The sequence below is a fragment of the Trichechus manatus genome, unplaced genomic scaffold, assembly GCF_000243295.1.
Source record: "Trichechus manatus latirostris isolate Lorelei unplaced genomic scaffold, TriManLat1.0 scaffold00087, whole genome shotgun sequence".
Classification (NCBI taxonomy): Eukaryota; Metazoa; Chordata; class Mammalia; order Sirenia; family Trichechidae; genus Trichechus; species Trichechus manatus.
In genome coordinates, this window is record NW_004444023.1 from 1170395 (window position 1) to 1241230 (window position 70836).

Consider the following 70836-nt stretch of genomic DNA (forward strand, 5'->3'; position numbering starts at 1 on the left):
CTTGTCCATAGCAGTTATGAAATCCAGCTGGGCAAATATTGGAAATTCTTTGATTAGAACTCATTCCTCCTGCTTCCTACTAAAACAAGGAGTTTTTCTCCATGGCTCTTGGCCCTGCTTTCTGAGCTCTTGTTCCTCACTCTGAGTCTTCCTTCCTTTCTCATAAAAGGTAATGTATATTTGCAGCTGAGTAGTTTTCTCAGCCTGCTTCCTGCTTGTTGAAGTTCAGTGGTCCAAAGTCCTCTTTTCATTTTGTACTACCTCTGCCCCTTTCAGTCCAAGCTGGCAATGTTTTTGCCGATATAATTCTCTTAAAAACTTTGTAGGTCTCCTGTGAATCTTTTTGGAGTTCACTCCGTTAGACAAAAGCCACACTCACAAATCTCTTTGAGATAAACCCTACTCTACCTTGAACTGACAACGCCCATCAGTTTATTAGAAACCCTATTGTTTGATTGAGAGGATCTGTGAGTCACATGCTTAAACTCTTTAGAGGGCCTTTGTCTGACGGGAGGATACCCTGAGGCACCACCCATTTCTTAATTTTAGCATCATTTACCGTCCAGGGAGACTGAGAATTTTCAAAACCATCATGTCCCAGTTCCTTCATGTTTAACAGTTCTTCCTTTAGGATTATCTCTTTCCTCTTGTCTTTTACTATACGTAGCAAAGAAGAAATTAGGCAACTCCTTTGGCACTCCAGCTGAAAGTCTTCTTAGCTAGAGCACCCAATTCATTAGTTACATTTTCTCCTTTCCACATAGCAGCAGGCAATAATGTTGCTAAACTTACAGCCACTACATAACAAGTATCTCCTTTCCTCTGGTTCCCAATAACATATTTATCACTTCCCTTTAAGCCTTCACTGACAAACTCCTCTAAGTTCACATTTTGACTAATAGTCTGTTCAAAGCAGTCTAAGCTTTCTCTAATGTGCTGTTGAAAGTTCTTCCAGCCTCTGTCTAGTTTCAAAGTCACTCCTATACTTTAGGTTTTTTGTTAGCATCCCACTCTTAGTACCAAAATCTGTATAGTTATCTATTTCTGGAGAACAAATTACCCTAAAATTTAGCAGCCTAAAACAACAAGCACTTACCATAACGCACAATTTCTGAGGGTCAGTGGTTTGGGAGCCACTTTTCTGGGTAGTTCTGGGATCTCTTATGAGGTTGCAATCAAAATGTCAGCCGGGGCTGCGGTCATCTGAAGACTTGACGGAGCTAGGTGATCCACTTCCAAGTTCACTTGCTTGGCTGTTGACTAGAGGTCTCAGTTCCTTGACATGTGGGTCTTTCCATAGGACTGCTTATGACATGATTTCCCCAGAGCAAGTGATCTGAGAGAGAGAAAAACAGAGGGAGAGAGTGAGACCGAGCGAGACAGAGACAGACTGATGGAAGCCACAGTGTCTTTTATAGCCTAATCTCAGAAGTCACACATCATCATTTCCACAATATCCACAGGTCACTGTGGTAGGGGATCCATCTTGGGGGCCATCTTGGTGACTGGCTACCCCATTTTACAGATGAGGAAACTGAAGCTCAGACTCTTGACCTCAGACACACAGCTCAGAAGTGGTGGAGCTGGGACTCCAGCCCGGGTCCACCCAAGTCCAAAACTCGTGCTCTTAACTCCCTCCTGCCCTCCGTAGGACGTCGATGCTCTGGATTTGGAGATGCTGGCCCCTTACATCTCCATGGATGATGACTTCCAGCTCAACTCCAGTGAGCAGCTACCCAGAGCCCACCACAGACCTCCAGGGACTGTTCCCCGGCCACGCGCTCGGAGCTTCCACGGCCTGTCACCCCCAACCCCTGAGCCCTCCCTGCTGCCCCGCTGGGGGAGTGATCCCCGGCTGAGCTGCTACAGCCCCTCCAAAGGGGAACCCTCAGCACCCTTCCCCATGGCTGGGGCTCGGAAGAGGTGAGCCACAGTAAAGGGGAGATATACAGAGAAAGTAGAGAAGGTCCCTGCCACCCTGTCTTGCTGCAGCCTCCTACTCTGGTCTCATCAGTCACTCTTCTCCTACCCTGATCTCTGCTCCAGCCAAGTCCATAGGGCCCCAGCACATGCCAGGTTTGTCTGAACCTCCAAGTCTTTGCCTAGGCTGTGCCACCCTCTGGAGTACCTTCCACCATTCTCATTGTTTATCCAAATCCCATTGGCCATCCAGGGCTCTCTCCTTTGGAGCATATGCATATCTGGCTGTATTACTCTCCTGTTGTTATTAACTGCTGCCGGGTCGATCCCTGAGTCATGACGGCCCCATGCACAACAAAACAAAACACTGCCTGGTCTGCACCATCCTCATGGTTGGTTGCAGATCAGGCCATTGTGATCCACAGGGTTTTCATTGGCTGATTTTCAGAAGTAGATAGTCAGGCCTTTCTTCCTAGTCCATCTTAGTCTGGAAGCTCTACTGAAACCTGGTCAACATCGTAGTGACATGCAAGCCCCCAATGGCAGATGGTGGCTTCACATGAAGTGTGTTGACCGGGAATCGAAACCAGGTCTCCCACATAGAAGGCGAGGATTCTACCACGGAATTACCAATGCTCCTAGGGCTGCCATAACAAAGTACCACAAAGTGCGTGGCTTATGAGAACAGAAATTTAGTGTCTCAATTTTGGGAGTCCAAAATCAGGGTATGGGCCATGTTGATTCCTTCTGAGGGCTCTGAAGAAGAATCTGTTCCACACCACTCTCCTAGCTTCTGGTGATGGCTGGTAATCCTTGGTGTTCCTTGGCTTACAGCTCTGCTTCTGTCCTCAACTAGCTGTCTTCCTTCTGCATTTCTGTGTCTCTTCTCTTTTATAAAGACACCAGTCATATCGGATTAGGACCCACCCTATTCCAGTATGACCTCATGGTAACTGATAACATCTTCAAAGACCCTGTTTCCAAACAAGGTCACATTCACAGGTACCGGGGGTTAGGACTTCAACACGTCTTTTCGGGGAGCACAATTTAATCCATAACTCCTGCTTAGTGACAGTTTTTGTTACAGTTAGGAGGATATTGCCACCATGTCAGAGAACCTGTCTAGAACTAAGTGTCCTAGCCTCTTTGAGAATCTGATGAAAGCTGTAGACTTCTTTCCCCAAAAAATTAACAGATGCACACAGACAAACGATTCTGCATATACTTTCAGAAAGTCCATGCTCCCCTTCCAGAGACATTAGATTATTAAATACTCAGGGTTTTGCTCTCCATATTGTAGGCACGTGTTTGTCTAGTTTCTAGAGTGGTCTGTTTACTATCCTTGCGAGGCATTTATGAATACATCTGGGTATCTCCCAAGGCTTCTAGTTTGGGGCTGGGTATAACAGTGGGTGCCTAGTAAATACTTACTAAATGAAAGAGGGAGGGAATGAATGAATATATTAGGTGGATGGAAAAATGAATGGGTGGGTGGATAAATGTATAAGTGAATAGGTGGAGGGATAGGTGGGAGGAGGTGGGTGGATGGATGGAGGAAGGAAGAGAGGGGGTATATGGATGGATAGATAGAAGATGAATAAATGATGGATGGGAGGTTGGATGGGTTAGTGGGTGATCATCAAATGTATGAATGAGAAGATGGATTGGTGGATACATGTGTGGATGGATGATGGATACGTGAATGGATGATGGATGGATGATGAGTGAATGGATAGATGATGGACAGATGGATGAACGGGTAGATGGATGGATGGATAAATGAATGGATGGATGGATGCTTTGGTGGGGGTGTATGAGCAGAAGAATAAATAAGTGCTTGGAGAGTAAATAATGCTCATTACCTGCCTACACTGGTGCCCACACCTGTCCAGGTTTCCTGTCTTCTGAGATTCCTGCCTTTTTTTACTCTAGGACCCTGGCCCAGAGCCCAGAGGACGAGGACGAAGGGGTGGAGCTACTGGGAGTGAGACCCCCCAAGCGTCTCCCCAGCTCAGAGCCCGAACACTTTCTGCTGCCTCCCCTCAGCCTGGTACATTTGGGGACTGGTGGGATTCTCTGGCCCTCAGAATCAAACAGGCTTAAATCTGTTTTATAGATGGGAAAACCAAGGCCCAGAGAGGGACAGGGGCTGGCTGAAGGTCACACAGAAAGTTAATGGTCTAGCTAAGGTTAGGACCTTGATCTTCTGGCCCAGGTAGTGGTTATGAAAGGGCTTTGCTGTCCATCAACTGGACATAGTAGGTACTCAAATGTTGTAGGAACTGGGGATACAGCAGTGGAGAAAACAGACAGAAATCCCTGCCTTCAGTGAGTCAGACCCATCAGAGCACACAGAACAATGTCACATGCTCATGTAGATCACACATGCCAGCCTCCTGGGGCACAGAAGAGGAGGAAGAAGGGGACGATGAGGCCCTGTAGGAGCACATGTAGCGTATCTGGCAGAAGGACCTGCCTAAAGTCACATAGCTGGTAAGTGGCTGCTGCACCACACTGGTACCCTTAACCGCTGTACCATGCTGCCTTCTGGGTATTGGTGATGATAATGATGGTGATGGTATTAGTCAGAGTTCTCCAGGGAAACAGAACTAATAGGAGACAGAGACAGAGAGATGATAGGTAGGTAGGTAGGTAGACAGATAGGTAGGTAGGTAGGTAGATAGATAGACAGACAGACAGATAGAGATACAGACCAGTAATACCAGTTGCCATCCAGTCAACTCTGACTTGTGTGTCAGGGTAGAACGACACGCCATAGGGTTTTTAATGGCTGATTTTTCAGAAGTAGATTGCCAGGCCTTTCTTCTAAGGTTTCTCTGGGTAGACTCAAACCTCCAGCCTTTTGGTTAGTAGCCAAGTGCATTATCTGCTTGTACCACCCAAGGACTCCTAGATATGTAGATATACACAGAGAGAGAGAGTGGGGGGTAGCCGGGAGGACAGGGAGGGAGAAAGGAACAGAGAGACAGACAAAAAGAGACAGAGACAAAGAGAGACAGAGTGAGATTTATGTTAAGGAATTTGGCTCATGTGATTGTAGGGCCTGGCAAGTCCCAAAATCTGTAGGCCAGACAGCGGGCTGGAAACTCCAGCAGGACATCTGTGTTACAGCCTCGAGACAGAATTCCTTCTCCTCTCGGAAACCTCAGTTTTTGCTCTTTAAGGGCCTTCAACTGATTGGATGAGACCCACCCACATTATCTTCTTTGCTTAGAGTCAAGTAATTGTAAATGTTCATCACATCAACAAAATACCTTCTCAGCAACATTTAGGCTGGTGTTTGATCAACAACCAAATGGCAGTAAACTTCACCATCACAGTGGCTTTGTCCCCTCCCACAGAGTTTCCTTCTGACAGGAGGACCAGCCCCAGGGAGCCAGCAGGATCCCAGAACCCACCTCCTGGACCTGAGTGAGCCCCTGGGTGAGTAGCAACCAGGGTGTGAGAGGCCCTGGGGTCCCCCTTACCCCTGGGAGAGAGAGGGATGGAGCTGTCCTGAAGGTAGTGGGGGGCTTTCAGTGCCTGGAGACGCTTGGTGGAAGCAAGCAGCTCCTCCCTCCTCTGAGGGATGCTGTGGGGCTCCGCTGGGGAAAATGAGGCTCTGAGGGAGGCATGGCTTGCTGAGGCCACCCCTGGGGGTGGAAGCCAAGCCTAGGCCCAAGCTGGATCTCCCGAAGCCTACATATGACTATGCTTTGGAGCCTGACTGAATTGGGGTTGCATCTGCCTTGACATCTTCCCAGCTGGATGCCCTTGGAAATGCTTCTGCTCTGGAGCATCAGTTTTCCCCTCTGTTGATTGGGGCCATAATGGCTCTTACTTTATGAAGATGTTTTGAAAACTTGTGGGGATGCTGCACAGGAAGTGCTTAGCACAAGACCTGTTACATAGTAAGCACTCAAGCAGTGTCCATGCTGTGTTCGTGGTGGCGATGCTGTTTCCGCAGCCCCACTTAAAAACTCAAGACAAGTTGCTGTGCCTGTTTGTGTAATTGTCATCATCTTCCAGCACAACTATCAGCAGCCATAGCTCCACTTGTCTGACCCTCCAGGCATCATCCTGAGGGATCTCTGCAAAGCACCACTCCTGACCCTGGCCCTCCTCTGCTCAAAACCCTTCCATGGCCCCCTAGTACCTTCCAGGGAAAGATCAAGCTCCTCATTCTTGGACTGCAAGACCTTATAAGGTCTGGCTGGTGCCTCGTCTCAGACTCCACTCTGCTTCACACCCTCTGTTTCAGCCATAGACACCGTGTTTTGGTGCATTCCTTCCTTCTGTCACGTTACAAATATTTATTGAACTCATACCATGTCCCAGGCACGGTCCTAGGTGCTGGAGACACAGCCATGAGCAAAACACATAGAAATCCCTGCCCTCATGGAGCTGACAGTCTAGTGAGGGAGACAGACCACAAGCAAAGAAACAAGTACAATAAAGAGTGTGAGAGATGAAAATCAGTGCTACTTGGAAAAATAACACATGCGGGAGGAAAGGAAATTCTGAGGTGGGAGACTTCAATTTTAAATACACCCACTCTTCATTTATTGGCATGGTTAGGTTCCAAAGACCAGGTCGTTAGGCAACAATTGGTGTTATGCAGGAATGGAGGATGACCACATCAGATCACAAAATGGAGGATGACTACATCATTACATAACTGCCAAATTACATCATTACATAACTGCCAAACCACTGTGAATCATGGCCCAGCCAAGCTGACACATAACCTTAACCATCACAGCCAGTGTTACTCCCGCCTGGCACCTCAGCGTTCATCACTGCCAGATGTATGTCTTTAGTGTGCAAAATAGTCAGCTAGTAGTTCTTGTTTACTATTTTCCTAAATGTGAAATGTCAGATAATGAGATAGTCGATAAGTGAGGAGTAGGTGTGATATAATCGAGGAGGAGGTGATCATTGAAATTGATGTCTGAGGAAAGACCTGAAGGAGGTAAAGGAACAAGCTGTGAGGATATCTGGGAGAAGAGCATTCCAGGCAGAGGGAACAGCCGGTGCAAAGGCCCTGAGGTCGGAGTATACATGTCTTGTTTGAGGGAAAGCAAGCCCAGTATGGCTAAAACAGAGTAAGGGGAGAGAGGTGGGAGACAGATTGCACAGGGCCTCCATAGGGCATTCTGATGACATTGAAGGCTGCTTGCTTGAGGAGGCCTCTGAGCATACTGATCCCTCTGCCTGGAATGCTTTTCTCTCCATTCTTTGCCTCATTTCCTCATCCTTTAGATATAAGCAGGAGCCCTGGTGGTGAAGAGGTTAACTGCTCGGCTGCTAACTGAAAAGTCAGCAGCTCAAACTCACCAGTTGCTCCCCGGGAGGAAGATGTAACAGTCTGCTTCTGTAAATCAAGGCTGTAAATCAAGGCTGTAAATCTTTGTGGAAGCAGACTGCCACATCTTTCTCGTGCACAGCGACTTGTGGGTTCAAACCACCGACCTTTTGGTTAGCAGCTGAGCGCTTTAACCACTGCTCCACCAGGGCTTCTTGTAAAGATTACTGCCTTGAAAACCCTATGGGGCAGTTCTACTCTGTCCTATAGGGTCTCTATGAGTCAGAATCAGCTTGACAGCAGTGGGTTTTGTTTCGTGGGTTTTAGATCTGAGCTTAAACATTACTCTTTCTGGGAAGCCTTCGAAGATTGCCTCCCCACCCTTTCCCTTATATGGGGTCAGGCTTCCCTCACTTCATAAGCTCATTTCCCATAACACTTAGATGGGCAGTACATAATTACATATGTATTTGTGTTGTTATTCAGTTTATGAACTGTCTTCCCCCCCCGGATGGTGAGCCCTGGGGGCAGAGTCCTGGACTGTCTTGGTATATGCTGTGCTCTACTATGTATGCGAGGAAGAGCTCACGTTATTTATTTTTTTGAACATTTTATTGTGCTTTAGGGGAAGGTTTACAGAGCAAGTTAGTTTCCCAATCAATAATTTATGTACAGATTGATCTGTAACATTGGTTGCAATCCTGCCGTGGGTCACCACTCTTCCCATTACCACCCTGAGTTCCCCATTTCCATTCATCCAGTTCTCCTGCCCCTTCCTGCCTTCTCGTCTTTACTTTTGGGCAGATGTTGTCCTTTTGGTCTCATATAGATGCCTATTCTAAGGAGCACTTTTCTTACGGGTGTTAATTGTGTTTTTTATAGGCCTGTAAGAGCTCAGCTGCTAACCAAAAGGTCAGCAGTTCAAATCCACCAGCCACTCCTTGGAAACCCTATGGGGCAGTTCTATTCTGTCCTGTAGGGTTGCTATGAGTCAGAGTAGACTTGATGGCAATGGGTTTTTGGTTTTGGTCTATTATTTGGATGAAAGGTTATCTCCAGAACTGGCTTCAGTTCCAAGTTAGAAGGATGTCTAAGGGCCATAGTCTTGGGTGTTCCTCCAGTCTCTATCGGACCAGTAAGTCTGGTCTTTTTTATGAATTTGAGTTTTGTCTACATTGTTTTCCCACTCTAACTGGGACCTTCTATTGTGATCTGCATCAGAGAGGTCGGTAGTGGTAGCTGGGCACCATCTAGTTCTTCTGGTCTCAGGCTAGTGGAGGCTGTGTTTCCTGTGGTCCATCAGTCCTTTGGACTAATTGCTTCCTTGAGTCTTTGGTTTTCTTCACTCTCCTTTGCTCTGGACGGAAAGAGACCAATAGTTGTATCTTAGATGGCTGCTCGCAAGCTTTTAAGACCCCAGTCGCTATTCACCAAAGTAGGATATAAAACACTGTCTTTAAGACCTATGTTATGCCAGTTGACCAAGATGTTCCCTGAGACTATGGTCCTTAGCCTTCAAGCCAAGTAATTCAGTCACTTGAGGTGTTGGGTTGTGTCTAGAAAGTTTCCATGACTGTGCCCCGTGTTCTCTATTATATATATGAGTATACATGCAGCACATACAAATATATACATAGAAATATCCACAGCCAAACCTGTATATGCACGTGGGTGTATGCCCATGTGCCCTTCCACACTTTGCAGGATTGTATATGTTATAATATTTACCATAGTTGCCTTTTGTTCTCGCATACCTTTCAGTGTCTTCCCTTGCCTTGGTCATGATGTGCTGACTTCCGCCTTATTGGAGCTCACATTTATTTATTGAACACTTACTCTTCCCCGGGGGCCCCAGGTGGTGCAAACAGTTAATGCCATCTTCTGCTAACCGAAAGGTTGGAGGTTCAAGTCTACCCAGAGGCACCTTGGAAGAAAGGCCTGGTAATTTACTTCCAAAAAACCAGCCATTGAAAACCCTATGGAGCAAGTTCTACTCTGACACACGAAGGGTCACCATGAGTCAAAGTCAACTCAACGGCAACTGGTTTTCACTCTGCCAGGCTTTATATACGTGATCTAATTGATGCCTCCCACTAGAACGTCGGGGAATATCCCGTGTCCTCTTCGTTGCTGTATTCCCAGTACCTAGCACAGTGCCTGGCACTCAAAAAACCAAAAACCCGTTGCCGTCGAGTCTATTCCGACTCATAGCAACACTATAGGACAGAGTAGAACTGCCCCATAGGGTTTCCAAGGAGCGGATGGTGGATTTGAACTGCCAACCTTTTGATGAGCAGCCGAGCTCTTAACCAGTGCGCCACCAGGACTCCAGTAGGTGCTTAATAAATACTTTTTGAATGAGTGAATTCTCATTGATGAGGTAGCTATGAGTATTCCCATTTTCTAGGTAGCAGCTGCTTACTTACTGCGAGTTCACCACGTACTAGTTACTGTTCAAAGCACTTTCCTTGCATTTACTCATTTACTCGTCACAACACCCCTATGAGGGAGACGCTATTAGCCCATTTTACAGATGAGATAACTGAAGCACAGAGAGGTGAAGTCACCTGCTCCAGGTTGCACAGCGAGTAAATAGTGGAGCCTGGATTCAGACTTTGGCAGTATCTGATTTCCATGAGGGCAAGTTTTCTATGTGTTTTGCTTGTGGCTGTGTTTCCAGCACCTAGAACAGTGCCTGGGGCATGGTATGCATTCAATAAATGTTTGTTACATGAAGGAGGGATAGAAAAAACCGTAACACATACCAAGTTGGGTTCTTAACCACTGCCCTAAATGTCTCCAAGACCAGAGGTTCAGAGGGAAGAAATGACTTGCTGGGATTTCACTGCTATTTGAATCCAGGCTTGCCTGCCTCACTGCCACTCCTGTAACCCCCACGAAGGGAAGATGGGGTTGGGGTGGTAATTCCCATTAGTTCACCTTCCATCTCCTCCACAGGCCTGGGCCCCTCGCTGATCTCTGTCTACTCGGATGTGGACACCGCCCAGCCCAGGAACCGCCTCCAGCCAGCGGCAGGCTTGGCCCAGGTCAACTGAGACAGCCCCTTTTCCCACCGCCTTCTGCTCCCCAAGAAAGGATCTCACTCACATTCAAGCTGGCAGCCAACACACAGGATGGGGGTGCCAGGAGAGGGACTCCCTCTCTCCTCTGAGTGCCCTTGCCCGCCTCGGGCCTACCTCAGCCCCCCACCCCTCTGGCCCCTGTCTGGGGGTTTTTTGGGGGTGGTCTCAGCTCAGTGACCTCTGGGAGGAGGTCCCTGGCCCCCTCCTCCTCATTCTCTCAGGACTTCCCTTGGGGTTCTTGATTTTTGGTTACCTCATTATCCCTTTCTCAGACTCTCTTGGCTTTATTTTGGGGAGCTAGGAGGTGAGGCCAGGTTGAGGGACAAATCTGTGTTTCTGGGCTCTGGTGGGGGTATTGATAACCATAATCACATTTCTTTCTATCCATCTTATATTATTATTCTTATTTTTGTTGTTTTCTTGATAAGGTTTTTAATTGCTATGAATTGCTGGGGGCCATCAGAATGCTGGACTCTGATCTTCCCCCCTCCTCAGGTGTCAGTGGGGGTGTCTGTGGGCCAGGCCTTACCCCCAGCTACTTCTGATTGAGCTCTCAGCCTCCCACGCTGCACCAGCTCTGCCTACCCCTCCCCGTACTCTGGACTTCTGCTGCCCCAGCCTCACCTGGACACTGACTTCATTCGTAGTCTTCCTGTTCCAGGTGCATCCTCCAACTCCCTCTGCCTCCAGAACCAATGACCACTAGATTCTTGTCATTCTAGATCTCACCCTCTAACCACCTCTGATTCTAGACCACTCCCTATAAATTCCTCTAGTTCTAGTTCTCATACTCCCCAACTCAGTTTGATTTCAGGTCTTATGACCTCCAGTTTCCTCTGATTCTGAACCCCACAACCCTAAGCTTCCTATTGGTTCTAGAACTCCCAATCTGTAGTACATTTGGTTCCAAATCTAGACCTAATTTCTAAATTATCTTGATTCTAAACATGATAACCCAGCTCATTCCTCTTCAGCTCTGTACACTCAAGACTTGCTTTCTCAATTACAAATACCTCACCAGAAGCACATTTAAAATAAAATGAGTCTTATGTCTGGATCTTATAATCAGTTCTTCTAGACCCAGATGTCATGTTCCAGTTCTCTTTGGTTCTAGACCTCACAACCTTCACCATTCACTGGTTCTAGATTACCCAAACTCTAGATCGTGCAACCTCTAAGGCTCTCTGATTCCATATCTGATGATCTCTCATTTCTCTGGCTCTAGAACTTGGCTACTAATGTCTTCCAATTCAAGACCTCATCCAATAAGTTCCCTTAGTTCTGGACCTCACAAACCCCAAATTCCCTCATTCCAAATCTTATGACTCCAAATTACTCTCGGTCTAGAACTCAGCCTTTAAGTGTCTTCTGATTCTAGACCCTCACTTTATAAACTTCTCTGGTTCTAGACTCGACAATTAATTCCACTGCTTTTTTGATTCTATATATTATGGCTCCAAAAATTCCTCTGGTTCTAAAACTCGGCCTTCAAACTTTTTCTAATTCTAGTCCTTATCCTATAAACTGCTCTGGTTCTAGGCCTCACAGCCTCAACTGCTTCTACATTGAGATCCAAATTCTTCTTGTTCTAGAATTCAGCCTCCAAATGCTTCTGATTCTAGAATCTAGACCTCACCTTGTAAATTACTCTGGCTTCAAATCCTAGAACTCCTACCTTTCCGATTCCAGACCTCACCCTCCAAATTGGATTCTGGGCTTTCCATCTGTCTTAGTTATTGAGTGCTGATGTAACAGAAATACCACAAGTGGATGGCTTTAACAAACAAATTTATTCGCTCACAGTTTGGGAGGCTAGAAGTCCAAATTCAGGGTGCTGGCTCTAGGGGAAGGCGTTCTCTCTGTCAGCTCTGGAGGAAGGTCCTTGTCTCTTCTGAGCTTCTGCTCCTGAGCAATCTTCATGTGGCTTGGCATCTCTCTTCGCCCATCTCTGCTTCGTAGCATGCTTGTTTAATCTCTTTTAGATCTCAAAAGAAATTGACTCAAAATACACCCTACGCTAATCCTGTGTTATTAATGTAACAAAGACAACTCATTCCCAAATTGGGTTATAACCACAGGCATACCAAAAAAAAAAAAACAAAAAACCAAACCTGTTGCCATTGATTCGATTCCAACTCATAGTGACCCTATAGGCATAGAGGTTAAGATTTACAACACTTACTTTTGGGGAACACAATTCATAACGTTCTCCCCTTTGGCCTCCCAAAATTCATGTCCTTGCCACACGTTAAGCACGTCCCAAGGTCTTGAATCAACTCCAAGTCCAAAATCTCATCATCTGAATCATCTAAGTAAAATATGGGTGAGACTTTAGGTGCAGTCCATCTAGGGGCAAAATTCCTCCTCTTCTGTGAACCTGTGAAATCTAGACTACAAGTTATCTGTTTTCAAAGCACAATGGTGGAACAGGCACAAGGTAGACATTTCCACTACAAATGGGAGAAATTGGAGGGAAAGAAGGCATAGCGGGCACCCAGCAAGTCCAAAACACAGGAGAACAATTTACATTAGCTCTCAAGGCTTGAAAATAATCCTCTGTTCTCTGAGAGGAAACCCTGGTGGCGTAGTGGTTAAGAGATACGGCTGCTCACCAAAAGGTCAGCAGTTCGAATCCACCAGGCGCTCCTTGGAAACTCTATGGGGCAGTTCTACTCTGTCCTATAGGGTTGCTATGAGTCGGAATCGACTCAACAGCAAGGGGTTCGTGTTCTCTGAGACCACCTAGACAACGGCTCTGCCCTCCAGACTCTGGGTGTTGGCCATGCTCTCTGGGTTCTGGTGGAGGCCCCTCACCTCTGGGCTTCAACTCCACCTTCCAGGCCCACTGGCACACCAACTCTGCTCCCTTGGCTTTGAGCACTGGCCTCATCTTCTTGGCCAAACTGAATGGCAGCCCCATGCTTCGGAAATCAGTTGCTGAAGATCTGACTGTCTGAAACCTAGGAGGCCGTGGCTCTACCCTTTGACACCCCAGAGGCCGTGGCCCCATCCTTTGAGACTGGGCAGTTTTGCTTCCTGTGTTCTTTCCAATAGTTCTGTTGATCTCTGAACCAGGGATGGTTCTTTTCTTTTCTTGGAGGACAAAAGACGTAGCTCCTTTGGCCTATTTCCTGCCGGTAGAACTCCAAGAAGCAGACAGCATTCTCTCCTTTCATTCTTTGTCTGTCCCTTTCAGTCTAAGCTGAAGGGTTTTCTGCTGTGGCAGTTGGTTAGATCCATCAGTCACAGGCTTAATCTCTTTAACAAAAGATTGTGTAGCCACATCCTTGGTGAACATTCTAGAGCACACGTTCTTAGTTTGTACAATAGAGTTTTCCAAATCTTTAAATTTTGTTTTCATTTTGCAAAGCTCATTTTTAAGTCCATCTCTTTCTTCTTGCATTTTACTATAAGTGGTGAGGAGAAACCACGTGGACCGTTTACAATCTTGCTTAGAAATCTCCTCAGCCAAATATCCAAGTTCATCACTTATAAGTTCTACCTTCCACCAAATATTTGAACATAATTCAGACAAGTTCTTTGCCACTGCATTAAAAGCATCGCCCTTCCTCCATTGCACAATCACATGTTCATCATTTTCCTTTAAAGCCTCACCAGAAGCACATTTAACGTCCACATTTCAAGCAACATTTTGTTGCTGGCACCATATGTATTCTCTAAGATGACAGAGACTTTCTCTAGAGCTCTCCCCACTTCCGTCTGAGCCCTCACCAGAACTGCCTTTGACATCCATGATTCTACCAACAATGTCTTCAAGGCAATCTAGGCTTTTACTGTTAGACACCTTAAAACTTTTCCAGCCTTTACCTATTACCCAATTCCAAAACCATTTCCACAGTTTAGGTATCTGTTAGAGCAGCACCCCACTTCTGGTACCAATTTCTTAGTTAATGTAGTGGTGCTGTAACAGAAATACCGCAAATGGTGGCTTTAACAAACTGAAATTTATTCTTTCACAGTTTAGGAGGCTAGAAGTGTGAATTCAGGGTGCTGGCTCTGGGGGAAGGCTTTCTGTCTCTGTTGGCTCTGGAGGAAGGTCCTTGTCTCTTTTGAGCAGAATTCTGCTCTTGGGCGATCTTCATGTGGCTTGGCATCTCTCTTTCCCCATCTCTGCTAGCTGGTTTGCTTGTTTAATCTCTTTTATATCTCAAAAAGAGATTGAACTCAAGATACACCCTATACTAATCCTGCCTCATTAACATAACAGGGACAACCCATTCCCAAATGGGATTATAACTGCAGGCATAGAGGTTAGGATTTACAACACAATTTGGGGGACACAATTCAACCCATAACACCATCCCGCTCAACTTTCCCCAGTCTCCACCCTCAGTCTTATGTCTTTCCATTCCAGAGCCTGACCCTCCAGGTCTCTCTGCTCATGGACTTCATGCTCTAGTCGCTCCTTTCTCAATCTCATATCCCTGCTCTAGACACCCCCCTCCACTCCCCACCCCAGCCCTCCGGGCATACACTCACCTTTACTTTACTCCAGATGTCTGGAGGACCTAGGGCTCCCTTCCCTGCTTCGGGGTTCACAATCCAGGAAACTTCTCTAGCCGCCTCACAGGCACACGCACAGCCCTGTCTGCATATCGCAGGGTGGGGACAGAGGCCAGGACTCCTCAGCTCTCTGCCACCACCTATGCATCCCCCTTCCCCCCAACCCCCTTTCTATGATGGTGCTACTCTTGGTGTCTCACAGGAAAAGGCCCTCCCTCTGTCAGCCTGATTCACCCTTTTTTGGAAGGCACTGCCCACTATGTTTAATCAGGGGGTGACCTGTCCAGATTGGTGCTATAGGGGAAGAAGGGCCTGACCCCTCCCTCCCTCAGGGGATGATCCTGGCCCTCAGTGGTGGGAACTGTGCTGGGATGTGGGAGGGGAAGGGGCTGGACCAGCCAAGGCTGACTCTGAAACCCACTAATCTTCCTATTACCATAAAGACCTTGCCTTGGTAGGCACCAGAGCTCTGTGTGTTGACTCATCTGTGAGGTTGCTTTTAGGAGTGTGGGTATACTGGTGACTCAGTGTGTGCACATGTGTGTCCCTGGGACCTTGTGAGTGTATGTGTGTGAGAAAGAGAGAGTAGGAATGAAAACAGATCTGTGTTCCTGTGTGGACCTCACACCTGTCTGTCAGTTTGTCATACTGTGGTGGCTTGTGTGTTGCTGTGATGCTGGAAGCTATGCCACTGGTATTTCAAATACCTGCAGGGTCACCCATGGTGGACAGGTTTCAGCAGTTTCCAGACTAAGACAGACTAGGAAGAAGGGCCTGACGATGTAATTCTGACAATTTGCCAGTGGAAATCTTATGGATCACAGCAGCATATCGTCCAACTCGCTTGCTTTGGACACATCATCAGGAGGGATCGATCTCTGGAGGAGGACATCATGTTTGAAGTAAAGAGCCAGCGAGGGCGATGGAGACCCTCAGTGAGATGGACTGGCCCAGTAGTCGCAATGATGGACTTGAACATGCCAGTGATTGTGAGGATGACGCGACACTGGGCAATGTTTTGTTGTGTTGTGCATACGGTCACCGTGAATCGGAGCCAACTCAATGGCAGCTATCTATCTGTCTGTCTATCTGTCTATCTACCTACCTACCTATCATGTGGGCCTATGTAACTTGTATATTTCTGGTGAGGGTGTCATTTTGCGTATATATATCTTGTCATTGTATGTCTTTGTGACAATTCTGTGAATCCCTGTGTGGGGGGAGGGCAGCCGGTTGTGATTCTTTCTACGTGTGTGTGTTCAATATCCAGGTGAAATGATTCTGCCCCGTGAGTGTTTATAGTTACTTTGGGTTTCTGTGTTTCCTAAGTGTGGGTGATGGGATTTTTTGGCCCTCGGGTGTATCTGAAGGATCCTTGGTGGCACAGTGGTTAAGCGCTCGCCAAAAGGTCACCAGTTCGAACCCACTAGCAGCTCTGTAGGAGAAAGACCTGGCAATCTGCTTCTGTAAAGATTACAGCCTAGAAAACCCTATGGGGCAGTTCTACTCTGTCACATGGGGTCACTATGCGTCAAAATCCACTCGACAGCAACAGGGTTTTTTATTTTTGGGGGGGTGGGGGGAGGGTGTGGCTGTGTGATGTTGTGCTCCTGCAAACACGTGTGGGACTGTGAGACAACTTAATTCTGTGTACCTATGTGTGTCTTGTGGCATAATTCCCTGTAATAGTATGTGTGTGCAAGAAAGAGGTTGTGTGTCTACCCACTCTCGTGTGGGTGGATGTATCTGTTTTGTCACATCTCTGTATATCACCCTCATAATCCCTCTCCTTTGTTCCACGTAGGAATCTTTTCAAGGGAACAAAACAACTTCCAGGCCTTTGCACTTGCTGCTCCCTCTGCCTTAAATGCTTGCGCCTCTCCCCTCACTTGTTTATCTCCTACGCATACTTCAGATCTTAGTTGGGACATTCCCTCCTCCAGGAAGTCTTCCCGGCCTACCCCAGCTGGGCGAGGTCCTCCTCTGGGTTCTCATAGTCCCCAGAGAGCATCTTCCCACCATCACAGCACTAGTTATCCCGCCCGACTCTGAGTATTTACACTGTGTCAGGCCCTCGGCCAAATGATTTCCTCATGTGATCTCATCGAATCCTCCCCTAACAGTATACCGTTATTGTGGTGTTGTTGTTCGGTGTTGTTGAGCTGGTTCCAACTCATAGTGACCCTGTCTATGTACAACAGAACAAAACCCTGCCCGGTTCTGCGCCATCCTCACAATCGTTGCTATGTCTGAGCCCACTGTTGTAGCCACTGTGTCAATCCATGTTGTTGAGGATCTTCCCCTTTTTCGCTGACCCTCTACTTTACCAAGCATGATGTCCTTCTCCAGGGACTGGTCCCTCCTGATAACACGTCCAAACTACGTGAGACGAAGTCTTGCCATCCTCCCTTCTATGGAGTGTTCTGGCTATACTTCTTCCAAGACAGATTTATTCGTTCTTCTGGCAGTCCATGGTATATTCAATAGTATACAGTAGGCACAATTATTAGAGGGTGATCATTTACCCAAGGTCACACAGCAGGGAAATGAATGAGCTGGACTCAAATCCAAGACTGAAATCCATTCCTGCAGCCCCCCGGCATCTCAAAAACAAAAACAAAAAAGTCATCGATTCCGACTCATAGCGACTCTATAGGACAGAGTAGAACTGCCTCATAGGGTTTCCAAGGAGCGGCTGGTGGATTTGAACTGCTGAACTTTTGGTTAGCAGCAGAGCTCTTTACTACTGTGCCACCAGGGCTCTCCCCACCACCAAACTACTAACCCACAAAGCTGGCTCTGGAGCCGAGAGAAGCAGTAGTGTAGGAATTTAGAACACAGGAATCAGGTACCTGTTGCCGTTGAGTTGATTCCAACTCATAGCAACCATATCGGACAGAGAATTGCCCCATAGGGCTTCCAAAGCTGTAATCTTTACAGAAGCAGACTGCCACCTCTTTTGAGGAGCGGCTGGTAAGTTCAAACTGCCAACTTTTCGGTTAATGGCCAAGCACTTAATTACTGCGCCACCAGGGGTCCTTCCAGGAATCAGGTGGGACAGATTAAATCCTGGATCTGCCACATCCTTGCTGTCTGACCTTGGGCAAGCATGTTGACCACTGTGAACCTGTGTCCTCATCTGTAAAATGTACATGGTATCATTATGTACCTTCTGGGATGTTTGCTGGCTGGGCTGGGGTGGGGGTGGTGGGAGGAGTGGGGCAAGGCTAACAGGACAGGAAGTTTGGGGTGGGACAACTTGTGCTTCCTGGAGGGGAATCAGAACAGGGCCTTAATGGAGTTAATGCTACTGTTCGGCTTGACAGCGTTGGGGGCTTGGAGGATGGACTGGAGGGTGTGTATGTAGTGTGGGGGTGGGGTAGGGGAGTGAGATCTGGAGATGTTGCCCGAGGGTAGACTATTCAGGGTCTCTTAGGTCATCAGAAAAAGTTTGGGTTTTCTCCAGAGGGCACTGGAGATCCATGGAAGGCTGCTGGTGGTGGGGTGACACACATCGTGTTTTAAAAAGATCCTACTACCTGCCACGTGGAGGGTTAAGTGGAGTAGGGAGGCTGAATGCAAGCAGCAGACAAGAAGATGCAGAGACGAACGAGTTATTTTGAAGAGTCAACAGGACTTGGGAAGCTGAATACATACAGGGAAGAGAAAGGAAATGGTGCAACCAATTTCTGAGCCTTGCTCTGGCGTTGGGGACCTAGGAGACCCTCAGTTAATATCTTAGAAAAAATGACCCTCAAGGGTGAAACTGTATTTTGTTTGAGAAATTGCCCATTTTTCAGAGAGGGGTAACGGGGGCCCTGGGGAGGAGGGAAGGATTTATTCAAGATTACACAGGTAATTGGCAATAGGGTTGACACCCAGCTCGGCTCCGCGCTGGGCATGGTGCTGCCTAGCAAAACAGCCACATCCCCCAATGGCATTTGCAACCTACCCACCAACCCAAGCGGACCGCAGAAGAACTTTTGCGGCCTCGGAATGTAGTAACTTCAGAGGCAGGGGCCACGCCGGGCCTTTTCACCCCACGCGCCAGTTAGCTTTCCCCATTGTATTGTTCTAGGAATGGCTCCGTCGAAGTACCCTCTGGTCACCTTGTCCTCCGCGCGCTCTGTGGGGAGACGGCTCTGCGCGGAGACGGCTCTGCGCAGGCGCGCGATGTGCGCCTTCGGGGCCCGCGCTTTACGACACTTGTGCGGCAGCAGCCGCGGCAACTCGGCGCTCCTTCGCGACGGTTCGGCTGGGTGCCGCTGGCTGCCGTTGCCAGGGTGGGGGTCGCTTTGCGGCATGGCGATGGCGGAGGGCGAGCGGACTGAGTGTGCTGAGCCCCCCCGGGACGAACCCCCGGCTGATGGCGCTCTGAAGCGGGCAGAGGAGCTCAAGACGCAAGCCAACGACTACTTCAAAGGTGCGCCTACTCCGGAGGGGGCGAGTGAGGGTAGAGAGCGGCCCAGGGCGAGGCGTGCCGGGGGCCCGCGCGGAACCATGGCAACGCGGAGCAGCAGCCTGGGCGCGGGGCAGGCACTACAGTGGTCAGGCGTGGGGAGGCCCAGGATGGGCGCTACCGACGGGGCAACACAGGGGACCTCTGAGAGAAGGAGATAGTACCAAGAAGTGGCGTACGGGTGCTACTAAGTGGGGAGACTGAGAAGGGTGCGACCAAGGTGGGGAGGGGGACGGGAATGAGGACACTACCAAATGGTGAGATCTAGGGAGGTGCTACTTGGTGATGAGACCTGAAGAGGGCGCTACCAAGTGGTGACATGTGGCGGGGGAGTGATAGCACCACCAAGAGTCCCGGGGTGGGCGCCACCAAGTGGGAGGTGGGGGGAGACAGTGCCAATAGATTAAGGAAGTGTGGGGGTGGGGGAAAAGGTCATTAGATGGGGGGACAGAGAAGTAGGAGATTTGTGGTGACCTGAGGGAAAGGGAGGTATCTGGAGACCTGGGAGTAGAGATGGGGGAACCTCAAGAAGAGTATGATTTAGGATCTTGGGAAAGAGATGTGGGGGCACCCATTCATTCATTAACTCAACAAATATTTATCGAGCACCTTTTTTGTGCCAAGGACTGTGCAGGACTCTGGGGCTATAGCAGCAAATGAGACAGAGGTATCCTTCCCCTTAGACAAGTTATAATTTGATAGAAGAACCAGACACTCAGTAAACACAAATAAGCAAAATACTTAAAAGTTGTGATGAGTGGTTCGAAAGAAAACCAACAGCGTGCTGAAGTAGAAAATAAGAGTTGAGGGCTGCTTTAGATAAGGTTGGTCAGGGAAGACCTTGCTGAGGAGGCGGCATTTAAGTTGAAACTCAGAGAAGAATTGAGGAGGAGTGTTCCAGGTAGATGGAGCAGCATGTGCGAAGGCCCTGAGGTGGCAAAAGAAAGGATGCTGGCTTGGCTGGAGCTTTGAAGTTAAGACAAGGGCCAGAACATGCAGGGTCTCTAAGTCATTGAAAAGACTAGTTTGGAGGTTACTCAGATATCCAAGAGGAGATGTTGAGTAGGTAGAGCAGTCTGGATCTCAGAGATGAGGTTTGGGCTGGAAAGGAATTTGAGCGTGATCACCTATGGTTGGAATAAGGCACACTGGGAATGAATGAGATCACCTAGGAAGATGGTCTTAAGAGAAAGGGGCTAGGATGGAACCCTGATACTTAGTGTGGAAGAGAAGGACACTGAGGAGGAGTAGCCAGTGAGGTGGAAGGAAAACCAGGGAAGCTGAAAGAGAATGCTTCTGGAAGGAGCATTCTGAGTCAGATGCTGCCAAAGCAAGGACTGAGCACTGACCATTGAATTTGGATGCATAGACACTGGGAGTGACATTGATGAGAGCATTTCTGGGGCATGGCAGGTGTGGTAGCCAGCCAGGAGGGTGCTGAAGAGTGAATGGGAGAGGAAGAAGTGGAAACAGCAAATGTTGACAATTGTTTCAAGTATTTTTGGTTTTGAAAGGAGGCAGAGAAATGGGGGATAGCAGGAGGGGAAGTGGGGTCAAGGGAGGCTCCTTTTTTTAAGGGTGGAAGAGACTAGCCAGTAACTAGTTGCCACTGAGTCGATTCCAGTTTACAGTGACCTCGTGTGTCAGAGTACAACTGTGCTCCACAGGGTTTTCAATGGCTGGTTTTTCAGAAGTAGATCACCAGGCCTTTCTTCCAAGGTTCCTATGAGTGGACTCGAACCCCCAACCTTACGGTTAGCAGTTGAACGTGTTAACCGTTTGTGCCACCCAGGGACTCCTGGGAAAGACTAGAGTGTGATCTAATAGGGAAAATTGATTCTGCAGGAAAGGGGGGAGACTTGCAGCAGCAAAGCTCTGGATAAGTTTTGTTGCGGGGGGGTGGATCTAGAGCCTTAGTAGAGAGTTGGCCTCCGATGGGAGCAGAAGTGGATTCCATGTTTGTGGATGTTTGGTCAGGCTGGAACAGTGAGTGGGAGGTAAGACTGGTGAGCGAGGAGGCAGGAGTTTGAGCTTTGGAGACCAGGTCGACAGTGTGGATGTCAGCTGAGGGCAGTGTGAGCCATCGGAGGTTTTAAGCAGAGGAGTGATGTGGTCTGAGCATTCAGAAAAGATTCCCCGGCTGGTGCACAGAGGGTGGACACATGGGCAAGAATAGACACCAGGAAACCAGGGAGAGACTAGCCTGGTAGGCAGATGAGAGCTAGGGGTGCCGTGGACCAAGACGGAAATTGACTCAAGAAGTGTTTCAGAGAGGAAATGAGAGGGGGAGGGGTATTCCAGGCAGAAGGAACAGGGTAGCGGGCTCAAGGTGAGCAGAGCCTGGCACCAAGGAGGTGATGGGCGCTGGAATGTAGGAGGCCGGAGTATTTTATGATGAGGCTGCAGGGAAGAGATTGAGCTTTCTGCTGAGGCCCCTGAGGAGCCATGGCAAGTGTCTGAGCAGGGGAGGCACAGGGTCAGGTTTGTGCTTTAGAAAGACCCCTATGCTGCCATGTCGAGGGGGCAAGACCAGGGAGGAGGCTAATGCAGGAACATGGGCAGGAGAGGACAGAGGCCAGACCAGGGCGTGGCTGTGGGCATAGAGATGAATGAATGGATTTGAGAGATGCCCAGGGCTCTGATTTAACAGAATATGGTGACTGCTGGGGTTTAGGGGTTGAGCGGTTGGGAGGTGACCAGGATGAGACCCAGTATCCAGCTGAGTAATGGGGTGGAAGGTGGGGCTGTCCCTGGAATGGGGCATAGTAGGAGGAGCAAGGATGGGGCTTGATGCTGAGTTAGTGAAGAATTCTGGGAAGCAGTACGCCATCGGGAGGGACATCTTGTCCCCCAGGATCTGGGAGCCGAGCTCTTAGGAGCCTGGGGGCTGCGCGGGCAGCCAGTGGTACCTAGCATTGAGCTGGCACGGATGATGACACTCTTCCAGGCCCAGCTCCTCCGTGTCTGGCAGGCTGTGGCAGGCACCGGGCCCCAGCCCCCGGGGCTGTGGGAATAACAAAAAGAATAATTACAGCTTGCCTTAATTGAGCCCCTGCAGCGACCAGGTAAACAGCTTTGTTTAATCCTCCCTGAGGCGCCAGGAGGGGCTGGGGCAGCCCTGTTTGTTTTATAGAGGAAGCCGAGGTGTGGAGAAGTGAAACCACTTACCCAAGGTCAGAGTGTGTGAGCAGCAGGGCCCGGATATCCCCCTTCTTACCACGTGCTCGCCTCCAATGTTCAGAGCACTTACCCAGAGCCATCCTGGCCTGGCGGGGAGAGGAGAGGATGCAGTGGCTCAGAGGTCCCCCCTCTGTGGCTAGGTCCCCTTCGTGAGCTCAGGCCCATTCCAGAGGCCCTGGGGGACAGAGCCTGGCCCTGACTCAGGCTGGTGTGGCTCAGCTCTCTTCCCTTCTCCCTGGGCCTCAATGCCCCTTCTGTAAAATGAGGGTGGGGTAGGCTGTGCTTAGCCTCAAGGAGGCCCCCAGGTCTAAGAGTTTGTAGAGAGGCAGCATAATCTTTTGGAGAAGAGCTCTGGCTGCCTAAGTTCAAATCCTGTTTCATCCTCTTACTTGCTATGTGACCCCTGGGCAAATGACTTTACCTCTCTGTGCCTCAGTCTCTTAAGATGAGAAATGTCAGGAGGATTCCATGTGTTAATACTTGTAAAGCACATAGAACGGAATCAGGATATAGTATAACTCTTATGGGGTGCAGGTATGTGATCCAGGCCCTCTAGTTTCCTTCCCTCCTTCCCTTCTCTTTTTCCTTTCATGTAATCGTTTGTTCCTGTGTTTTACAAGCTTTTGCTGATTGCTTCCTCTGCTGAAGCTACTTTTCATAGAGAGTTCACGGAACCGTCAACTCCTGAGGAGGAACAGGCCCAGGGAGGGGAGGCTTCCTGCCTGAGGTCTCCTCAGCAGAGCCGGGTGTCAGGCTCCCTGCCCCATGCCAAAGGGCCACCCCAGTAACACCTCACCTGTCTAGCGTGCTGGCCAGCCGGCCTCTGGAATGCAGCCAGAAAGCCGGAAGGAGTCCTCGAAGGCACTGGCATTCCAGGGAGGGAGGTCAGAGCTGGGCTGTTGCCCTTGCTTGTCTCTGGGAAGTCCTGGGCCCTGCCCCCCTGGGGCTCACAGTCCGGGGGGCACACCCATCACCTTGACAGCCCAGAGTGGGCAGGGCTGGGATGGGGGAGCCCAGGGACTGAGGCAGCCCAGAAGGAGCACCTAACCTAGCCTGGAGGTCAGGGAGGGCTTCCCGGAGGAGGGGATGTCTGAGCCATTTGAAAGATTGCCAGAAGTTAGCCTGGCAGGCAGGATTGTTATATTGTTCCTGGCCATGTCTTAGGGCCTGGCTGCTTCTCCCTGCTCTTGGGTCGATCCGCGCCTCCCTGTCTCTCTGCCTCCATTCCCTCATTCATTAATTCAAGAACCATTCACAGAGCCCAGGACTCTCTTCCACTCTCTTCACCTGACTGACCCCTCACCGTCTCGGTCTCGGCTCTGGTGCCCCACTCTGGGCTGCCCCAGCCCTGCCCACTCTGGTTCGCCACTTCTGGAGACAGATTTGTCTCCCCCGCTGGACTGGGAGCCCCATCTGGGCAGGGCCCTCCCCAGACAGGAAGTTTGTTTAGTGAGTGAACTAATGAGCAAGTGCCAGGCCCTTGCGAGTCAGGACTCTCCTGAAAGTGCTGGGGAGCCAGGAAGGCTTGGATCAGAGAAGGACGTGGTTCCATCTCTGCTGCTGACCACCCCAGGCTCCCTCTCAGCCCAGGGCCTCTGCAGCACTTCCCTCAGCCTGGAACCCTGCCGCCCACTGACCCCATCCTCTGATCTGTCAAGACTTGGTTCTGGCGATCCTCCTGTTTCGGGGAGCTTTCCATGATGGACCCTGTTCTTGTCATTCCTGCTCCTCCCCTGGCTGAGTCAGGGACCTCCCCTGGACTCTAGCAGACACCGCTGTGTCCCCAGAATCGGGCTTTGTGAGTGGAGGCTCAGTGAGTGTGCAGAGAGTGATGAATGAATGAATGTGTGTCATCTAGAGAGAAGGTAGAAAGGGGAGATCAATGGGAAGAGGCCTTTCAGCCCTTGCCAGCCCCAGTCTCCCTGACATCGGCCCAGGAGGGGTCTGCAGGTGAGTGGTTATGGATGTGGGAGGCCAGGGACGAAGCAGAGGCAGGGATTTGGGGAGAGGGGATTGCATCAGGACTCCAGGAGGGGCGATGTTCTTGAGAGGCAGCCCCAGCTCTGCCCTCCTGGGGCTCATAGTCCAGTGGGGGGAGACAGACCCATCCTGAGACATGAAGATCAAGAGTAGGCAGGACTGGGACAGGGATCTCAGGGGAATCGAAAGCCTAGAGGGGGACCTGACCCCACCTGGAGGGTCCACGGGGGCTTCCTGGAGGAGGGAATGATGTCCAAGCAGGACCGGGCTGGCAGGCAGCCCCAGGGAGTAAGGATGCTGTGTGTGCAACTGAGGCAGGGGTCCCCACACCTGGATCACAGACATTTGGGAGCAGTGGCTCACGGTGAGGCTGGAGAAAAACAGGTCTCTCTTGCCACCTCCGGGGTCTGCCTCCCTCCCCTGTTACCCCTAGTGCATCCTTCCCGCCCTCCCTCACACCCCTTCCAGACTTCCCCCCACCCCCAATAAAGTCCGCCTTTCTCCTGAGATGTGAGGAGGTAAAGAGAGTACCTCCCTCCCAAGTCACCGTTGAGGGCAGTGCCTTCATCCTCTACATCATCTTCAAGTGCACATTTCTGAGCACCCGCTGAGGGCCCGCCTCTGCTGTGTGGGCTTCCTACAGGTGGAAGCTGGTCCTTGACCCCGACCCCAACCCCGGGATGCTGCCTGCCTGTGCGCCTGCTTGGGGCCAGCCCTGTGCTAGACTGCCAGGACACCTACCCTCAAGGGCTTCTCTTCATGCTGGGGAGACAGATAGTAAGCAAACAGGCAAACTCATGGTTTCTCCAATGGTGATAAGTGCTCGGGAGAAAAATTAAGTGGAGGTGAGGGCAGGGATACCCATTTTAAGCAGAGTGGTAGGAAGGACTCTGAAACGGAAGTGCAGGGAGGGCATGGTCCCAAGGTCACCAGCTAGTAAGGGGCAGAGCCAGGGATGGAGCCCAGGCCACCACCCCTGCTTCTGCTCCTGCCTCTGGGCGGAATCCCCCACTGCCCCTGCCCCTTCCCCTGGGTCGGAATCCCCACTATCTCTGCCTCTGTGCCTGCCCCTGGGTCAGAATCCCCACTGCCCCTACCCCTGCCCTGGGTCAGAATCCCCACTGCCCCTGCCTCTGCCCCTGGGTCAGAATCCTCACTGTCCCTGCCCCTGCCCCTGGACAGAATCCCCACTGCCCCTGCCTCTACATCTGGGTAGAATCTCCTTGTACCACTTGCTGTGTGGCCTTGAACACAGGCTTTCCCTCTCTGAGCCTCATTCCCCAGTGTGGAGAATGGGCTGATGCAACCTTCTCAGGATTGCTGTGAGGTTTAGGGAAGGGACTGACCTGCTGAGAGCCCCATGTGATCCTGGTATGTCACAGTTCTCCGATTCGGACACGCCTCGGAGGAAGCTGCCCAAGCCTTGGTTCTCCTGCCTGTTGAGTGGGCATGTGGGAGGGCCCCAGCCTGGCTCTGCCATGTGCAGACTGCATGTCTGACCTTAAGCAAGACCTGAGTCTTGTCTGTAAAATGAGCAATTCCAGGGGTTGGGTCGTGGAGTGCAGGGCACAGCATGGCTCATTTCAAATAAAACCTGACCTTTTCCCCTCAGCCAGAAGTCACATCTTGTCATTCGAAACCCTCTGTACTTAGACATCAGTGTCCAGACCCCACTGTGGTGCCAGGGCCCCTGGGGTCTGCCCGGCCAGCCTTTCCATCCTCATCTCCGACTCTCCCCCAGCCACACCAGATGGGCTACCACCTCAGGGCCTTTGCACCTGCCGTTCTTCATGTTGGGAATTCTGTTCCTCCAGTCTTAGGTGTTGCTTCCTTTGGGCTGTGCCCTGTGACCCCTTCTCCTTGAGGTCTAAGTAGGCTCCTTCTCCTTCCCTACTCTGTCCTCCCATTTGCCCCTCTCTTTGGGCTTGTTGGCTTGTTTTGGGGGCCAGTTAGCCAAGGGGCTCAGGGCAGGAGCTCCTGGCTCACATGTGCCTCGTTCACATTTCATTTCTGGCGACGTACCATTTCAGGGCCCAGGGAGGACTTGGTGAGACCCTCCGGAAGCCCTAAAGGAGTGTGCCCAGCTGGGGGCCTTAGGTAGTTATTGATGGCTAGATGGCAGGTATCGGGGAGCAACTTCAGGGCCCAGGATTTGGGCCAAGGCCTGAGCTAGAACGGAGGAGCTGGGACAGGGGAAGATGGGACAGGCTGAAGAGTCATTTCTGATCTCGGCCGTGGGCTTCAGTTTCCCGTCTGTAGACGTGGAGTCCGGGCCAGCACCCAGCCAGGGCCTGTTCTTACTGGGTGGAGGCAGCCCTTCCTCATGTCTCCTCTTCCTCCTCTTTCTCAGCCAAGGACTACGAGAACGCCATCAAGTTCTACAGCCAGGCTATCGATCTGAACCCCACCCATGCCATCTACTATGGCAACCGCAGCCTGGCCTACCTGCGCACCGAGTGCTACGGCTATGCGCTGGCCGACGCCACGCGGGCCATTGAGCTCGACAAGAAGTACATCAAGGGCTACTACCGCCGGGCCGCCAGCAACATGGCGCTGGGCAAGTTCCGAGCCGCCTTGCGCGACTATGAGACGGTGAGTTGGGGCACGGGGTGGGTGCCGGCGGGAGTGTGGGGTGCGAGGGAACGGTGGGGAGGGTGGGGAAGGGCAGCCTCTGAGCATGCGGGCTGGAGGGGGAGAGTGAGCAGGCCATTCGCGCGTTCACTCACCAGCCACTCAGCCAGCTAATGCCCGCAAGAGGCTTTGTGGCCTGGAGCAGACTGCCTGGGTCAGCTCCAGCGCGGCCGTCTCTCGCTGTGTGGCTCTGGACAAGCTGCCCAGCCTGTCTGTGCCTCCTTTCCACAACTGTGCCATGCAGGCAACAGGACCTGCCTCTAAGGGTGGCTGTGAAAGATGAATGAGTTGGTGCTTTTAAAGTGTCCAGAACACCGTCTGGTACTGGTCATGTTTCCCTAAGGATTGGCCATTATGGTTATTATGTTTTTTATTGGTGAACAAGTGTGACACGGCCCTTCTGGTGGTGCTCACACTTCAGGGGCAGGTGAGGAAACGCGTCATTGGCATGTGCTTTGAAGACGACAACGTTGTGATGTGCTGTGGAGGGCAGAACATGGCAGTGTTGCGCGTGGTGATGAGGGAGGGGACCTTGAACTCAGCAAGAGCCCACCCCCTCGCTCGCTCACCCACTGCCACTACCACCCTGTTGCTCTGATGACACCAGTGATGAGAGGGAGCGTGTATGGAGTGCCACCCTTGGGCCAGACATGTTGTCTGCCCTTGACACGAGCTGGCTGACTGAGTTGTCGCAGCAGCCCCGTGAGGTGGGCACAGCCCTGTGTCCGTGAGGCAGGCATAACCCCGTGAGGTGGCTGGATACAACCCCATGAGATGGGTATGACCCCATGAGGTGGGTGCTATTATCACCCCCATTGTACAGATGTGGAAACTGAGGGACAGGGAGGTGAAGTCACCTGCCCGGGGACACCTGCAGGTGCGTGACAGAGCTGGGATTCGAGCCCAGGCAGCCTGGCCCTGAGGGCTCCCTTCCTCTTTTTGGAGAGGAGGGTTTCTGCTTGCTCTGTTCTCTGGCAGGTGCAGGAGCTCCATCAGTGTTTGTTGAATAAGTTATTCTGCCGCCCGCCTCCATGCCTTTTCTTCCTCAGGCCCTCTCCCCACCCCCATTTCATTCAGCACAAGCCCTGAGCAGCCCCTGTTGTGTCCATGGGGTGGGGAATCAAGAGGGGCTGATGATCCCTGGGCTGCAGTTGGAGGAGCCAGGTCAGACTGCCTGGGCTATCGCTCCTGGGGCCTGGGGTGGGTATCAGGCTGGTGCAGGCCTGAGCCAAGCCAGGGGAGGCCTGTGCCAGAGCGGGTGGAGGTGTGGAGGGGTAGATTAGAGACTGAGGGGCAAAATGGAGGGGGAGGCTCAGGTGACACCTGGAAGGATAGGGAGGGGAGCAGAGCTGGGTCCTTAGGAGCTCAGGCTCCCAAACCTCCTCGGCGCTCTCATCTGGGAAATGGTGACGGGGCAGTGGGATGGCTGAGGCTCTGATGGAGTGTGGGTGAAGGTCATGGGGGCTAGAGGGCTTGGTAAAGAACAGATAATGAGTAACCTCGAAGGACAGCTTTGGCCTGGACGAGGGCAATAGTGGGAGGAGGGCCTGGGGGAAATGGAGGCCAGGAGGCAGAGGAACCCTGGGATGGGTGTGGGCAGGGTCTTCTCAGCTGGGCTTGCAGAAAAGTTTCCCCAGGTAAGGAGCCGGCGTTCCTTTCACGGCCCAGGGCCTGACCCTGCAGCCTTGGTGACGCAGGGTATGAGGCTGGTCGTCCATCGCAGCCATCTTGTGGACACACCCGGGGATTCCACAGCGCTTTGCCAGGCAGAGCTGAGCCCTTCTTCCCCCTACCCCGCCCCGCTTACATTGTCATGGCCCATTTCCCTGTGGGTGCCCTCCCAGTGGCATTGGGGAGCCCTCGACATGAGCCTGCAGTCCTTGCCTGGGTGTCTGTCCAGCCCACAACCCAGCCTGGCCACCGTCAGCAGCCATCGTATGTCTGTATGCCTGCCAGCTGCCAACCCTTCTCCATTCTGACACATTTTAACCAGCTCCATGGGCTGGGGTGAAGGGCTGGGTCCTAGGATGGCTCCCTAGCAGGGTCTCTGCCTCCTGCATCCACACACCCTGTGCTGCTCTGGGGTTGGAGGCGGTCTCGTGGCAGATGCTGGAATTTCATGGAGGATATGCCTGGGCCCTGTCCTCTGTGACCAGGAGCTGGGCTTGGGGATGCAGAGCCAAGAGAGGACCTTGGTTGAAGCCTCTCAGCAGCCTGGGCTCGGGGTGAGGCCCTCTCTCAGCCTCGGCGTCCTCATGGTGTTTACTGTGTGGCCAGCTCTGCTGTTAGCTCTTTACATGCGTTTATTCAACCCATTTCACAGGAGAGAAACCGAGGTCTCAAGAGAGAAGACCTTCCCCCAAGGTCACCCAGCTGGGAAGTGGCAGAACTGAGACTTGAACCCAGGCCTTCTGGCTTCAGAGTCCGTGCTTTTAATCCCTAGTGGGCCGTGGGATCGATTTAGTGGATTGAGCCTACACTTTGGTCTTCATCAAGTAAGACAATCTCTGAAAAACAAAGTTGCTTTGGAAAGTTCAGACAATGCATTTGATGGCAAAACCTGCTCTGAACTAACAAGTTGCACATGGTGTGACTCTTCGGCGGTTTTGCGGCAGAAATGGGAGTATGTGTAACTCCCAGGTGCTGCTGCGGAACTGCAGGGCGTGTCACGGAACCGACAGTGGGTGCTCTGCAGCACGTGCCTGAAATCTTCCTGTTTCCCTGTTCCCATCACATCCACCTGCGGCTCCCCCAGAGCTTCAGGTGGAGGTGGGGGGCCTGTGTTATCCTGACATCCACTGACATCTACTTCAACACCATTATTGCCTGCGGGCACGCCCGGCTGTCTTTGTTGTTAGTTCCTGTCGAGAATGAAATGTTGCGAGATCTTGCACCCATCTTCATGATTGTTGGTGTGTTTGAGTCCAGTATCTATTTAAAAGAAGAAGAAGAAAGCACTTGAGAATTTTGAGTTCATTGTAGATTTACGTGCAGGTGTAAGAAATCACACAGAGAACTCGTGGATACTCCACCCAGGTTCCCCAGTGGTCACAGCTGGCACTTGTTATTGGGTGTCCTCATATGACCACGTGTGACGGAGTAGAGCTTCTCCATAGGGTTTTCTAGGCTGTATTCTTTACGGAAGGAACCCTGGTGACGCAGTGGTTAAGTGCTCAGCTGCCAATCAAATGGTCGGTGGTTCGACCCCACCGGTTGCTCCATGGGAGAAAGATGTGACAGTCTGCTTCCGTAAGATTACAGTCTTGGAAACCCTGTAGGCACAGTTGTGCTCTATCCTAGGAGGTCGATGTGCGTTGGAATAGACTCGACAGCAACAGGTTTGGTTTGGGGTTTTTTAATCTTTACAGGAGTAGATCTCTAGTTAGAGCGTTTAAACTTTGTGCCACCAATCCTTGAGGGATGGATTGTTGCTGCTGTTAAGTGCCATTGAGTCGGTTCTGACTCATAGCGACCCCGTGTGCCACAGAATGAAACACTGCCCGTCCTGTGCCATCCTCACAGTTGTTATGCTTGAGCCCATTGTTGCAGCCACTGCATCAGTCCATCTCGTTGAGGATCTTCCTCTTTTTCACTGACCCTCTACTTTACCAACAATGATATCCTTCTCCAGGGACTGGCCCCTCCTGATAACATGTTTAAATACATGAGATGAAGGATGAAAAGGTGGATAGAAATATGATAGTGCTCGGCTGGTAATGGAAAGGTTGGTGGCTTGAACCCACCCAGTGACTCCATGGGAGAAAGACCTGGCAGTCTGCTCCCATAAAGATTACAGCCTAGAAAACCCTCTGAGGCAGTTCTGCCCTGTCACGTGGGGTCGCTATGAGCTGGAATCAACTCAGTGGCACAAAACAACCACCACCACCTTTACGGGAGCAGATCGCCAGTGCCCCCTCCGCCCCCCAAGCCCAGGAGCCACTGGGTGAGTCATAACCATGTACAATATTCTAAGCAAGATATTGACACTGATACAATTCAGATACCTCTTTTTAAAGACCAATCCAACGTTAAGGCTTGGCTTAGCTCCCAAAAGACCCAGCCAGGCTCTCGAGAGTGGCTCGAATGCCCTTCGCTGACGGCGCTCTGTCCTCTCCTGACCAGGCTCAGGAAGGGCTAATCACAGCAGCAGCTGCAGGCCCTGTGGCAAGCCTGGTGCTGCATTCTCACGCCAACCCTCCGTGGGGGTGCTGGCACCTTCCCCATTTTCTGGAAGCCGAGGGAGGCTGGAGAGCTGGGGCCCCCTGCCCTGGAAGGCCTGGATTCACACCCAGGCAGCCTGGCCCCAGAGCTTGCTCTCAGAACCACTGCCCCCACTTCGCGCCACGGAGCCGTATCCTGTGGCCCCCGCAAAGAGAGGAGGTGGTGGAAGGGGAGGACGCCCTAGTGTGCCTGGAGAAGTCAGGAGCCCGGCTTTGGGGCGAGTTGGCCAGGGAGAGAATGGAATCCTGGCAGCTTCTTGGGTTATTGATGTCACCTCTCTAGGCCTCAGTGTCCTCATCTGTCAAATGGGGATGGTGATAACACTACCTCATCGAGCGCGTGGAGGATAAAGTGAGCAAGTCAGTTGCTTACAACAGTGTCAGCACAGAGTAAATGCACAGAAACCTAGCCGTGGCCTGCTTTGTTGCTGTTACTACTGTTCCTCTCCCTGCATTGCTATTGTTGGCCTCGTCTCCCACCCCAGCCTGCAGGCTCCCCGAGAACGGGGCTGGCTCAGAGGAAACGTTAGTCCATTCACCCCTGGGGACGCAGTGTGGCTGAGCCCGCCCTGCCCTCCCACGGCCACAGTCCAGTGGGGGAGACCGTCCCTGGCAGTGTTCAGGACTGGGCAGAGGGGGAGTCCAGAGTGGGTGCCTAAGCTGTTTTTGGGGTGGGGTAGGGGCTTCCTGGAGGAGGGGCTGGCACAGCTGAGACCTGGAGGAGGAGTTGAAGGTAGAAGTAAGATGTTCTGAGCTGGGACAGCCTGTACAAAGGCCCAAGGGTGAGGGAGCTGGCAAGTTTGGGGAATATGAGTTCTGTCTGGCTGGACCGGGCAGGGGCAAACAGAAAGCAGACGGGCGGGTGTGGCCTCGTGGGCTAGGCCAAGCGGCAGTTTGGACTTTATCCCCGGGTATGGACTTGTCTTTCTGTTGGGAAGGACTCCAGGGGATGTCTGGGGCTCCTGCCTCCCCTGCCACCTCACCCTGCCCCAGGTGCAGCTGCCTAGTGGGCCGGGTCCAGGCCTGCCCAGCCAGGGAGGAGGCTGGCCTGCCACTACTCAGCTTCCTCTGTACTCCCGTTCCCAGAGTGGGGAGCTTTGCCCCCGCCCAGGTGCATCCGCTGGGGTCAACAGGTATCTGCACAGGCTTCTGGCTCGCTCTGCTAGGCTTCCCACTGGAGACTCCCTCTACCCCTGGAGGGCCGGTCCTGGCACCCTGTCTGCCCGCTGGTACAGGAGCTGTGGGGCAGGTTATAACAGGTACACATAGCTAAACCGAGGCTCAGAGGGGAAGGTCACTCAGCTTGTGGCAGAGCCGGGATCTGAATCCAGCCCAGCCTCAGAGGATAAGAGTTTACAGGAAGCCCGATGGAAGGTGGGCGAGGGGAGGGGATGGGCTCCTTACTGAGAATGCGCTGTGTCCCTGCCATGTGCCAAGGATTATTGTGTGTGATCCTGTTTGATCAGCACGGCAACCTCACAGAAGAGGTGGCGGTGCAGGGCAGCTGATGTTGGGGTGACTCCACTGCTGCGCACGTCACGAGTGCTCACTTGTTCAATCCTCCCAGCAACCCCCAGAGATACTGTCATAACTCCCATTTTACAGAGGAGGAAACTGAGGCCCAGAGAGGCAAACTCACTTGCCCTAGGCTACTCAACTACTAATTGGTGGAGCTGGGGTTTGAACCCAGGTGGCCTGGCTCTGTGGCCCCCAGTCTTCACTTCTCTTCAGAGAAGGAAATGGCGGGAAGTCATTTGTCCTAGGGTTCTCTGAGACCTGGAGGTCGAGGGAAGGACATGTCACCAGTCAGTGCTGGCTGCCGCCCACCGAGCTCATACTGTTTGAGCGCCAGGCCCTGCGTTTATTACCAGATCCTTCCAACAGCCCTGGCAGGTGGGGACGCTTCTTGCTCCCATTTTATAGAAGAAGAAGGAGGGTGGTGGTGGCTCAGTGGTAGGATTCTTGCCTTCCACGCAGGAGATCCGGTTAGAGTCCCAGCCAGCGCACCTCATGTGCAGCTGCTGCCTGTCTGTCAGCGGAGCCTTGCACGTTGCTGTGATGCTGAGCAAGCAGGTTTCAGTGGAGCTTCCAGACTACGACAGACTAGGACGAAAGGCCTGGCAACCTCCTCCTGAAAATGAACCAGTTAAAATCCCTATGGATCACAATGGTCTGATCCACAACAAATCATGGGGATGGTGCAGGACCCAGGCACCGTTTCATTCTCGTGTGCGTGGGGTTGCCACGAGTCAGGGCCGACTTGCTGGCAGCTGCCAACAACACAATAGAAGAGGAAGCTGAGGCTTAGAGACTCCAGGTCAGCCAGCAAGTCCTGGGCCCGCTGGATGGGTCTGGGCTGTCGATTGTGACTTTAGATCCGGCCCACCCTTTCCTCCCAGACTCTTACCCTTTTGATAATAACAATGATAATAATAAACAATAATAACATCAGGAAGGTGGGATCCTGTCGACTTCACCTGAGCGCACACTTCTCACACCTTCTGTGGGTCCAGGAAGGCACCCGAAGCGGAGCCACGGTGCTCAGACTGGGTGGTTTTTATTCTGTCGGCGGTCTGGGCTCCGAGTCATCAGAAAGCCCTTGTGTGGACTGACTCATCTAGTCGTCATGGCAGCTCTGTGTGGGCAGCTCTGTTGTCATGCCCAGTTTAGAGGTGCAGAAACCGAGGCTTGGAGATTCATCGTACCTAGGGCTACAGCAGTGGCACGTGGTGCCAGGGTGGTCTGGCCTCTGTGTTCATGCTCCTGGGGAGGCCGCCTCACCTGTCCTGATTGCTCCCTGCCACAGGTGGGCTGGCCCACGGGCCCCTGGAACTGGGAGGCAGAGGGGGAGGGGAGACTGGGCCTGAGCACTGATGCCTTTCCTTCCCTCCTCCCCACCATCTACCTGCCCAGGTGGTGAAGGTGAAGCCCCACGACAAAGATGCCAAAATGAAATACCAGGAGTGCAACAAGATCGTGAAGCAGAAGGCCTTTGAGCGGGCCATCGCGGGCGATGAGCACAAGCGCTCTGTCGTGGACTCGCTGGACATCGAGAGCATGAGTGAGTCAGGCCTGGGTGCTCTGCCATGCCCAGCACTCTGGCCCGGAACATTCCACCTCCTGACCTGGGCCCTCCACTCCCTGTGCATGCTGGGGTGGGGCGTGCTTGGGGTCAGCTCCTCCGACTGCATTCCCGGGAGGTCCACAGGCCAAAGCTGGGCTTCAGGTGCCCCAGATTGGGTGAGGTAGGTGAGCCCCAACCCCGTCATCTCTCTGACTCCCCCCCACACCCCACAGGCCTAACCTCCCTACTGGCCTCTGCCACCTACCTCTGCTCCCAGGCCTCTTGCATCTGATTCACCTCTAGGCGATCCTCAGTGGATGATCTGATCGTTCATTCTACAGATAATTACTGAGCACCTACTATGTGCCAGGCACTGTTCCAGGCACTGGGGATACAGCTGTGAATCAAACAGTCACTGCCCTTGTGGCGCTGATGTTCTCGTGGGGAGTGATCGAGTCAGCTAATGAGTAAATAGTATCAGTGCTACAAAATCAGACAGGGCGAGGGGAGAGGGGGTGGTGGAAGGGGGGGTACACTAGACAGGGAGGGCCTCTCTGAGCCAGACCTGGAGGAAAGGAGGGGCTGTGAGAGGACCTGGCTGGAGAGTGGACTCCTCACTTGGTCCGCCCCTTTCCTGACGTGTGTGTGTCCAGGACTGTCTGCCCTGTCCCTAGAAACTGGTCCCCCCTTCCTACCCTCACAATGGCTGTGGCCACTGACGCTTGTTCCCCCGTTTACACCAGCCATCGAGGATGAGTACAGTGGGCCCAAGCTCGAGGACGGCAAAGTGACAATCACCTTCATGAAAGAGCTCATGCAGTGGTACAAGGATCAGAAGAAACTGCACCGGAAGTGTGCCTACCAGGTAACACACCTGTCAGGTATCAGGTACTGCAAACGCCTGTAACCCCAGGACAGCGTTGCAGTTGGGGCAGAGCCTAAACTCAGCCCCAGGGGCAGGTGCCCTCTGAGGCAGTGGTCACTGAGCATCAGGTTCCCTGATAGCAAAACGAGAAGAGGAAGTGGTGACAGTAGCTAACATTTGTCGTGTGTGTGGTGTGCCAGGCACCATGCGGAGGGCCACCGCGTGATCTCATCTAGTGTCCACGGCAGTTTGACGAGGTGGCAGGTGCTGCCGAGTCACAGGTGCGGAGACAGAGAGCCAGAGAGATTGGGTGACTTGCCCAGGGTCAAAGGTGAAGAAACAGCAGAGCGGTTTGCTGAGAGTTTGAACCCAGGTCCCTGTGACTGCCTGTCCTGCAGGCTGTTTGGGACTTGGTTGCTGATACTGCCCCTGTGGCCCCTCATGAGGGCAGTCAGCCACAGGATGGTGAGCTGGTTGAGACTCGGGCTTTACTGTCCCTTCCAGATGAGACCCTCTGCTCTCACTTCTCAGAGCAGTGAGGAGACTGATGGGGTCCACCACCTTCTGTGAGTTGGTTGACAGGCAGGTGGCGTCAAGGAGCATGGCAGGTGGTGGGGAGGATGTAAGGAGCGGTGAGGCCTGCCCCTCTGAAGGAGCCAGATGGCCTAGGTTCAAATCTGAGCTCCTCCACTTACTAGCTGTGCAACTGTGGGCAGCTGGCTTTACCTCTCTGTGTCTTGATTTCCTTTTCTGTACAGTGAGGATGTGCATAGTACCTCCATCTAGGGTTGTTGTAAGGATTAAATGGATTTAATCCATTTCAAGTGCTTAGAACAGTATCTGGCACATAGTCCTCTTGACTGATTAGCTGTTATGGCGACCACATTGATGAGGAAGACAGAAGAGGAGGAATATCCAGATTTCCTGGTGGTTTTTAATTGAAGTATAATTTGCATACTTTCATATGCCCTTGAAACCACTGCCCAAAATGAGTTACAGAACATTTCCATCTCCCAAAAAGTTCCCTTGTCTTCCTTTACAATCAGCTTCCACCTCAAAGGCAACTACTGGTCTGATTTATTTCGCCACCATACATTAATTTTGCCTGTTATTGAACTTCACATAAATGTCGTACAAGATTACAATCTTTTGTGTCTGGCTTCTTGCACTCAACATAATGTATGAGAGATTTATGCATGTATGTTGCATGTATCAGTAGTTCATTGCTTTTTACTCCTGAGTAGTAGTCCCTTGTATGAATAGATCACAGTTTATGTATGCAGTCCCCTGCTGATGGACGTTTGGGTTGTTTTCAGTTTTTCGCTTTTATTTATTATAAAAGCTTTATTAGCTGCTACAAACTTTTTTGTACAAGTCTTTTTGTGAACATTTTGCATGGGTAAATAAATACGTAGGCGTGAAATTGTTGGGTCACAGAGTAGATGTATGTTTAACTTAAGAAACAAAAAACAGTCCTCCAGAGTGGTTATACCATTTTACAATCCCAACAGCAGAGTATGAGAGTTCCAGTTGCTCCATATCCTTGCCAACATTTGGTATTATCATAATTTCCTATTTTAGTCATTTCAGTGGGTATGAAATGGTATCTCATTGTGGTTTTTTTTTTTACTCACTGTGATTTTAATTTACATTTCCCTAATAACTAATAATGTTGAACTTTTTCACGTGCTTGTTGACTGTTCATATTATCTTTTGTGAAGTGTTCGAGTATTTTGCTCATTTTTTAATTGGGTTATTTGTCTTTTTATTGTTGAGTCGTAGGATTCTTTATATGTTCTAGATGCCATCCTTTGTCAGGTATATGTGTTTGCAAACATTTTCCTAGTCTTTGGCATGTGTATTCATTTTCATAATGATGTCACTTGATGAGTACATTGTTGAATAAAAATAGTTCATGCATACTCAGTGTGATTCAGTTTACTGCTATTTCTAGCTCTGTTTGTGAGCATGTAGTGAGCACTGGAAAGTATTGTGTATTTTGCAGTTCATTGGTTATAGGGATCTATAAATGTCAATTAGGTCAATTGATTGATACTACTATTAAAAATCTTTTATATCCGTAATATTTTTTTCTAATTATTCAATCAGTTATTGAGAGAGGATTGTTGAAATCTCCAACTATGCTTTGGATTTGTGTATTTCTCCCTATAGTTCTATCAATTTTTGCTTCATGTATTTTGAAACTTTTATTAGGTATGCGCACATCTAGGATTGTTATGCTTCTTTGATGAATGGCCCTTTTATCATTATGAAATGTTCCTGCTTATCTCTGGCAGTACTCTGGTTTGAAGTCTCTTTATATACTTAGAGCAGAATTGGGACACATAAACATCGATATCATAAGGCATTAGTGAGCTGAAATGGACTGGTCTGGGCCATTTTAAATTGGACAGTCATACGGTCTACTATGCCGGGAATGGCAAATTGAAGAGGAATGGCGGTGTCATATTCATTGTCAAAAAGAACACTTCAAGATCTATCCTGAAAGTACAGTGTTGTCAGTGATAGAATAGTATCCATATGCCTACAGGGAAGACCAGTTAATACAACTGTTATTCAAATTTATGCACCAACCACATATGTGAAAGATGACGAAATTGAAGATTTCTACTAACTTCTGCAGCCTGAAATTGATCAAACGTTTAGTCAAGATGCATTGATAATTACTGGTGATTTGAATGTGAAGGTTGGAAATGAAGAAGGATCAGTAATTGGAAAATATGGCTTTGGTGATAGAAACAATGCTGGAGATCGCATGATAGAATTTTGCAAGACCAACGACATATTCATTGCAAATACCTTTTTTCAACAACATGAGCAGTGACTATACACGTGGACCTTGAAGGATTGAGTACACAGAAATTAAATCGACTGTATCTGTGGAAGGAAACAATGGAGAAACTCAGGATCATCAGAACAAGGCTAGGGGCCATCTGTGGAACAGACCATCAGTTGCTCATATGCAATTTCAAGTTGAGAACCAGAGTCTGACCTTGGGTATATCCCACTTGAATTTAGAGATCATCTCAAGAATAGATTTGATGTGTTGAACACTAATGAGCAAAGATCAGGCAAGTTGTGGAATGACATCAAGGACATCATCATACATGAAGAAAGCAAGAAGTCATTAAAAAGACAGGAAAGAAAGAAAAGACCAAAATGGATGTCAGAAGAAACTCTAAAAGTTGCTCTTGAATGTAGAGTAGCTAAAGTGAACAGAAGAAATGTTGAAGTAAAATAGCTGAACAGAAGATTTCAAAGGGTGGCTCAAGAAGACAGTATTACGATGACACGTGCAAAGATTTGGAGGTAGAAAACCACAAGGGAAGAACACACTTGGCATTCCTCAAGCTGAAAGAACTGAAGACAAAAGGCTTCAAGTTGGAATGCTAGAGGATTCTGTGGGCAAAATATTGACACAGGAAGCATCAAAAGAAGATGGAAGGAATAGACAGAGTCACTACACCGAAAAGAATTGGTCGACGTTCAACCATTTCATGAGGTAGCGTCTGATCAAGAACGAGTATACTGAAGGAAGGAGTCCAAGCTGCGCTGAAGGCATTGGTGAAAAACAAGGCTGCAGAAATTGATGGAATACCAATTGAGATGTTTCAACAAATAGATGCAATGCTAGCCGCGCTCACTTGTCTATGCCAAGAAATTTGGAAGACAGCTACCTGGCCACCCAGCTGGAAGAGATCCGTATTTGTGCCCATTCCAAAGAAAGGGGATCCAACAGAATGCAGAAATTATCGAACAATATCATTAACATCATACACAAGTAAAGTTTTCCTGAAGATAATTAAAAAATGCAAACGTTGGCAAATATACATGACATTGTCAAGACCGTCTTTAGTGTGTAAAAAATATTATCCATGTTTTCAGAGATACAGTCTGAGTTCCCCCAGTTGTCCCTAAAACATCCTTTTTAGCTGTTTTTTTTTTTTTTTTTAAATCCAGAATCCATTGAAAGATCAAATATTGCATGTGGTTCTTCTGTCTTCTTAGTCTCTTTTTAATCTAGAACAGCCTTACAGCCTTTTTTGGGAGAGTCTTTCATAATACTGGCATTTACAAGTGTCCTGGCAGTTAGTACATAAAATGCACTACAATCTGGATCCATCCGTGTGTTTCCTCATGATGTTGATTATTATAGAGAAACCAAGAATCTAGGAGCCCTGGTGGCACTAACAGTTAAGCACTTGGCTGCTAAACAAAAGGTTGGCGGTTCAAACCCACCCAGCTGCTCCTGTAAAGGTGGTTGTTAGGTGCTGTCCAGTTGGTTCCAACTCATAGCGACCCTGTGTACAACAGAAGAAAACACTGCCCAGTCCTGCGCCATCCTCACAATCATAAACATTACAGCCTAGGAAACCCTAGGGCAGTTGTACTCTCTGTCACATGGGGTCGCGATGAGTCACAGTCTACTCAACGGCGCCCAACAACAGGTTTTCATGTGAAGCAATCCCGATGTTTAAGTGCTGCGTTAGGTCACTCAGAACACAGTCTGGACCCCATCCGCCGCCTTCTCCCCACCCCCAGCCCAGGGGCATCTCCTGGGTAGTCGGGTGGGTGATGGGCCCTTCAGCCAACCCCACTCACAGCCTGCCCTGCCTTCCAGATCCTGGTACAGGTCAAAGAAGTCCTCTCAAAGCTGAGCACGCTTGTGGAGACCACGCTCAAAGAGGTGCGTGCAGCGGGGCGGTTTGTGGGAGCAGCAGGTAGGCGGGGGGCAGGTAGGGGCTCCCTGGCTGGGGTGGGGCCATGGAGCCCAGAACCTCATGGATTCACCTGTCTTGGTCTGCTCTTCCCTCCCTCCCTCTCTCCCTGCCCTCGTACATCTCTCCCTACCCGCCACTGTGTCTTTCTTCCTGATGTCGCTGCTTTCCTGGCCTCTCGGTCTCTGTCCTGCCCTCGTCACATCTCTGTCCCCCATTGTGTCTCTCGCATGGTCTTTCTCGGTCTGCCATGGCCTCTTGGCTTCTCTGCTCCCCTCTGCCCCCTCCCCATGTCTCTCTCTGGGCCCCTCCCTCTCCCGTGGCCTCTTTTCTTTCAGACAGAGAAGATTACGGTGTGCGGGGACACCCACGGCCAGTTCTATGACCTCCTCAACATATTTGAACTCAACGGTTTACCCTCTGAGACCAACCCCTACGTATCCTTTCTCAGAAGAACAGACCTTTTCCCATTTTAGCCACACACACCCCTGGATTTTAGGGTGCAGGAGGGAGAGGGACCCTGCCAGAGAAAAAGGCATGAGCGTGTGACTGCCCAGGCACCTTGGTGTGGGTGGAGCGGCAGGCCAGCCTTGCGGGCCAGTCCCCACGTGCTGTGTGGCCTTGGGCAGGCAGCTGAGTCTCTGGGTCTTACTTTTCTTCATCTGTGAAATGGGGCTGTTAGACTACACACCCACACACCTGGGTTCCATCCTGGCTTTGCCACGTACCACCTGTTAGCTAGTTCCTTCACTTCTTGGTGCCTTGGTTTCCTTGTTTGTAAAATGTTGATAATAGTACCTCGCAGGGTTATTGTGAGGATTATATGCATCAATACATGTGAGGGCTAAGGACAGGCCACAGTTGGTGCTATGTAAGTATTTGCTAATGTTGTGGTATTTGCTTGATAAATGGCTACTGTGGGGCCACCAGGCCAAGACAGGGCTGGGTGGGAGGTCCTGTGTCCCATCTCCCCTGTGGCTTTAGGACTATATTCATGGCGAGGTGACCTCCCAGTACTTCCCCCATCCCCCACCATAGACGTCCCTGGAAACAGGCCAGGTCAGGATCTCAGCACTGTCCTCAGAGGCCCTCCATGTGGCGAGGAAGAGATGGAAGCCCAGCCTCCATCATCCTTCTGCCATTCCCAGCTCTTCGGAGGAGCTGATAGGAAGCTGGGGCGTGGCGAGGCCACCTCTGTTTTCCTTAGCAGGGCAGATATTTAATGGCGACTTTGTGGACCGCGGCTCCTTCTCTGTAGAAGTGATCCTCACCCTTTTTGGCTTTAAGCTCCTATACCCAGGTCACTTCCACTTACTTCGAGGTGAGCCAGGAGGTGGGCTCTGGGGGCCGCTTGGGGCTGAGGAGGGCGCTTGCTTCCCCTTGGAGCCTCTGTTTCTGCTTCTGGGAAGTGAGGATGATGATGTTTGGCTCCACCGATGTTGAACACAGGCGGCTGTGTGAGGTGGGGTGGCGGCGCTGGGGCAGGGGGGCGGTGCTCACTGCAGACAGCAGGGATGAACATGTGAATTATGACTGCTTCCCAGCAGGTGGCGGTCAGGAGTCTTATAGGGACGCCTTTAGTCTGATTTGCACAAGGCTATGGAGCAGGCTCCTGATCCTTTGGTAAAGTCGAGATAGTAACGGGAAACAGTTCCAGAAGATACTGTCGTTCTTGGGGCTGTTCCCTTCCACCTGCACTCTCACCAGGGCCCAAGACTCCAGGGCCATTACGCCTGCTTCCTAGAGGAGGAAAGAAGGAAACACCAGTTGCCATCGAGTTGATTCCAACTCATAGCGCCCCCATGTGTGTCAGAGTAGAACTGTACTCTGTTAGGTTTCCAATGGCTGAGTTTTTGGAAGCTTGCCAGGCCTTTCTTCCAGGGCACCTCTGGGTGGAGTCCAACCTTTAGGTTTCCTGAGTGCCCCGGAGCTGACTGACCAGCCATGGGAACGCAGTGGGAACACAGCACACCTCACAGGGCCCCAGGCATGAGACACAGGTGTGCTGGAGGGTGATGTGTGCTATAGAGGAAAAGAAAGTAGAGGGTAGGGGGGCAGGGGGAGCTGCGGTTTTATGCAGGGTGGTCCCAGAAGGCCCCATGGGAATGTGCGGTTTGCACGGAAACCTGAATGAGGCAAGGGAGAGGCAGGCCGGCAGATTCCTGAGGAAGAGCACCACAGGCAGAAACACCAACACCAAACCCGACCCATGGCGACCCCACTTGGCAGAGTAGGACTGCCCCATAGGGTTTTCTTGGCGGTAACCTTTACGGAAGCAGATCGCCAGGTCTTTCTTCGCAGCACCGCTGGGTGGGTTTGAACCGCCAACTTTTAGATTGGCAGCTGAATGAAAATCAGTTGGGCCACCCAGGAACCTTATACAAAGAGCGGCAAATACAAAGGCCTGAGGTGGGGCGGGTCTGGGAGGTGGGTGGGATGGGGGACAGGATGAATAGAACTCTGGTGGAGGAAGGTGGTAGCTGACGTAGGTGCTGACAGCATCCTTTAGGCGCCCGCTGTGGGGGACTGGCTGAGGGGGCAACTGACCAGCAGGCGGGAGGTGATGATGGCTGGGCCAAGTGGGGCCTGGTTGGATCTGAGCTCTCCTGAAGGTAGAACCAGAGCGTTTGCTGGTGGACTGGTGTAGGTGTGAGAGAAATGGGGGTCAAGGATACTCCCGGCTTCCACCCGGAGCCCCTGGAGGCGTGTCTGCGTTGACCGAGATGGGGGAGGCACATGCTGCAGGTGGGGGGAGGTGAGTTCAGTTTTGCATGTGGTTGTCAGGCTCCCAAAGGGCTGTCAAGGAGGGCTGGGGGCTCAGATTAGGAGAGGGGTCCTGAAGGGTGCTGTCCAGTTTGGATCTCTCTATGTACCGGTGGTATCTGAAGCCTAAAGACAGGATGAGCTCTGTCAGGAGGCAGGGGTGAGGCGTGTTCAGGGCGGCACAGTGGGGAGAGTGGGGGACTCAGGAAGGCCTGACATCCCAGAGCTGAGGATGGGGGAGCGGTGGGCCAGGGCCTGAGCGCTGTCTCTGGGTCCACCGAGGTCACGTGGCAGCACCTGTAAGGTGCAGTGCTGGGTCAGCACCTGCTTTGGGCAGCATTGTGAGGGTGGCGTGGCCACGTGCCTCAGGGCTTGGCTGAAGAGTCACTCCATCCAGATAGCCCTGGCTCTACAGACCCTTAGCAGATGTCTTCCCCAAGGCCTGACCCTTGGTTCTGCCAGCCTCGAAGCACCGCCAGTCCTTCGAGAGGGAGCCGAGGCCACAGGGCGCACTCCTCCGTGGTGAGGGAGCTGACTGGTTCAGGCCTGGGACTGAGTCTGGCTCTGCCTCTTATGGCCTCGTGCCTGTGACAGGGATGCCACTTCCTGGCCTGCTTTCTCCTCCAGAAAACGGGCTTGAGGACAGTGTCTGCACACGTCCTGTTTCTGTGAGAGGCGTGAGCTGGTGCGAGAATGTCTCTGGGGGCACCTGGGTCGCCGGCCTGTCCCGGGGACATTGAGGATGCCCTGGGGACCCAGAAGCTGAGATTCCCTTCTGTCTTGCTGTTGGCCAGGCAACCACGAGACGGACAACATGAACCAGATCTATGGCTTCGAGGGCGAGGTGAAGGCCAAGTACACGGCCCAGATGTACGAGCTCTTCAGTGAGGTGTTCGAGTGGCTCCCGCTGGCCCAGTGCATCAATGGCAAAGTGCTGGTGAGGACGGCAGTGGGCCCCTCCCCGCCACCACCTGCAGAGGGGCCAGGGATGGCATCCCCTGGGGAAGGGGGTTGGGGGCTAGGGTGTGGCTGGCTCATGGCCTCATGGCGCTCCCACCCCCAGATTATGCACGGGGGCTTGTTCAGCGAAGATGGCATCACTCTGGATGATATCCGGAAGATTGAGCGGAACCGGCAGCCCCCAGACTCAGGTGAGTGGGCAGGGCCGGGTGAGCAGCCCCTCCCATCCCAGGACCCCATGTCTCCAGCGCAGAGGACCTCCTGGGCTCAGATCTCAGCTGTGATCCCATGCGGCCACGGGTTCACTTGTGCCTACGAGCTCCATCCCTCACTTGTTCCTGGGCTCGGTGCACCTCCCTCAGGGGTGTCAGTACCCGTGGCTCACGGCAGGCGCCTGGTGAGTGCTGAGCACGCAGCAGTCATCTGTTCACTCACGAGTCCAGCTACTGCTACGCTCACACACACGTTCACGCACGCACACACACACACACACACACACACACACACACACACACGGGGCAGGCTGTGCGTAGGGCCATGAGCCGACAGGTGGTCGGGGGGTGATGTTTGAGCTGCACCAAGTATGGAAAGCACTCCGGGCGTGTGCAGAGGGTGGACGGCAGGACACTTCCAGGCGGGAGGAGCATGCGGTTCCAATGGAGGGTTTCAGGGCGAGTTGATGCTAGACGGTGGTTAGCTGGGGCCAGGTCACGTCCAGCCTTCTGGGCCCAGCGAGGAGTGTGGTCTTTCTTCTTAGAGCGATGGGAGCCACAGGAGGCTTAGAGTAGGAGAGGGACCTGGTCTGGGGCGGGATGTGGAAAACCTCCAAGTGCGGTGTGATGATATGTTGAAGGAGATGAGAGGGGGGACCCATGGGGAGGCTGCTGCTTTCACCGCGGCCAGCTCAGAACCCCAATTCGTGGATCCTGAGTGCCTTCTGCACGGGTGTCCTCTGCCTGGCCTGAACCAGGCTAGATGGTGGGGCGGGGCTGTGGGATAGCCTGCGAACACCCACCCCAGGGAAAGTGAGGTGACAGGCATTCCTGACATGTCCCTGATGTGTTCTGACGTCCCCTCCGCTCCCCACAGGTCCCATGTGCGACCTGCTCTGGTCAGACCCGCAGCCGCAGGTGAGTGTCCGGGAGGGCAGGCCGGGCCAGTGAGTGTGTGCTGTGGGCAGAGCAGGCAGGCGGGGCTGGTGGACCCGCACTCTGAGCTCCTGTCTCCCCCACCTGTCCCAGAACGGGCGCTCTGTCAGCAAGCGAGGTGTGAGCTGCCAGTTCGGGCCTGACGTCACCAAGACCTTCCTGGAGGAAAACCACCTGGACTACATCATCCGCAGCCACGAGGTCAAGGCTGAGGGCTACGAGGTGGCGCACGGCGGCCGCTGCGTCACCGTCTTCTCCGCCCCCAACTACTGGTGCGTCCCTGCCTCGCACCCTACCCATGGCCTCTTTCCTCCCCAGCCCTAGCCCCTGGGCCTTTTCTCTTTTTTTCTTTTAACATTTTTTAATGAAAAATTTTAAAAGAGTAGATAAAATAGTATAATGAGCCCCCATATCGCCATCACCAGCTGCCCCAGTTACCACCTCAGGGCCAATCTGTCAGTTCCCACCACCCGTACCCCTACGTGTGGCGTATTTCAGAGTAAACCACAGGCAACCTCTCGTTCGTCCATGGACACTTCAGTGTGCTTTGTAAAGAACAGAACTCTTTTCTTCACACCACCATAATGCCCTTATCCCACCTTTAAAACATGAGCAGTAACCCCTTCCCACCACCTGACTCCAGCCAGAGCTCCGTTTCCCTGTGCTTCTTTGTATAAAGTGTCTTTCTTTCCTCAATTGATTTCTTTGAAGCAGAACCCAAACCAGGGCCACGTTTTTCAGTCTCTGTTGAAGGGACCGGGTCATTTGTCCTGCAGAGTGGCCTGTGCTCTGGACTCAGCTGCCACAAGCCCCATGGTGCCCTTTTCCACGTTCCTCTGTCCCATGTATTTCCTGAGCACTGGCTGTTTGAGCCGGAAGCACAATCCCATGTGAGTTTAGGTTTTGGCGAGCGTCCTGCCTCGGGGCTGTGCGTGCCCCTGCTCTCCTGTGTGCCTGGCCCGCTGCTGCCTCCCTCGCCCCTCCCCTGTCCGCTCCTCTCACCTTCTCCCATGTCCTATCCCCTCCTCCAGCCGCGCCCTCTGGGCCTGTCTTCTTTCATCTGTATTCTTTCTCTCCCCCAGTCAGCCTTCCTCCCATCGCGGTCTCTCTGTCCTTCTGCGTCTCTTCTCTCTCCGTCGTCTCGGCTGTCTTGAGATCTCCGTCTCCGTCTCCATCATTGTCTGTTGTGGTCCCCGTCCCTGTGTCTCCCTCTCTCTCTGCCCCTCCATCAGCAGGCTCCTCAGGGCTCCCCCCTCGCCTGTCCCTCTCCTGTCCTCCCCTCTCTGGTTGGCCCTTCTTTCTTCTCCTGTGCCCCAGCCGCACCCAGCCCCTGACCACAGCACCTACTCTGCCCCATCCCTGCAGCGACCAGATGGGGAATAAAGCTTCGTACATCCACCTCCGGGGCTCTGACCTGCGGCCCCAGTTCCACCAGTTCACAGCAGTGGTGAGTTCCCCCCGTTCGGGTCCCTGTACATCCCTGCCCAGGCCTGGGAGGAAGAGGCCGAGAGGCCTGTTCAAGGGGGGTGGGCACAGCAGCCTTGGGGGGCGTTCCTGCATCTGGGTGCTCAGACATCCCCTGGGAGTCAGCCCGTTTCTGTGTCTTTCTGTCCGTCCTGCCTACCCTGGTCCACAGCCTCATCCCAACGTCAAGCCCATGGCCTACGCCAACACGCTGCTGCAGTTAGGAATGATGTGAGGAGTTCCGACAGGGAGGCCTGCATCCCAGGGCCCTCCGCTCCCCACGGACCCCGGACCAGGCCGGGGGGCAGAGCAGACCTGGCCCCAGGGCAGTGTTGGACCCCCTTTTACTTTGTAAAGTTTGTATTTATTCCCCCTTTAGGTTTGCAGAGGGGGTGGGGGGCAGAGCAGTGGGGTGGCCAGAGGGTCTGCTCCCTGGACAAAGAGGAAGGAGGTGGAGAGGCTGGGGTCGAGGGGGCACAGCCTGGGCATTCTGGGGGGAAGCCAGCCTGGGGGTGGAGGGGGCCACGAAGCTTCCCTGCCCCCCTCGTTTGCATGGCTCCTCCCCCCACTAAAGCAATAGGGCCCCCGCCATAGGAAGACCCCCCGGAAGGAGGGTCATCAGGGAGGCCTCACCTGCACCCCCCTTCCCGGTAGCCCCAGGGCGAGGCTAGGCTGGGGTCCACCCCCTCCCCCAGCTATTTTATGTCTGTAATTAAATATGTTAAAATAAAGTCATTATTGTAAGTCAGCCTGTCTCTGGATAGTGGAGTGGCTGGTGTTCCCATTTACTCTGGATATCCAAGGGGGCAGGGGGCCAATAGTGCCACCCTCCTTTGTCTCTTGGAGCCCTAGGGTAGAGGGAGCGGAACTGGCTGGGGTTTTGGGGAAGAAGAGGCTGAGGGGCCTGGTCAAGGGTGGGGGGCGGACACAGCAGCTGGGAGGTCATATATCTAGGTGCTCAGAGATTCCCCCAAAGCCAGCTCGTTTCTGTGTCTGCCAGTTGTGGCGGGCCCCTGAGGGAGAGTTCTGCTGACTGGGGTGGAAAATCCCCCATCAGCAGGTGACCGTGTATGTGGAGAGACTGAGGCCCAGATCGGGCCAGCAGGGCCAGGCAGGAGTGGGAGCTGGAAGACACTCCTCACCCAGTCCTCTGCCCACTCCATCCAGCAAGTATCCCAGTCAGCCCCTGCTCAGTGCCAGCCCTGCCCTCTGCAGCCCAAGTCCATCAGGGTACTGAGGGCCTTGCCAGGATTAAGGGGGACTTCTCTGGGTGGCACAGATGGTTAAGTGCTCAACTACTAGTCAAAAGGTTGGCGGTTCAAACCCAGCCAGAGGTGCCTTGGAAGACAGGTTTGGCAATCTGCTTCCGAAAGGTCACAGCCTTGAAAACCCTGTGGAGCAGTTCTGCACACATGGGGTTGCCACGAGTCAGAATAGACTCGAAAGCCTCTAACAAGAATGGCAACCACTCTAAGGGAGGCCCAGTTTTGGTTCTTTACGTTAAGGAATGAGGCAGAAACTTGCGGTCAGCAAGGAAGACCAGATGGTCCTTTCTACCGTCCCTTTTATTCCCTATCAAAAGTGATAGTACATCCCGTTCAGACCGTTCCATCTGGCTTTGGCTCCCGGGTGAGATCTCTATTTTCAATTTGGAGATCTGGGCCCACCTTTTTCTGAGGAAACGTAGACCTGGGGATTGTCTCCAGGCAGACAGCACCCCAGGGTGTGGAGTCTGGTGAGTACTTTGGCCCCTTGTGTTGCCTCCCCTCGGGCAGAAATGAGGCGACCCCAGTCCTGGTCTGTGTGGCATTCAGGGCGGGTCAGCAGGGAGGTTCCCCTTTTATCTAAAAGCAAGTGAGCATGGCAGTAAGTGTGATTGCCTTGTTGGGGGAAGGTGCCCTGAGGTTTCAGAGTGTCTTAAGGAAAATAGACGTGAGTCCCAATTCGCCAGTTCCATTTATTTCCCACGAGAGAGAAAGAAGTAATCAACCGTGTGATGAATGTTACGAGGGGTGCTTCAGACCTACAAATGGGATGATAATATCCCAGGCATATTGGATTTTACAAGTTATCTTTTGCTACTACAGTTTGGGAGTCCCCAAAACCACCCTCAGGTTTGGTGATTTTCTAGAAGGATTCACGGAGCTTAGAAAAGCTGTTATGTTCACAATTACAGTTTATTACAGCAAAATGATTCAGACTAAAATCAGCAAAAGGAAGAGGCACGTAGAGCTTCTAGTTGTTCTATCCCAACGTAGTTAAGTGGACAGCACTTAATTCTCCCAGGAGTGATGTATAGCAACACCCTCGGAGTATTGCCAACCATGAAAGTTCAAGCTTTGGTGTCCAGGGTTTTGATTGGGAAGTTGGTCACATAGACATGCTGACCACCCACGTGGCAAACCTTAGTCTCCAGCCCCTTCAGAGGTCAAGCTGATACCCCATAGCCAAGGGCCTGCACCTTAATGCACATTGTGAGTATAGACTATTTGATACAGCCCGAGTCCCCAAGTAAACAAAGACAGGACATTCCAAAGGCTGACCAAGGGACAGACCGCTCCAGAACTTACTGGCTTAAAAAAATATATATGACTCTCTTTCTCAGTTCCATGGGTTGACTTGGCTTGGCTGTGCAGTTGTCACTTGAGATCTTAGGTGTTTGCAGTCTGAAGGCAGCTGAGGCTAGTCATGTGAAAGCTCGACTGGCTGGACATCCCAGATGGCTTACTCACATGACTGGCAGTTGAAGCAGGCTGTTGGCTGGGAACTGTCAACTGGAGCGCCTACCCGTGGCCCCTCCATGTGGCTTGGGCTTCTCACAACATGGCAGCTGGGTTCTAAGAGGGAGTGTTCCAAGAGTGTGCATTCCAAGATGCCTAGGTGGAAACCGCAAGACTTTTTATGACCCAGCCTCTGAAGTCCCACAGCATCACTTCTACCATATTCTGTTGGTCAAGCAGATCACTCAAGCAAACCCAGATTCAAGGGGCTGGGTCACAGTGCAGAAGAGCATGTGGGATGGGAGACATCACGGCAGTCATCTTTGGAAGGTACAGCTTGCCGTGCTCGACCTCACCAACACCTACATGACAGCCCTTTTGGGGGAAGTTTTTAATAAAAAGTAAATTTATTGGTTGAGCCCTAAATGCATGGAGTTAAAATTAAGCCTACAGAGGCAATCTTTCCTACGAAAAGGACCTATTCTAGAATCTAATGTGGCACTTGCTTGGCCTTACATGTTAAGGATGACTCAGTTCTGGGTTGCAAACTGGCTTTCCTCAAAATCCTAATTGATTTTGTTTCTTTTTTTTTTAACTTTATTTGGAAAGAGCTTTAAACTTATAAAAAGTTGCAATCGAATGAAAAAGGGTCTTTTAGTACGTCACTTACATACTCTTCGGGCCAGAGATTCACAACAAAATATTCATTTTAAAAAAGTGGGGGTGGGGGAGTGTGGGAGTGTATTTTTAAAAAATGCTAATGTCATGAAAGATCAAGAACGGCTGAGGTACTGTTCCCGATGAAAGGGGACTAAAGAGACCTGACAACTAAATGTAACGCAGGACATTGTCGGGTCAACTAACTGCTGATGCTGGAATACAGTTCGTAGATTAAATACAAACAGCGTTATCGATGCTAAATTCACTAGTGGATAACTCTCATGTGCTTATGTAAAAGAATATTCTTATTCTTAGGAAAAACACGCTTAGGTATCTAGGGGTAAATATACCCTTATCCAGATGCACCTACTGTGGAACATTTGTCCCATTTGCTTGCATGACTACCCACTCTGTGTGTGTGTATATATAAATAAATGTGTGTGTAGGCACTCGGCCGCTAACCAAAAGCTCAGCGGTTTGAACCCACCCCGCGGCTCCATGGGAGAAAGACATGGTGATCTGCTTCTGTAAAGATTATAGTCGAGAAAACCCTATGATGGAGCAGTTCACCTCTGTCACACGGGGTCACTGTGAGTTGGAATCAACTTGACGATACAGCAACATCATGCATGTACACATGCTTAATATGTATATATACTTTTTCCCCTGAACCATTTGAGAGAAGTTGTATACATCATGGCCCTTTACCCCGAAATACCTAAGCGTGTTTTTCCTAAGAATAAGAATATTCTTTTACATAAGCACATGAGAGTTATCCACTAGTGAATTTAGCATCGATAACGCTGTTTGTATTTAATCTACGAACTGTATTCCAGCATCAGCAGTTAGCTGACCCGACAATGTCCTGCGTTACATTTAGTTGTCAGGTCTCTTTAGTCCCCTTTCATCGGGAACAGTACCTCAGCCGTTCTTGATCTTTCATGACATCAGCATTTTTTAAAAATACACTCCCGCACTTCCCCCCCCACCCCCCACTTTTTTTTAATGAATGTTTTGTGGTGAATCTCTGGCCTGAAGAGTATGTAAGTGACGTACTAACAGACCCTTTATTGGAGATCTACAGTTGGCCCTCCGTATCCGTGGGTTCTGCATCCGCAGATTCAACCAACTTCAGATTGGAAATACTTGGGGGAAAAAATTAGTTACAAAAATCAGAACTTGAATTTGCCATGTACCGAGCACTACACTGAATCCATGTGAATGAAATGATGTGCTGTAGCCTCCCACGATTTCACAGATCCTCAGTCTCTCTAGGGCACTCATTGAGCATTGTTCACTTCGAGTCTTGTCATTATTTCCCAAACAATACAGTACTGACTATTTACATGGTGTTTACATTGTATTAGGTATTATAAGTAATCTAGAGAAGATTTAAAGCATATGTAGGTTATATACAAATACTGTGCCATTTTATATAAGGGAATTGAGCATCCCTGGATTTTGGTATCCCAGGGGAGTGGGTCCTGGAACCAATCCCCAGAGGATACCAAGGGCTGACTGTATGTGGCAAATGATTTCCTCCCAGTCTGTCTTCTACGTTTTGACTTTGCTTGTGGTGTTGTCTGAGTTATCTGGTGCTGCTATAACAGAAATACCACAGTTAATGACTTTAACAAAGAGAAATGTATTCTCTCACAGTCTAGGAGGCTGTTGTTATGTGCCATGTAGTTGGTTCTGACTCACAGCGACCCTATAGGACAGAGTAGAACTGTCTTATAAGGCAGCTGGTGGATTTGAACTGCATGACCTTTTGGTTAGCAGCCAAACTCTTAACCTCTGCGCCACCAGGGCTCCCTCTATAGGCTCTGGGAGAAGGCCCTTGTCATCAATCTTCCCCTGGTCTAAGAGGTTCTCAGCACAGGGACTCCAGGTCCAAAGGATGCACTCCCCTCCTGGTTCTTCATTCTTGGTGGCATGAGGTCCCCTTCCCAAGTTTCAGGATCCCATTTCTTCCCAATCAATGCCCTCACTTTAACTTCAGACACCGCTCGAAGTTGGGAATTCAGTTGGCCTCGTAATTCAGCTATTATGATAAGACTCTGGGTTTGGTTTTCGGCAGTACCAGCTGTTACTACAAGAAATAAGGCTTTCTTTCAAGGCACAAGTGGAAATTTTGAGGTCGTTTATGTAGTGCTTGAGCTTTGACTCTGAAGCCCTGAGTGTATCTCTGTATTTCACCAGTTTATCCAGCAAAATAAGACCAACCAACCAGCTTCCTTACACTTCTCATTCTGACAAAACTGTAGAAAGGTATCAAACATGCCATCACCCAGAGCCTCGCCTTTCACCAATACCTGATCTATTGGTGAGAATGTTTTGCATACTTGAATTGCCACCTCACGCCATGGATTAGCAGTGCCCTCTTTACTACTGGAAGCAGTGTCATCAACATCTTTAAGACTAACCAGACTTGAGAACCAATTTAGAAAACTCATCCTTACAATTATGTTTCTCTGGAAACCACTCTGGGTACCAAATGTCTTAGGCTGGATTCTCTAGAGAAGCAAAACCAGTAAAGTGTATAAGTATGTATAGAGAGGTTTATATCAAGGAAATGGCTCATGCAGTTGCAAAGTCTGGAATGTCCCAATTCTGGGTCAGGATAGAGGCTTCTGATTCATGTAGCCTCGGGCTGGCGAACCCAAGACTGGTAGGTCAGACAACAAGGCTCTCGCTCACAGGCTCAAGATCCACAGGCAAGCCAGCAGGTAAGCTGCTAGTTCAAGTCCCAAGAACTGGAGGTCAGATGAACAAGAGCCAGCTGCAGGATCCAGAGCGAGCAAAAGCCCTCGAGCCTTGCCACAGAGTCCATTTATATTCGATGCAGGCCACACTCCCAAGGAAACTCCCTTTCAACTGTTTGGCTACTCACAACAGATCCCATCCTGGAGGTGATCACGTTGTATCAAATCTCATCACAGAAGTGAACACACACATCATCACCAAACTACATCATAACTGCCAAACCACTGAGAATCAATGGCCCAGCCAAGTTGACACACAACCTTAACAATGACAGGGGTTCTCAGAAGACACCGGCCACTATCAGCAGTGATGGATGGACCCCGGGCAACCACCTCCTGGATGGAGCTGACTCAGGCAGCTGGGGCCCAGGGCCTCCCTCCCTCCGTCCCCTTTAAACTATTTTCTCCTCTCTACCATCCCACCTGTCACGGCCTTGATTTAAGTCCCAGGCCCCAGCTCTGGCCATCCTGGGCAGGCAGAGGGATTACCTGTCACTCAGGAGCACAGAGGAAAGGGGCCTGCCCCCACCTATCGGGATGTGAGGTGCTTGGCAGCCAGAGTGACAGATACCACTGCCCCACCCCACACACTCCGGCACCTGACAGATGGGGACACTGAGTCTGTGGAGCCCTCTTGAGATGTGAGTCCCTCTGCTCAAACCCTCCACCCCATGACACCTGTTTTACAGGTAAAAACCAGATTCCTCCGTGGCTCACAAACCCTTGTCTCCCTGTGTTTTACTTCTGTCTCCCTCCTCCAGTTGACCTCTGCCCCTGCTCCACTGAGACCCCACCCAATCCTTGCTGTTTCTGGAACCCTCCAGGCACACGCCTGCCTCAGAGGCTTCACCCTTGTTCTGTTGGTAGCTGCCCTGGATCAGATCACTGTGATCCACAGGGTTTTCACTGGCTGATTTTCAGAAGATTGCGAGATCTTTCTTCCTAGTCTTAGTCTGGAAGCTCCACTGAAACCTTTTCAGCATCCTAGCAACACACAAGCCTCCACTGACAGACAAGTGCTGGCTGTGCATGAGGTGCCTTGGCCCGGAATTGAACCTCGGTTTCCCACGTGGAAGACAATTCTCCTGCTGAGACACCACTGCTCTCTGCACTTGTTCAACCTGCTTCCGTCTCACTGCCTCATCTCCTTAGCTGTCTCCCTCACGGCCTCAGATCTGTGCCGAGTGAGTTGCTCAGGTCCTGCCATCTCACATGGGGACCCCGCCTCCAGCACTCTTGCCACTTCCAATGCGCAGTTGGAACGCACAGTTCCAATGTACAGTTTGCTGGCCGTGTTCGCTGTCTGTGTCCCCACCAGAACGCCAGCTCTTAGGGCAGGGATTGTGTCTGTCCTGTTCGCAGCTCCGCACTGGGATTCTGCTAGCATTCCTCCGCACCGGCATGGCCCTCAGGAAGTGCTCAAGAGATGCTTGTTCCAGAGCAGAGGGAGGGCAGAGGCCAAGTGGGGAGACAAAGTGCTCTCCTCCACCTCCTGTCATTGCCCCAAATTCAACTAATAATAATAGTCTTGAACCCCTCTTTTATGCCTGACACTGTGCTAAGAATTTGAAGCTGTGATCTCATTTGATCACCCACAATATCACACAGTCTGTTCGTGTTCTAGGGAAAGGGAGGCACAGAGAGGTGATGCCACTTGCCCTGGGGGCACACAGAGAGTGAGCGGCAGTTGTTAACCACGAGGCTATAGGCCTGAGGGATGAGGGGGTCCACTGGAGGAATTGGGACACCAGAAGAGAGTGGGATGGGTGTCCTTCTCAGGATGAGGGAAAGGGCAGAGTTGAGGGTCCTGGGGGCCTCATGCTTTGCAGCCTGTACTTGAAACACAGGCAGTCATGGAGAAATGGGAACTCTCCTACATTGCTGGTAGGAATGTAAAATGGTGCAGCTACTGTGGAAAACAATTTGGCGGTTCCCCAAAAGCTAAAATATAGAATTACCACATAACTAGCAATTCCACCTCTGGATATATATCCAAAAGAATTGAAATCAGGAACTAAAACAGAAACTACACAAATGTTCATAGCATCACTATTCACAATAGGCAAAAGTTGGAAGCAACCCAAGTGTCTATCAACAGGTGAATGGATAAACAAAAATGTGGTACATCCACACAGTAGAATATTATTCAGTCCTAAAAAGGACCTATAGCCATGTCTATGTCTACATCAGTGTCTATATACATCTATATCCATATCTACAGCTATATCCTTATCTATATCTCTAACTACATCTATATTTACATCCAGATCTATGGCCATGTCTGTATTAGTTTCCTGTGGCTGCTGTAACCAATTACCACAAATTTGGTGGCTTAAAACCACAAAAATTTATTCTTTCACAATTCTGGAGGCCAGAAGTCTGAAATCAAAGTGTTAATGGGGCCATGCTCCCTCTGAAGGCTCTAGGTGAGAATTCTTCCGTCTTAGGCTGGGTTCTCTAGAGAAGCAAAACCAGGGAAGCATATATATATATATATATATATTCATATATATATTCATATATATATATTCATATATATATTCATATATATATTCATATATATATATATTCATATATATATATAGAGAGAGAAAGATTTATCTCAAGGAAATGGCTCATGTGATTGTAGAGGCTGTCAAGTCCCAAGTCTGTGGGTCAGGTGTCAAACTGGAGGGTTCTCCTGACTTACATAGTTGCAGGGGCTAACCAATCCAAGATCGGCAGGTAATACAGCAGGCTGCTGTCCAAAGTTCCAAGAACCGGAGGTCAGATAATGAGCTGGATGCAGGATCCAGAGTGAGCAAAAGCTAGGGAGCTTTGCCAGAACATACATATATATATATTGGATGCTGGCCACACCCCCAAAGAAACTCCCCTTACAACTGATTGGCTGATCACATCAGACCACTTGATGGAGGTGATTACATTATATCACAAAATGGAGGACAACTACATCATTACATAATTGCCAAACTACATTCCATTATATAACCACCAAACCACTGAGAATAGGCCCAGCCAAGCTGATAAATGACCTTAACCATCACTCCCTCCTTGCCTCTTCCAGCTTCTGGTGACTCCAGGTGTTCCTTGGCTTGTGGCTGCATCACTCTAATCTCTGCCTCCGTCTTCACATGGCCTCCTCAGTGTGTCTGTGTCTTCTTTTCTGTCTTTTATAAGGACACTCTCATTGGATTTAGGGCCCATCTAGATAATCCAGGATGATCTCGTCTCAAGACCCTTCACTTAATTATATCTACAAAGATCCTTTTTCCAAATAAGGGGGCAACCATTCAACCTCCTGCAACAACACCCACATACATGTCACTATCTATGTCTGTATCTATGTCTATGTAGTTGTTAGGTGCCGAAGAGTCGATTTTGACTTATAACGACCCTATATGATGGAGCAGAAGTGCCCCCATGGCATTTTCTTAGCTGTAATCTTTATGCGAGAAGATCACCAGGTTGTTTCTCCTATGGAACCACTGGGTGGATTCAAACCACAGCCTTTCTGTTACTACTCAAGTGCTTAACCACTGTGCTACCAGGTATATGTATATCTATATTGCTGTTAGGTGCTGTTGAATTGGTTCTGACTCATAGTGACCCCATGTATAGGTAGTCCTCGACTTACGACAGGGTCTGTTCCAACGACTCCATTGTAAGTCGGTTCTGACTTTAAGTTGAATACCTAATTTTTTGTTTTGTATTTTTAATTTTCATTATTACTGCCATAGCCTGCTATATGGCAGTGTTTTGAACATTAAATCACAACATTGAACATCTTCAGGTGAATGTCTGAGAATGATAACATCAGCAAGATACGTGCTGCAATTGCAACATTGTATGTAGTATATATCACTAACATGTGATGTACAGAAAAAAAAAGATGGTTGTAAGTGCAGTTCCTTGTAACTTGAATATGTTGTAAGACGGGGACTATCTGTATAACAGAACAAAATGCTGCCCAATCCTGCACCATCCTCACAATAGTAGGCATGTTTGAGCCCATTGTTGCAGCAACTGTGTTGATCCATCTCATCAAGGGTCTTCCTCTTTTTTGATGACCTTCTACCAAGCATGATATCCTTCTCTAGGGATTGGTTCCTCCTGATAACATCTATATCCTTATCTGTATCCATATCCTTATCTACATCTATATCCACATCCGTATTTATAGCCTTATTTATATCCATATATACATCTAAAGCCACATCTATATCTGTATCCTTATCTACATTCATATCTCTATCCATATCCTTATCAACATCTTTGTCTATATCTACTCTATATCTCTATCCATATTCTTACCTACATCTACATCTGATCCTTATCTGTATCTGTAAAACAGATTACAAGTACAAAACCAAATAATAATAGGGGTTATCTTATTTCTGGTTGAAGAATTCTAGCTGATTTTTATTTTCTCCTTCACGATTTTGTATTTATCTAAATTGTTACAAAGAGCATATATTACTTTTGGTAATTAGTTTTGTTGGTTGTTACATAGCAATACATAACTTCAGCAGAAATTTTCCATAAACCTCCCAACCCAGAGAGGAACCCTGCTAACATTTTGGTTAGCTGCCAGATTTTCTTCCCCCGTGCTCATATGTATATGCTTGTGTGTGCATGTGTGTGTGTGTATATATATATCAATGAAAATTAACAACAGGATGCAGAATCAAAAAAATAAACATCTTGACATTATTTTTAGGCTTTAGGAAAACTTTCTGAACTCTCTTTATTAATAGTTCAGCTGCAGCAGGAAACGGAACTGATGACAAATTTTGTGTCTTAACAACCAAGAGTTACAGTGAGCTTTTCATAGCTATTGTCTTAGTTATCTAGTGCTGCTGTAACAGAAATATCACAAGTGGATGGCTTTAACAAAGAATTTATTCTGTCACAGTCAAGGAGGCTAGAAGTCCAAATTTGGGGAAGACTTTCTCTCTCGGTCAGCTCTGGGGGAAGGCCCTTGTCATCAGTCTTCCCCAGTCAAGGAACTTCTCAGCACAGGGACCCTGGGTCCAAAGAAGACACTATTCTCCTGGCTCTTGTTTCTTGGTGGCATGACGTCCCCTGTCTCTCTGCTCGCTTCTCTCATTTATATCTCAAAAGAGATTGATTTAAGACACAAGCTAATCTTGCAGATCTAGTCCTGCCTCGTTAACATAACTGCCGCAAATCCCACCTCATTAACATCATAGAGATAGGATTTACAACACACAGGAAAATCACATCAGATGACAAAATGGTGGATAATCACACAATACTGAGAATCATGGACTAGCCAAGTTGGCACACATTTTGGGGGACACCATTCAATCCATAACATTCCACCCTTTGGCCTCCATAAATTCATATCCTTGCCACGTGTAAAATACATTTGCCCCAACATATCATAGCAAAAGTCTTAAATCAACTCCAAGTCCAAAACCCAAAAATTCCTCTTCATCTGTGAAATCTAGAATACAAGTTGTCTGCTTCCAAAGTACAATGGTGGAACAGGCACAAGTTAGACATTTCCATTACAAATGGGAGAAACTGGAGGGAAAGAACTGATAACAGGCACCAAGCAAGTCAGCAGAACACATTACATTATTAGCTCTCAAGGCTTGAAAATAATCCTCTGTTCTCTGAGATCATTTAGGCAATGGCCCTGCCCTCCAGACTGGATGTTGGCCACATTCTCCAGATTCTGAGTGGAGGCCCCTTGGCCTGGGCTTCAGCTCCAGGCCCCCTCAGGCCTCTCTGCCAATGTGCCCTGCTGGGGCAAGTGTTCCAAAGCTCTGTGGGAAAAAAAAAAAAAAAAAACCTGTTGCCATTGAGTTGATTCCGACTCATAGTGACCTTATAGGACAGAGTGGAACTGCCACATAGAATTTCCAAGGAGCGCCTGGTGGATTCAAACTGCCAACCTTTTGGTTAGCAGCTGTAGCACTTAACCACTACACCACCAGGGTTTCCAAAGCTCTGTAGCTCCACTGATAAGTGCTCGGAGGCAACCCCACTCCACTAGGAAGCCTCCTGCCCAAAGGCACTCAGCTCTCTTGCTCCGTGGGTTGGCTCCAGCGCTGTCTCATGCTGGTCTCCTGACTCTACTGCTGCCATTTCTCTGCTGCTGCTTCTCACTGTCTGCGCCGTCTCCAGTGTAACAGCTCTCCTCATTTCCTTCTGAGTCCTCACCAAAATTGTCTTGATGTCCATAATTCCACCGACGATCTCTTCAAGGCGATCTAGGCTTTTACTATTAGGCACTTAAAACTCTGACAGCCTCTATCCATTCATGGTTTCAAAAACACGTCCACATTTTAGGTATCTGTTAGAGCAGCACCCCACTCTCCTGGTACCAAATTTTGTCTTAGTTTTCTAGTGCTGCTGTAACAGAAATACCACAAGTGGATGGCTTTCACAAAGAGAAATTCATATCTGTAACAGCTCTGAAAGTCAAAGACCTGAATTCATAAACTTAGCACACTCTTGCTGAGTTATTTTAATACTTCGTCTACAAGAACCCATAGGCCCAGTGTGTAGGAGAAAGCATTTTTTAACCAACCCAATAATCAAACCTGTTGCTGTCAAGTCAATTCCAACTAATGGCGACACCATGGGTTACAGAGTAGAACTACTCCACAGGGTTTTCTTGGCTGTGATCTTTATGAAGCAAATTGCCAGCCTTTCCTTCTGTGGTGCATCTGGGTGGGTTCAAACCTCCAAACTTTAGGTTAGTAGCTGAGTGCAAACCATTTGTGCCACCCAGGGACCTCAATCATGTTTAAGATCCCCCCAAAATATTTGAACCAGGAAAAAAAAGTATTTGTTCTGAATATGGAAAGAAACCAGCAAAATCAAAGTTTACTAACAATTAAATGTCTACAGAAGGCAACAGTAAGTCAGATAGACTACTTGGTAAATTTTCCTACCATGTCTTTTATTTGAAAATAATTTGTAGGTTAGCTTTGTCTGGATTCCAAAAATTCTTGGGCAGGCAGGATGAATACGGAGAAAAGAGGCAATCTTAAAGAATTAGCTGTAGCTTCAGCCGTTTTGGAAAACAGTTTGGTAGTTCCTCAAAAAGTTAAACATAGAGTGACCATTTGACCCAGCAATTCCACTCCTAGATGTATAACCTAGAGAAGTGAAAACATATGTCCGCCCAAAAACAAACAAAAACAAAACAAAACAAAAACAAATGTTCATAGCAGCATTGTTCATAATAGCCAAAAAGTGGCTATCCATTCACTAATGAATGTTGTTGTTGGTTGCTGTTGAGTTGATTCTGGCTCATGGTGACCCCGTGTGTGCAGACTAGAACTGCTCCATAGGGTTTTCAATGGCTGTGACCTTTCAGAAGCAGATCGCCAGGTCTTTCTTCTGAGGTGCCTCTGGGTGGGTTCAAACTGCCTACCTTTCAGCTAGCAGTTGAGCTCTTAACCATTTTCGACACCAAATGGTCACTGTATGTTTAACTTTTTAAGGAACTACCAGGCTGTTTTCCAAAATGGCGGAACAACAGAACAAAACACACGCACATATATAAATATATTTATATATTGGTTCCATATATATATATATATTTTTTTTTTTTTCAAGTGGCTACTAAGTTGTTAGGACATAAACACGTAAACCAAGTTTTTTGGATCTAACTAGATAATAGCCAGAACTGTTTGCTATTTCTTTTGGCCTAGGGTGCTATGGAAAAATGACAGAGATCAGAAGGGCCCCTGCACAGAGAAAGTTTGGGGCCGTGTCCTCTAGATCACAGGGATTGAGAGCTTGGGCTCTGGGGTCAGAAGGCCTGAGTTTGCATCCTGGCTTTGCCATGCATGGGCTTCCCGCAACTTCTTCATGGGTAAAATGGAGACAATAAGAGCTGTGGAGATTAATGACAAACACGCATGTAAAAATACTTAGAGCAACTCCTGGCATGCCATTGTTGTTGTTGTTAGGTGCCAGTGAGTTGGTTCTGACTCATAATGACCCTATGTACAACAGAATGAAACACTGCCTGGTCCTGCACCATCCTCACAATCGTTATTATGCATGAGCCCATGGTTGCAGCCACTGTGTCAATCCGTCTTGTTGAGGGTCTTCCTCTTTTTCACTGACTCTCTAATTTACCAAGCATGATGTCCTTATCCAGGGACTGATCCCTCCTGATAACATGGCCAAAGTACATGAGAGGAAGTTTCACCATCTTTGCTTCTGAGGAGCATTCTTGCTGTACTTCTTCCAGGACAGATTTGTTTGTTCTTATGGCGGCACATAGTATATTCAATATTCTTCACCAACCCCATAATTCAAAGGTGTCAATTTTTCTTTGGTCTTCCTTATCCATTGTCCAGCTTTTGCCTGTATATGAGGCAATTGAAAACACCATGGCTTGGGTCAGACGTACCTTAGTTCTCAGAGTGACGTTTTTGCTTTTTAACACTTTAAAAAGGTCTTTTGTAGCAGATTTGCCCAATGCAATATGTTGTTTGATTTCTTGACTGCCGCTTTCATAAGTGTTGATTGTGGATCCAAGTAAAATGAAATCTTTGACAACTTCAGTCTTTTCTCCATTTGTCATGTTGCTACTTATTGGTCCAGTTGTGAGGATTTTTGTTTTCTTCATGTTGAGGTGTAATCCATACTGAAGTCTGTAGTCTTGATCTTCATCAGTAAGTGCTTCAAGTCCTCTTCACTTTCTGCAAGCAAGATTGTGTCATCTGCATAACGCAGGTTGTTAATGAGTCTTCCTCCAGTCCTGATGCCTGTTCTTCTTCATATAGTCCAGCTTCTTGGATTATTTGCTCAGCATACAGATTGAGTAAGTATGGCGAAAGGATACAACCCTGATGCACAGCTTTCCTGACTTTAAACCACGCAGTATGCCCTTGTTCTATTCGAATGACTGACTCGTGATCTATGTACAGGTTCCTCGTGAGCACAATGAAGTGTTCTGGAATTACCATTTTTTGCAATGTTAGCCATAATTTGTTATGATCTACACAGTAGAATGCATTTGCATAGTCAATAGAGCACAGGTAAACATCTTTCTTGTATTCTCTGCTTTCAGCCAGAATCCATCTGACACCAGCAATGATACCCCTCATTCCACGTCCTCTTCTGAATCTGTCTTGAAGTTCTGGCAGCTCCCTGTTGATGTACGGCTACAACCGCTTTTGAATGATCTTCAGCAAAATTTTACTTGTGTGTGATATTAATGATGTTGTTCTATAATTTCCACATTCTGTTGGATCACCTTTCTTTGTAGTAGGCATAAATATGGATCTCTTCCAGTCAGTTGACCAGGTAGCTGTCTTCAAAATTTCTTGGCATAGCTGAGTGAGCGCTTTCAGTGCTGCATCTGTTTGTTGAAACATCTCAATTGGTATTCTGTCAATTCCTGGAGGCTTGTTTTTCACCAATGTCTTCAGTGCAGCTTGGACTTCTTCCTTCAGTACCATCAGCTCTTGATCATATGCTACCTCCTGAAATGGTTGAATAGTGACCACTTTTTTTTGGTACAGTGACTCTGTGTTCCTTCCATCTTTTAATACTTCCTGCATCATTCAGTGCTTTGCCTGCAATACTGCAATACTGCAGCTCGAGGCTTGTATTTTTTCTTCAGTTCTTTCAGCTTGAGAAATGCTGAACATGTTCTTCCCTTTTGGTTTCCTAACTCCAGTTCTTTGCATATGTCATTATAATACTTAACTTTGTCTTCTTGAGCTACCCTTGGAAATCTTCTGTTCAGCTCTTTTACTTCATCGTTTCTTCCATTCGCGTTAGCTACTCCATGTTCAAGAGCAATTTCAGAGTCTCTTCTGACATCCATTTTGGTCTTTTCTTTCTTTCCTGTCTTTTTAATGGCCTCTTGCTTTCTTCATGCATGATGTCCTAGATGTCATTCCACAACTTGTCTGGTCTTCGGTCATTAGTGCTCAATGCATCAAATCTATTTCTGGGATGGCCTCTAAATTCAGGTGGGATATACTCAAGATTGTACTTTGGCTCTTGTAGCCTTGTTCTAATTTTCTTCAGCTTCAACTTGAACTTGCATATGAGCAATTGGTGGTCTGTTCTACAGTCAGCTCCTCGCCTTGTTCCGATTGATGATATAGAGCTTTTCCATTGTTTCTTTCCATAGATGTAGTTGATTTGATTCCTGTGTATCCCATCTGGTGAGATCCAAGTGTATAGTCGCTGTTTATGTTGTTGAAGGAAGGTATTTATAATGAAGAAGCTGTCCTTGTAGGTTTATGGATATTACCCTATCATTGACATTGTTGTACTTCAGGAGAGATCTTGAAATGTTCTTTTTGATGATGAATGTGATACCTTTCCTCTTCAATTTGTCATTCCCGGCAGAGTAGACCATAAGATTGTCTGATTCAAAATGGCCAGTACCAGTCCATTTCAGCTCACTAGTGCCTAGGATATTGATCTTTATGCATTCCATTTCATTTTTGACGGCTTCCAATTTTTCTAGATACATACTTCACACATTCCACTTTCCAATTATTAACGGATGTTTGCAGATGTTTCTTCTCATTTTGAGTCGTGCCACGTAAGCAAATGAAGGTCCCAAAAGCTTGACTCCATCCATGTCATTAAGGTCGACTCTACTTTGAGGAGGCAGCTCTTCCCTAGTTATATTTTGAGTGCCTTCCAACCTGAGAGGCTCATCTTTTGGCACTATATCAGACAATGTTCCACTGCTATTCATCAGGTTTTCACTGGCTAATGTTTTTCAGATGTAGACCTCCAGGCTCATGCATAGTAGCAGAACATTGTCTGATATAATGCTGGACGATGACCCCATGTGACTGTGAATTTATTGTACTGTGGTGGCCTGCATGTTGCTGTGATGATGGAAGCTATGCCACCAGTATTCAAATACCTGCAGGGTCACTCATGGTGGCATGCTGTTGCAAGCAATAAATGTTAGCTTTGTCTATTTATTCAATTAACTAAAAGGGAATCTTCTACATACGTTATTCTACCAATGGCTTTTTAAAGTTCTCACTTGATAATATTGCCTGGACATTTTTTCCAGGCAGATTCTTAAAGGGCCTAGATTGTTCTCTTCTAACAGTTGCAGAATTTTACTGTCACATCCCTTTTCCTTAGTCTGCATCCTTTGCGATTTGTGTGTGTTTGTTTGGTTTTTGTGGTAAAATTTAAGTAACATAAACTCCACCATTTTAACCATTTTTAAAATGTATGATTCAATGGCATTTAGTACTTTCACAGTACTACCTAGCCACTACCTAGCTCCAGATTATCACCCCAAAAGGAAATCTCAGACCCTTTAAGCAGCCACTCCCCATTCTCCTCCCCCTAATCCCTAGGCAACCACTAATCTACTTCCTGTCTCTATGGAGTTGCCTATTCTGGACATTTCATACAACATGTGGTCTTCTGTGTCGTTTTCTCTCACTTAACATCATGTTTTCTAGGTTCATTCATGTTCTAGCATGAGTCAGTACTTCATTCCTTTTTATGGCTGAATTATATTCCATTGTATGGATGTGGATTCTTTCTAAAATAAGAACTTTCAAAATCTAGAGGATCCCTGAGCTCCCCTGAATCTTTGACTCAGATCTGCAAATGGCTGCCCTTTCCTCCTTCTAAAATAGGGTCTTGTTCTCCCTCCCCAAGCCCTCACCTCTTAGTTTCATCCTCTCCCTCTCAAGGCGGGGTCTCATTTCCTCAACTTGGCATCCAAGGACTCTACATCCTCCCCTGGCTACTACCCCCTGCACAGTACATGGTGTTGTGGAGTCAGACCTGAGGGCAAATCACAGCTCTGCCATCTCCATGCTCTGTGACCTTGGACAGGTCCTTCAACCTCCCTGAGCCTCAGTTTCCTCATCTGTATAATGGGGATAATAATAGGGCCTGCAACACGGGACTGCTGTGAGAATTACAGAGGTCATCACCTGAGGGTATGAAAAATCTGCCCTGCAGCATGCAGGCCCTGGCAGTATGGGGAGCTTGCCTGGCCAGAGCCCCTTTTCCAATCATTGCCCGCATTCTACATCAAGGGGCACAGTGAAATGTCACCACTGTCTCTTACAGGGAACTTGGTAAAGAACAGAGCAAAGACCTGTGAAGTCATAGAGGCTGGGGATGGAAGCTTCCCCGCCACTTAGATGCTGTGTGACTTGGGAAAATTGAACGTTTCTGAGCCTTGCTTTACTCATTTATTTTCTCTAGGTCTCATCTTGCTGTTGATTTAGAGATCAGGGATATGGAGGAGCACTTAGCCCAGGGCCTGGCGTGCAGTAGGGCTGAAATTATCAGTTAATATTATTATTGGAGGCCTTGGGTGCACAGATGAGCCCTTCAAACTCACCCAGGGTCGCCTCTGAAGACAGGCCTGGCAATCTGCTTCTGAAAGGTCACAGCCTTGAAAACCCTATGGAGCAGTTCTACTCTGCACACATGGGGTCTCCATGGGTCGGAATCAACTCGATGGTAACTAATAACAACAACATTATCAATATTATCGTTACTCCTTTCTCAATGCTAGAGGTGGCAGTTACACTTAGAGATTTGTTGTGTCAGAGTGCCCTCTGGTGGGCAGAAGAAACCACAGCCCAGGGAAAAGGGATATGGAGTCAAAGTGTAAAACCCAGAAGTAATCCATTTATTCAAAACACAAGCCGAAAGCCCCTTCTGCGTGACTGCGGTGGTTAAGATTGTGTGTCGGCTTGGCTGGTCCATGATTCTCAGTGGTTTGTCAGTTATGATGCTGTTTGGCAGTCTTATAATGATGTAATCACCTCAATGATGTGATCTGGTATACTGTGATCACCTCCATGATGGGATCTGCTGTGAGTAGCCAATTTGTTGAAAAGGAGTTTCTTTGGGTGTGTGGCCTGCATCCAATATAGGTGGACTTTCTGGCAAGGTTGGTCGCTCACTCTGGATCCTGCAGCGGGCTCCTGTTCATCTGACCTCCAGTTCTTGGGACTTGAGCTAGCAGCTTATCTGTGGTCTTGCCTGCCAATCGTGGGATTCGTCGGTCTCCGCAGCCATGAACCAGAGGTCTGCTGTCTGACCTGCTCATCTTGGGTTCAACAGCACCTGTGTCTACGTGAATCAGGAGAAGCCTCCAGCCTAACCCGTGGACTTTACAGCCTCTACAACCTCTATAAATCCATGTATATATATATTTATATGCTTTACTGGTTTTGCTTCTCTAGAGAACCCAGCCTAAGACTGTGCCCAGCCATGTGCTGGGTCCCATGCTAGGTCCCCATAGCTCCAACCCTGCTCTCTGGAGCTCACAGTTCCATGGGGGAAACAAACACATCCTCAGACAGTGAAGACCCAGAGTGGGCAGGGCTGGAAGGGAGTCGGCCAGGGCACTGGGGCAGCCTAGAGGAGGCGCGTGACCCCATCCGGGCACTTTAGTCTGGGCTGGGACGAGGGCAGGGCCAGATGTTTTGGGACCTCCTGGGTGGTGGTGAGGAGCTGGGCTTTATCCTGAGGGTACTGGGAAGCCATGGCATGTTCTGAGCAGGGTAAGGGTGAGGCAGGGAGTAAGGAAGCATCTGCACAGGAGTGGGGCCATGGATGGGGGCAGGTGTCAGGATGAGGCCCAGGTCTCCAGTGAGAGGGATGGCCCATCCCCCTCCCAGTCTAAGGGAAGACGAGATGTTCTCCAGTCTGATGGGGGGTCTTACCACACCCCACTCTCCTCACACCTGGAATTCCCGTCTGCACCCCTCAGCCTGGAAGGTCCAGACTCCTCAAGGCCGCAGCATGTCTTGCCCCTTAGGATAGGCCTGTGGGCCAAGAACGGGCAGAAATGACCATTTGGCATCAACTTGGGAAAGGCAAATGGGTGTGGGCTGGGCTGGGCTGAGTCTTCCTGTGTCTGTGAGTTTAACAGGGTGGGGATCTGTAGTGTGTCTGTATTGTCAGGGGGTCTCTGGATCTCTGTGGATGTGGGCAAGCGGGGAGTCTCGGGGTGTATGTGGGTCTGGGATTCTGTGTGTATCTGCGTCTCTCTGACTTTGGGCCTGGGAGTCTGCGTGTCTGTTTACCTGGGGCGTGTCTCAGGGCCTGTGCGTGATGGGGTGTGTAGACAGGTGAGAGGGTTTCAGCTGGTGTGGTGTGTGTGAGTGAGTCTGGGTGTGTATCTGGGTGTGTTGGTGTGTGCGTGAGTGTGTGAGACCAGGTGTGATTGAGTATGTGGGCAAGAATGTGTTTTGTGAGCGTGTCACTTTCTGTGTGAGCTCGTGTGTGTGTGTGTGTGTGTGTGTGTGTATGGGGTGTTAGTGTGATTGTGACACAGATGACACAAGGCTAGTCCATACCTTGAAACTAGCAAGGCTCTGCATGTCTGGGAGGAGTGGCTACGGGGAGTCTGAGAGTCCCAGGCAGAGTCCCAAACTTTGGATGTCACCACTCAGTATCGGAGACTGACAAATACAGGGTCATCAACTTCGCACGTAGCCAAAACCAAATAATTACAAAACAAACATCAAAATAAATCCTACATGAAGAAGGGAAACCACAAAGCCAAACAGTGAGTCAAACTAAAAAGAATCATTTAAATGGAATACATTTAACCTGTAGCCATCAAGTGGATTTTGACTCAAAGTGACCCTGAAGGACAGAGCAGAACTGCCCGGTAGGGTTTCCAAGGCTGTAATCTTTACGGAAGCAGACTGCCACATCTTTGTTCCATGCAGCGACAGGTGGGTTCAAACCTTTTGGTTAGCAGCTGAGCACTTTAACCACTGTACTACCGGGGCTCCTGGAATACATTTAAAATTAAAAAAAAAAACAACAAAACCAGTTGCCATCGAATCGATTCCGACTCACACAATCCACGAGCTGCTCCTTGGAAACCCTATGCTGCAATTCTGCTCTGTCCTCTAGGGTTGCTATGAGACAGAACACATTTGTTGTTGTTGTTAGGTGCTGTTGAGTTGGGTCCGACTCGTAGCGACCCTATGTACTACAGAAGGAAATGCTGCCAGGTCCTGCGCCATCGTCAAAATTGTTATGCTTGAGCCGATTGTTGCAGCCACTGTGTCAATCCATTTTGCCGAGGCGCTTCCTCTTTTTTGCTGACCCTCTACTTTACCAAGCATGATGTCCTTCTCCTGGGACTGATCCTTCCGGATAACATGTCCAAAGTATATGAGATGTAGTCTCAACATCCTTGCTTCTAAGGAGCATTCTGGTCATACATCCTCCAAGACAGATTTGTTTGTTCTTTTGGCAGTCCATGGTATATTCCAAATTCTTCTCCAACACCATGGTTCAAAGGCGTCAATTCTTCTTCGGTCTTCCTTATTAATCGTCCAACTTTCACATGCATGAGACGACTGAAAACAACATGGCTTGGGTCAGGCACACCTTAGTCTTCAAGGTGACATCTTTGCTTTTTAAGACTTTAGCGAGGTCTTTTGTAGCAGATTTGCCCAGTGCAATATGTCATTTGATTTCTTGATTGCTTCTTCCATGGATGTTGATTGTAGATCCAAGTTCACATTTTACAAATGGGGAAAGCAAGGCTCAGAGAGGTTAGGTGACTCGCCTAGGGCCACACAGTGGTGGAATCTGAACCCAGGTGGTCGAAAAGGATTCAAACGGTGTCCGATTAACTCCACACTCCATTACAAGACCCACCTCTTTGATGTCTCTCAAACCCCAGGCAGGGGGAAGGTGGGGTGTGGGTAGCAAGAGTTGGGAGACAGGTCAGGGCCAACTGGGGCAAATTACAAAGGGCCTGGGGCAATGGGGCAGGGAGGGTGCACGTCCTGGGGCTCTCAATGGTCTCCCCCTACCCCCCACCTCACCTCGTCATGGTCAGGCAGGGAGTGGGCTGGGAGTGACCAGCTGCTGATTAAAAACCTTTGTTGGACTCACTGGAGAAGCTGAGAGAACATGGTCTCCAGTGAGAGTTAAGTAACCCGTCCAAGGTCATAAAGAGTGGGGAGGGGGAAGTGAACCCAGGCAGCCTTGCTCCAAATACCCATCTCCCACACCATGTCCTCAGCTCTTATCACCACTAACCCCACATTTGGGTTGGGAGACTGAGAATATTTGCACCTGTCCTTTTCCCGGGAACCAAGGTAGGCTTTGAAGTCAACCCCCACCCCACCCCCAGTTGGTTTTCTGGGGCCACAGCGCTGACAGCCCTGGTGAGTTTGAAATCACAGCCCCAGAGGCATCAACGGGCTGGATTTGAGGATCAACTGGGCCCTGCAAGCCCATCTAAAACCTCCTTGCATTAAAGATAGTGAACATCCTTACTGCCATCTCTGGGTAATTCAAGTCTCAGTCCCACACGTAAGCCCTCCTCGGATGCTCCCACTGGGGTCGGGAGGGCGGACATGGTTGCCTCCATTCAGAGAGGGGCAGAGATTCCCGTCTGTTTTCTACCAGGCGCCGCTAGAGGGCGCACTGTGGTGCATTGTCTCCAAAGACTGCCGCTATCAATTCTTCCCCTTCCTGTACGCACCTGGTACTTTTCCCATGAAGAGATTGAGTCAGTTTTTCTTCCCCTTGAATATGGACTGGCCTTACGACTTAGTTAGACTTGGCTTAACCAAGAAGTCAAGACCAATCCAGTCATTCCCCTCCACAAACCTCTACCTCACCAAAGGACAAAGCCCACGTCCTTACAATGGTCTACATAAGTCTGTCCAATGTGGTAGCCACTGGCCTCATGGGGCAATTTAAATTTACGTGTAATTAAAATTACATAAAATTAAAAATCCACTTTCTCAGTCACACTAGCCGCATTTCATGTGCTCAAGGACCACATGTGGCCAGTGGCTACTGTATTGGACAGAGCAGGTACAGGGCATTTTCATCACCCCAGAACGTTCTGTTGGACCAAGCTGACCTGCACGCTTTGCCCCCGTCTGACTTCTCTGTCTTTTTTCTCACCCCTCTCCCCATGTCTCATGTGGCTTCAGCCACCCAGGTCTGCTTGCTGTTCAGGCACCACGGCGGGCATGTTCCTGCCCCAGGGCCTTTGTACTTGCTGTTCCGCTGCCTGGAGAGCCTCTCCCCCCAGGATATTTGCAGTGCTCAGTCCTTCACTTCATTCCAGTCTTTCTTCAAATGTCACCTTCCAAGTGAGAACTGCCCTGACCACCCTATTAAATATATGAACCTCCTGCACGTTCTCACTGTATTTTTCAGAGGGTTGATTGCCAACTGACACACTATGTATTTTATTTAAAACCGAACCTGTTGCAGTCAAGTTGACTCTGACTCATAACGACCCTGTAGAACAGAGCAGAACTGCCCCATAGGGCTTCCAAGGCTGTAATCTTTACAGATACAGACTGCCACGTCTTTCTCCCCAGGAGCAGCTGGTGAATTCGAACCACTGGCCTTTCGGTTAGCAGCTGAACGCTTTAACCACTGCACCACTAGAGCTACTTAAAACCAGTTACCATCAAGTCAGCTCCAACTCATGGCGACCCCATGTGTGTCAGAGTAGAACTGTGCTCCGTAGGGTTTTTAAAAAAATATAATTTTATTTATTTTGTTGTTGTTGAGAATATACACAGCAACATATACAACAAATCAACAGCTTATACCTGTAGCATTTAGTGACACTGATTACCTTCTTCAAGGGGTGTAACCATTCTTTCCCCTTTTTCTGAGTTGTTTCTCCCCCATTAACATAAACTCACTGTCCCCTAAAGTTCCTGTCTTATCTTCCCAGTTGTTGTCAATTTGGTCCTATATATCTGTTGCCGTCGGGTTGATTCCAACTCATAACCACCCATATAGGTAGTTATTAAAAGAGCGTAACTCCATAGGTCTTTAATAGCTGATTTTTCGGGTGTAGATCACCAGGCCTTTCTTCCAAGGCCCCTCTGGGTGGATTTAAACTTCCAGCCTTTCGGTTATTGGCCAAACATGTTAAGCATTTGCACCACATACCTGCAGGTAATTCTGGCCAGGAGGCTGTCCTAGGACAAGTGTGGCAGTCAGAGAAACCATTTGACAACAATAAGGACGGACACATGTAATGTGTGCGTCCGTGTGTTCATTCATGCCGGCCTGTGGGCATGTATGTGAGGATGTCTGTGTGTCTTGATCTATGTGTGTGTGTCTTTACTTGGCTCTGTGCAGAGCAGTTTTGCGGGAACAGAATGAAGGCTGCTTTTCACACCCATTTCCCGGATAACGAAGCTGAGGAAAGAAGCTGGAACTCAGGTCTGTTTTACTCCAAGGCTCCTAGCATCGCTGCCCTCACCTGGGTCCCGGTCCCACAGCCTAAGGCCCCCCTACCCTACTTCAATCCTTTACTCTCCCTCCTCAGAGGCTGAACCACTCAGGCGGGAACAAGGGAGCCCCCAGACTCCAGGAAATATGGCCAGATAGTAGAACAGCTTGGAGGG

At 49.6% G+C, this 70836-nt stretch overlaps 2 protein-coding genes across 3 annotated transcripts in view; both read left to right on the plus strand.

Moving 5' to 3' along the window:
• The window catches only part of HIF3A (hypoxia inducible factor 3 subunit alpha), a 37045-nt gene extending 26477 nt beyond the window's left edge, over window positions 1–10568 (plus strand). The window contains exons 12-15 of one of the 2 annotated variants that reach the window (XM_004381596.1): window positions 1652–1923; window positions 3853–3970; window positions 5283–5364; window positions 10184–10568. In XM_004381596.1, the coding sequence (XP_004381653.1) occupies window positions 1652–1923; window positions 3853–3970; window positions 5283–5364; window positions 10184–10281 (570 nt within the window). In that variant the 3' untranslated portion in view covers window positions 10282–10568. The remainder of the gene's footprint in view (window positions 1–1651; window positions 1924–3852; window positions 3971–5282; window positions 5365–10183) is intronic. The other variant, XM_004381597.1, reaches the window with a different exon arrangement.
• Window positions 10569–19037: 8469 nt separating this feature from the next.
• PPP5C (protein phosphatase 5 catalytic subunit) lies at window positions 19038–47053 on the plus strand. Its single transcript, XM_004381598.2, has 13 exons — window positions 19038–19255; window positions 26802–27043; window positions 34216–34363; window positions 35110–35231; window positions 39874–39939; window positions 40309–40407; window positions 41186–41291; window positions 43528–43670; window positions 43797–43884; window positions 44783–44823; window positions 44935–45113; window positions 46207–46288; window positions 46478–47053. Exons 1-13 carry the CDS (start codon window positions 19135–19137, stop codon window positions 46538–46540), a joined length of 1500 nt encoding a protein of 499 aa, XP_004381655.1. The 5' UTR covers window positions 19038–19134; the 3' UTR covers window positions 46541–47053.
• Window positions 47054–70836: the final 23783 nt, after the last annotated feature.

Excerpts from the sequence above, each read along its gene's own strand:
- PPP5C (XM_004381598.2), top strand. The coding sequence starts at position 19,135 with ATGGCGATGGCGGAGGGCGAGCGGACTGAGTGTGCTGAGCCCCCCCGG. Across the intron at positions 19,256-26,801 it reads AGCCAACGACTACTTCAAAG|CCAAGGACTACGAGAACGCC; the intron begins GTGCGCCTACTC and ends CCTCTTTCTCAG. Across the intron at positions 39,940-40,308 it reads TGGAGACCACGCTCAAAGAG|ACAGAGAAGATTACGGTGTG; the intron begins GTGCGTGCAGCG and ends CTTTTCTTTCAG.